The sequence below is a fragment of the Ammospiza caudacuta genome, chromosome 24, assembly GCF_027887145.1.
Source record: "Ammospiza caudacuta isolate bAmmCau1 chromosome 24, bAmmCau1.pri, whole genome shotgun sequence".
NCBI lineage: Eukaryota > Metazoa > Chordata > Aves > Passeriformes > Passerellidae > Ammospiza > Ammospiza caudacuta.
The window spans coordinates 8,051,113-8,117,092 of record NC_080616.1 but is presented as its reverse complement, the minus strand read 5'-3'; the positions used below and the strand labels follow the sequence as shown (position 1 = coordinate 8,117,092).

At 56.3% G+C, this 65,980-nt stretch overlaps 8 protein-coding genes across 9 annotated transcripts; 3 read left to right on the top strand and 5 right to left on the bottom strand.

The window, feature by feature from the left end:
* The first annotated feature begins 3,858 nt into the window (after positions 1 to 3,858).
* On the top strand, positions 3,859 to 8,896 carry GUCA1A (guanylate cyclase activator 1A). Of its 2 annotated transcripts, XM_058819520.1 has the most exons (5): positions 3,859 to 4,056; positions 6,234 to 6,383; positions 6,868 to 6,958; positions 7,191 to 7,301; positions 8,877 to 8,896. In XM_058819520.1, the coding sequence occupies exons 1-5, from the start codon at positions 3,859 to 3,861 to the stop codon at positions 8,894 to 8,896; spliced, it is 570 nt and encodes a 189-aa protein (XP_058675503.1). The 2 variants fall into 2 exon arrangements, with proteins under 2 accessions (XP_058675503.1, XP_058675502.1); XM_058819519.1 differs by lacking the exon at positions 8,877 to 8,896 and having other exon boundaries at positions 7,191 to 7,351.
* Positions 8,897 to 14,260: 5,364 nt separating this feature from the next.
* On the bottom strand, positions 14,261 to 17,996 carry GUCA1B (guanylate cyclase activator 1B). Its single transcript, XM_058819489.1, has 4 exons — positions 17,793 to 17,996; positions 16,466 to 16,615; positions 15,488 to 15,602; positions 14,261 to 14,388 (listed from the first exon to the last, which is right to left on the bottom strand). The coding sequence occupies exons 1-4, from the start codon at positions 17,994 to 17,996 to the stop codon at positions 14,261 to 14,263; spliced, it is 597 nt and encodes a 198-aa protein (XP_058675472.1).
* A 4,853-nt stretch (positions 17,997 to 22,849) lies between these two features.
* On the top strand, positions 22,850 to 30,510 carry IRF6 (interferon regulatory factor 6). The gene is made up of 8 exons (XM_058819409.1): positions 22,850 to 23,041; positions 26,542 to 26,718; positions 27,559 to 27,763; positions 28,187 to 28,309; positions 28,409 to 28,555; positions 28,783 to 29,175; positions 29,551 to 29,669; positions 29,959 to 30,510. The coding sequence occupies exons 2-8, from the start codon at positions 26,545 to 26,547 to the stop codon at positions 30,178 to 30,180; spliced, it is 1,383 nt and encodes a 460-aa protein (XP_058675392.1). The 5' UTR covers positions 22,850 to 23,041; positions 26,542 to 26,544; the 3' UTR covers positions 30,181 to 30,510.
* A 627-nt stretch (positions 30,511 to 31,137) lies between these two features.
* Positions 31,138 to 32,214, top strand: C24H1orf74 (chromosome 24 C1orf74 homolog). Its single transcript, XM_058819556.1, has one exon. The coding sequence runs from the start codon at positions 31,138 to 31,140 to the stop codon at positions 31,930 to 31,932; it is 795 nt and encodes a 264-aa protein (XP_058675539.1). The 3' UTR covers positions 31,933 to 32,214.
* A 68-nt stretch (positions 32,215 to 32,282) lies between these two features.
* On the bottom strand, positions 32,283 to 41,975 carry TRAF3IP3 (TRAF3 interacting protein 3). The gene is made up of 14 exons (XM_058819475.1): positions 41,812 to 41,975; positions 40,639 to 41,001; positions 40,489 to 40,513; positions 40,230 to 40,259; positions 39,873 to 39,968; positions 37,859 to 37,930; positions 37,465 to 37,605; positions 36,639 to 36,776; positions 35,941 to 36,076; positions 35,139 to 35,201; positions 35,001 to 35,060; positions 34,318 to 34,472; positions 33,202 to 33,450; positions 32,283 to 33,036 (listed from the first exon to the last, which is right to left on the bottom strand). The coding sequence occupies exons 1-14, from the start codon at positions 41,895 to 41,897 to the stop codon at positions 32,953 to 32,955; spliced, it is 1,698 nt and encodes a 565-aa protein (XP_058675458.1). The 5' UTR covers positions 41,898 to 41,975; the 3' UTR covers positions 32,283 to 32,952.
* A 1,804-nt stretch (positions 41,976 to 43,779) lies between these two features.
* On the bottom strand, positions 43,780 to 46,815 carry LOC131567784 (11-beta-hydroxysteroid dehydrogenase 1-like). The gene is made up of 6 exons (XM_058819527.1): positions 46,663 to 46,815; positions 45,556 to 45,686; positions 45,226 to 45,337; positions 44,955 to 45,140; positions 44,365 to 44,508; positions 43,780 to 44,000 (listed from the first exon to the last, which is right to left on the bottom strand). Exons 1-6 carry the CDS (start codon positions 46,748 to 46,750, stop codon positions 43,780 to 43,782), a joined length of 882 nt encoding a protein of 293 aa, XP_058675510.1. The 5' UTR covers positions 46,751 to 46,815.
* Positions 46,816 to 47,981: 1,166 nt separating this feature from the next.
* On the bottom strand, positions 47,982 to 52,712 carry LOC131567797 (11-beta-hydroxysteroid dehydrogenase 1-like). Its single transcript, XM_058819545.1, is given in 8 exon segments — positions 47,982 to 48,352; positions 48,941 to 49,084; positions 49,621 to 49,806; positions 50,591 to 50,702; positions 51,648 to 51,778; positions 52,381 to 52,478; positions 52,578 to 52,640; positions 52,642 to 52,712. Coding segments are annotated over 8 exon segments (1,041 nt in total). The 3' UTR covers positions 47,982 to 48,116.
* Positions 52,713 to 57,533: 4,821 nt separating this feature from the next.
* On the bottom strand, positions 57,534 to 58,890 carry G0S2 (G0/G1 switch 2). The gene is made up of 2 exons (XM_058819463.1): positions 58,671 to 58,890; positions 57,534 to 58,105 (listed from the first exon to the last, which is right to left on the bottom strand). Exon 2 carries the CDS (start codon positions 58,069 to 58,071, stop codon positions 57,772 to 57,774), a length of 300 nt encoding a protein of 99 aa, XP_058675446.1. The 5' UTR covers positions 58,072 to 58,105; positions 58,671 to 58,890; the 3' UTR covers positions 57,534 to 57,771.
* Between the last annotated feature and the right edge of the window lie 7,090 nt (positions 58,891 to 65,980).

Genomic DNA, 65,980 nt, shown 5'->3' with positions numbered 1-65,980 from the left:
AGGCAGGTGCCTCCACCCGGGCAGGAGGAGCCTCTGAGCTTCCCCCAGAGCTCCAGGGGCTGCAGAGGAGGAGCAGGAACCTGGGGCAGGGGCAGAGCCAGAGCTCAGAGCTCAGCACTGAGTGACTGCAGAGCCCTGCTCATCCCTAGGCACCTGCATGACTTAGCAATGGGGCTGCCAGGGCAGCTGCAGCCTCCCCTCCATGCCCAAACTGGTGACTGAGTGCTCCTGCTGGGTGGGTGCACAGGCACAGCACAGTCCTGTGTGTGCCTGGCTCCTCCAAAGGGCAAGGGGGCAGGAGCTGCCAGCACTCACCTCTGTGAAAACAGCAGATCTGAACAATCCAAGGCCAGAACACGGGGGCACAAACTTCACTGGGATGGCTGTGGTGGTATAAAATCTGCTTTTCAGCAGTCAAAATCCCATTACTTTATCCCCTGGGGGGAAATGGACTGAGGTTTCCTCGTGGCAGCAGCTGTGGAATAACCTCTGTGAGCTGTGTCCAGCCTTCCAGGCACCTGCCCTGGAGAAATGAGAGACAGAAAGAGGTGGTGAACCTGCAGGGAGCTGGTGATTCCCCTCAGAGGCTCTAAGGAGATTTCCAAACAATTTGCAGGCATTCCCCTTCTTAATAGATTTAGGAGCCGGGGAACAGAAATAGCACCAAGCACGTCACGGAAAGTAGGAAACCTCTTTACAGGGTTAAAAATAAGCAAAGAGCAGAGCATTTATTTAGGACAGGGTGGCTAATTGCTGAGGGAAGAGCCAGTTTCCATTCGCACGGAGGTGTCGTCAATGAAAAGATAACTGAGTCATGCTTAGGTAACAGCAGCAGAAATGTGTCTGCAGCCCAGCACGGCCCTGCAGCAGCCGTGGGTCACCCCTGTGTGTCCTGGGGGTCACACCCAGCCCTGTGGGTCACAGCTCACCCCTGTGTGTCCTGGGGCTCACACCCCTCCTCCGCCAAGGGCTCTTGCAGATGCCCAGGGCTCTTTCCCTGCTCCTTGTGCCCTGGGTGGGCAGGCATCCCTCACATTTTTGGGGTAAAACCCGAGTGGAGATGGACTGAGAGCAATGCCCAGAGCAGGAGGGGGCTCAGGGAGCTGTGGGGTCCCTGCAGAGGCACCCAGAGCTGCTGCCCCAAAGGACAGTGCCAGTTCTGCCATCGCTGCTACGTCCTCTTGGCTCAGATTGTGTCGAACCCTTTTCGAGGCAGGTTTGCCACGGCTGTGGCTGCTGCCATCACCAGCACCGTGTGTTGCTGGATTTTTCAGTGTTCTAACTGAGAGCCAAGAGAGAATCAAGTCCTTTGTGTCTCACCGCTCCTATTCTCTCAGCATTTGTTTCAAGTCTCTTCCATATTTCCAGAGCATCACTTGGGTTTAAAGTCCCTTTCTCTTTAAGCAGCACCAGCTCAGATTTTACATGTGCAAACCCCTCAGCACCCACGGTGCCTGCCTGCCCTGCTGGGGATGCTGAGCCCGGAGGCAATTCACATTTCCCTGCATCTGTTCCTCCACAGGTGGCTGGAACAGCAGCAGCCCCTGGCAGAGCCCACCAAGGAGAGCCCAGGGGATGGAGGAGGCCAGGGCAGAGCCGGGGGTCCCCCGGGCGCCCCCCAGGCCCAGGCACCGGCCGCCCCCCGGCGCCCCCCCGGGCTCCCACCTGGTGCCCGTGGTCGTGCACACTGGGGGCCGCCCCCTCAGCTCCTTCCACTTCGTGTTCTACCAGCGGGCCTGGCCCAACTCGCTGGCCCCGTTCTGCACGGCGCAGAAACCCTTCTGTGGCTTCCGCTTCCAGGAGGGCACCGCGCACGGCCGGGCACGGCTCGGGGTGCCCAGCACCGACATCCGCAAGTGGCGAGCCTGCCACGGCCCCAAGCCATAGCTGGGGGGCAACAGAGTGTCCCTCGGGGCAATAAAGGCTGGGACAGCACGGGGGGACAGTGTGCCATGGTGGGACAGTGTGACACGGTGTGACAGCACGGGGTGACAGTGCCATGGAGCCTGCCACGGCCCCAAGCCATAGCTGGGGCTGCCAGGGGGCAATAGAGTGTCCCTCGGGGCAATAAAGGCTGGGACAGCACGGGGTGACAGTGTGCCATGGTGTGAGAGCCACAGGGTGACAGTGTGCCATGGTGTGACAGTGTGCCATGGTGTGAGAGCCACAGGGTGACAGTGTGCCATGGTGTGACAGTGTGCCATGGTGTGAGAGCCATGGGCACCATGTGTGTCCCATCAGTGTGACACCCACAGGCACCGTGTCCCCTGAGTATGAGCAGCATCCCATCGCTGTGAGTGCCACGGGCACCGTGTCCCCTTGGTGCGAGAGCCACGGGCACCGTGTCCCAGCAGTGTGACAGCCTCGGGCAGGGCAGCTGGGCTGGGTGGGGAGGCTGTGCCGCTGCTCCCCAGGGAAATATGCAGCGTGCAGTTTGCTCTGCAGCCCTGCCCAGCCCGTCCTGTCCCTTCCTGCTGCCCGGGTGCCACAGCACAGGGCACTGCCAGCCCACCCAGCCCAGCTCACCTGGCTCAGCACGGCCTGGGCTGGGCTCGGGGCTCCTCTGCAGCCTCACCTGCTCAACAGGGCCACTACAGAATTAGCACATCCAATTAGCGTCCCTCAGCTTAATTCCTTTTCCGTGAGTGGTTTTTGATTGTGTAATGCTGCTTTTTTTAGCAGAGTTATTCCTAATTTACTGAGGTGCAGAAGCAATACCGGCCTCTGTTACTTGTTAGATAACTGCAGTTATATATTAAATGTGTGTTATGGATAAACTCTGTGGGACACCCTGGGCTCACACCTTTCACTTCCAGCCCAGGATCTGGCCCGTGGTGCTGTCTGAGATTTTATTCCTGAGTATTTCTCAGAATGCGGTGTGCCGAAGTGAAAACAACATTGGATTTGCTTGTTTTACATGGAGAATTTTTCATGGCGATCCATCACAAGTGAAAATTGAAGCTGCATTTAACTGCACTGAGTTTGTAGTGCAGCAGCCAGGACACACTGCTGGGGTGAGCAGGGTGTGGGACAATTTTGAGGAAAAACCACTCAATTAACAGGACCAAGACTGGACACAGGACCCCTGGAGCTGGGGGGAGAGGGCCCTTCCCCTTCCTGCTGTCTGCAATTAAAGCAGACTTAAACCTGTACCATTCAAGGCAATTACGTTTCTATATTTGTCTCCTCAGACCAAATTCACCCTCCTGCTGTCTCCTCAGGAGCTGAGGTGGCTCTTTGGCTCTTGCCCCTGCCTGGGTTCCAGCTCTGGAACCCTCTGGAACCCTCTGGCAGAGTGAGGGGAAGGGACAGCAAAAAGCACAAACAGCACAGAGGATCCAGAGTGGTTTTTTCTCTCATTTTTCCCACTCTGGTTCTGGTCCAAAAGTTGTTGCTCATGTGATGCCAGCCCCCCTTGCCACAAAGATAAATGAAGTGGATTAAGAGATTAGCTCATCACAGAGAAAATTCCACCCTCCTAATCTCCTGATGGGCCTGTAATCTGCAAGACTTCCCCCATTTTACCTTTTTCTATTTTAACCTGAACTCTTAATGCCTGGCAGGAGCCCACCGCCCCTGCAGCCTCATTGGCTGGGGAGGGATTTGCTGGGTGCTTAAATGCCACCTTCCCTCCAAGGAGGGCTCTGTGCTTTTGGGTTTGCCGGCAAGAGGAGCCTCCTGTGTCCATCCCTGCTGGGATCTGTACAGCACCAGGGATTTCCTGATGCCCTGACCCTGCGCTGCTGGGGACGTCTGGGCTTCGGAGGCAAGAAGCAGAATTGTGAGATATTTTTATTTTCCCTAAATCTCACAAACCCTCCGCCTTTGGCCGCAAAGGGCCCAGCAGCCGGTGTGGAGATGGGGAACATGGACGGGAAAACCGTGGAGGAGCTGAGCACCACCGAGTGCCACCAGTGGTACAAGAAGTTCATGACAGAGTGTCCTTCTGGCCAGCTCACCCTCTACGAGTTCAAACAGTTTTTTGGCCTGAAAAACCTGAGTCCGGCAGCGAACAAATACGTTGAGCAAATGTTTGAGACGTTTGACTTTAATAAGGTAAATATTGTCCTTCCCACTGGGCCGTGCAGGGCTGGGCTGGCTGGGAGGGAGGGAGGGAGCAGAACCTGCTCTGGGTATGTGCAGCCTGGTTCACCGCAGCCTCATAAAGTGTGGAATCGGTTCTGGGACGTGAGAAATGCCAGCAGGAACCCTCACCCACTGCCTGCCCTGCAGGGACACACAGGCTTCTCCCAGAACTGACATTTTCCTTCTGAAACAGGGGGGCTCTATCTGGCAGCCTTTGATCCCTTTAAAATGAAGTGCCCTTTAATCCCTAAACACTGAATGTTGTGACAGTGGCTGTGAGGACAAGGGCTGCATTCAGTGAGTCCCCAGCACGGGCTGGGGCTGCTGGTGCTCTGGGAAACTGGAAACTGTGAATGGATTGCACTGGGAGGGATTTTATTCCATGGGAGAACGAGCTTGGAATCCCTGGGGAGAGGCTTTGGGATTGGGGAATGGAATTCCAGAGCAGGGATTTGGGAATGGAATTCCAGAGCATTGGGATTTTTGGGAGTACAGTTCAAGAGCTGATATTTGGGAATGCAGTCCCGGAGCAGGGATTTGGGAATGCAGTCCCAGAGCAGATATTTGGGAATGTAGTCCTGGAGCAGGGATTTGGGAATGGAATTCCAGAGCATTGGGATTTTTGGGAATACAGTTCCAGAGCTGATATTTGGGAATGCAGTCCTGGAGCAGGGATTTGGGAATGGAATTCCAGAGCATTGGGATTTTTGGGAATACAGTTCCAGAGCTGATATTTGGGAATGCAGTCCCGGAGCAGGGATTTGGGAATGCAATCCCAGAGCATTGGGATTTGGGGATGCAGTTCCAGAGCAGATTTTTGGGAAGCAGTCCATGAGCAGATTTTTGGGGAGCAGGTCGATGCTGTGTCTCCGACAGCAAACTGCATCCTCCTCTGCTTGCAAATGACCTGAAATTGCACCTCCTGTGAGGTGAGGAATCTATTTTATGGCAACCCAAAGGGCTTAGTGGCATTAATCCCATTGACAAAAATGCAAATCAGGCCCTAAACCCTTCAGGTGTTTGGTTGGTGCCTTGGCCTTTCCCTTGCTCACTGCTGTTTGAATGCATGCCTGAAAGGGGAATTGATGCACAGGAAATCCTGCTGGGAAGGGGCTTAGCAGTTATTTGTCCCTAATCTGGCTGCTGCAGCCCTGGGATCAAGCAGATGATCTCTGCAAGGTCCTGGCCCCGGGGCAGTGCCTCTGTTCACTGACAAACCCTGGATTATGCTCTCTACTGGGAATCATGGAATCAATGCGGGTGGAAAGGGCCCTGGGATCCCTGAGCCCGGGTGCCACCGCGGGTTCACATGAACGTGTTCCCAGTGCCACAGGAGCCCTCGCAGGGAAGTGCCATGAGCCACAGCAGGGCAATGGATCCTTTCAAACACTGGGAAGGCTCTGGGGTGGGCAGGAGGCATTTTAACACCCCCCTGGGAGCTGTGAGCGTCACAGGCTCGTCTGGGGGCACTTTGGTGGCTACGGGCTCGGGGCAGCAGCTCTGCAGTGCTGCCACCATCCTGGCCCCAGCTGGGCACCCGAACCATGGCACCAGCTGGGGTGGGCAAACACCCGGCAGGAAAGTCAAAGATAAAAGTGTTTGTGCTCCAAACGTGGAGCGGGCACAGCAACGGCACAGGGACAGAGGAACCCCAGCCTGAGATGTCACAGCGTGCTGGGGTCACCCCTGAGTCTGCTCCTCTCCTGGGAATGGGACCCCAGGCAGGAGAAAGGAGCTGAGGGTGTGTGCAGGCAGAATGGGGCTGGGGGATTTATCAGGGCCCATCTGCATAAACCTCTGTGACCTCTGAATCCCCTGCTTTGGGCTGGTAATTAATGCCTGGCGTGTTAATTCCCTGAGCCAGGCCAGCCCTGTCCCTGAGCCACATCCACCAGCCAGTCCCAACCCTAACGGTGCAAGGCTGGGCTTGGTGACCTGGGAGCCTCTGCCAGCCTTTATGATTCTGTAATTCCATCATTGTACAGCATTTCTGTACAAGGCAGAACCTTGGCTTTCACCACTGCACTCCACAAGCCCCTGCTCTCAGGCTGGAGGTGAAGTTCCAGGGGGAACTTCAGAAGCGACCAAAATAATCCTTTATTGCCTGACTCTGCTTTTAATCTCAGCTTCTAACCTTCTGCCTGTAGGATGGCTACATCGATTTCATGGAGTATGTGGCAGCCCTGAGCCTGGTGCTGAAGGGCAAGGTGGACCAGAAGCTCAGGTGGTATTTCAAGCTCTATGATGTGGATGGCAACGGCTGCATCGACCGGGCTGAGCTGCTGAACATCATCAAAGTGAGTGGGAACAGCCCCTCCATCCCTGCCCAGATGGGCCCTGGGTGCAGGGGGGCTGCAGCAGGAACTTCCAGCCATGAATGCCACGGTCAGCTGCAGAGCTGCCCAAAGCTGCTGCTGTGCTCTGCCAGCTGTGCCAGCTGTGCCTCCAGCACCCCTGTCCTGTCCTTGCCTGACCCTGGGCATTGAAACCGGGGCTGAGATGAGCGCCTCAATTTAATCTGAGGGTTTTCAGAGGTGAATGGCTCCTGGCTTATCCCAGCATGCCCAGTAAATCTTGTGAAGCATTGGTGGCCTTTTTGGGTGATTTTAATCTCCAGCCTTTCAGACAAGACTCACTCCTTTCCAAGCCTAACTGCCTGAAAACAAGTTTAGCCCTGAAAAAGTGTTTGGACTTTTGTGCTGGTGATTTGGCCACTTGTTCTGATGGACACCCACACCCCTGCAGAGCTCTCAGTAACTCCTGTGCCCTCGTTCCCCCCAGGCCATTCGCTCCATCAACCGCTGCAACGAGAAGATGACGGCAGAGGAGTTCACAGACATGGTGTTCAACAAAATCGACATCAATGGAGATGGTGAGGCCCCTCCTGGGCACTGCCCTCCCTTCCCTGAGCCCCAGAACACCAGGGTGGGAGGGCTGGCAGAGGGTGGCTCCCTGTGCAGGCTGAGCCCCCCGTGCGCCCTGGCTTTGTGCTGGGCTTTGGGGCACAGTGAGGGTGCTGGGCCCCCACTGCAGGCTCTGTGCCAGTCCTGGGGTGCAGGGAGCTGCAGGGAGCTGTGGGTTTAACAGAGCTCTGTGCCCTGCAGGCGAGCTGTCCCTGGAGGAGTTCATGGAGGGCGTGCAGAAGGACGAGATGCTGCTGGACATCCTGACGCGCAGCCTGGACCTGACCCACATCGTGAGGCTGATCCAGAATGACGGCAAGAACCCCCACGAGGCCGGGCAGGACGCCCAGGCTGCCCAGTAGCTCCCTGGGCTGTGCCTTGGCCTGCCCTGGCACTGCCACTGATCAGCTGTGCCTGCACTCCCTGCTGACAGAACTGTCCCCTGGGCACGGGCACCGGGGGGACACCCCTGGGTACCAGAGGAGAGGGGTGCAGAGCTAAATAACTCAATGTCCATCCCACACGGAGCTGGGATGGCTCTGGACACTGCTGAGCTCAGAGAGGGGACAGCCAGTGCTGCACGAGGCTGTGCAGGGTAAGAACTCACTGAGAACACCCCAAAATATCCACTGAGGTCAGAGGGGACAGCCAGTGCTGCACGAGGCTGTGCAGGGTAAGAACTCACTGAGAACACCCCAAAACTGCCACTGAGGCCGTGGCCAGCACGCCCCAGTGGGGTCCAACCAGGACTTGGCCCCGTGAAAGGGGTCCTGGAAAAGCAGATCCAAACCTTCCCCTTCCATTTGAATTTCCAGAGCAAGCAATCTCCTGTTCTGGTCGCTCCTTCCTTCACTCATTATTATTTGGTCAGCAGTGAGCAGTGATAATGTGAGTTACAACATGTGTGAGCTAGCACAAGGGGAGGGGTGAATGCAGTGGCTTTTCTTTGTTTAAAAGCACTAAAAACATGGAATGGTGCCTTTTTCTAACAACCCCCTGGACTGTAAGGAAATGTTTCTCCCTGAAGGATCTGCAAGGAAGGAAGGAAGGAAGGAAGGAAGTGCTTCCAGACGAGCAGGACCATTTTCCTGACCATTTTTCCTGTGTGTCCTTTTCACTGGACAGAGTTTTACCTGGAAGCTTTTGTACTTCCAGTCCTATGGTGAGCTAATAAAGATGTTTTACAATATTATTTCAGGTTGTGCCTCTCCTCTCTTGCAATCAACCCTCCTGGTTCCAGCAGGACAGATTTAGTGGCTCACACAAGCACAGGAAGAGCAGCTCTGGGGTTGTTCTGGGGCTCACAAACCACAGCACCCTGGGCAGGAGCCCTTGATGGCCAGCCTGTCCACTCTCAGCCCTGCAGGAGGGAGCGGCTTCAACCCCTCATTAGAGTGGGCTGAGCTGTTACTCACAGTGTAATGTCAGATCCTAGAGCAATACATCAGGATAATGTCAGATCCTAGTGCAATACAGCAGTGTAATGTCAGATCCTAGAGCAATACAGCAGTGTAATGTCAGATCCTAGTGCAATACATCAGTGTAATGTCAGATCCTAGAGCAATACATCAGGATAATGTCAGATCCTAGTGCAATACAGCAGTGTAATGTCAGATCCTAGAGCAATACAGCAGTGTAATGTCAGATCCTAGTGCAATACAGCAGTGTAATGTCAGATCCTAGTGCAATACAGCAGTGTAACTCTCCTTCTTGCAGCACAACCAACTCCCCCACAGGTGACCAGCACCAAACCCAGAGCCCTTTGGCCTTGGCACAGCACGGGAAGGGAGCTGAGCTCAGCGTGGGCTTTGTGAGCACCTCCCTGGCACAGACAGCATCAGCTCTGCCAGAGCTTTCCTGAGCTCCCCTCGGTGCCCAGGGGCAGCAGGAAGCAGCCAGATCTCTAGTTAGAAAGCCAAAGTAGTTCTAAAAGGGCTGTCCCTGTCCCATCTCACCCCTGTCCCCATCCCATCCCTGTCCCCATCTCTGTGCCATGCCATGCCATTATCCCATTCCTATCCCATCCCATGGATTCCATCCCATTATCCCGTTCCCATTCCCACTATCCCGTTATCCCACTATCCCATATTCCCGTTCCCACTATCCCGTTCCCGTTCCCACTATCCCGTTCCCACTATCCCATATTCCCGTTATCCCACTATCCCATATTCCCGTTCCCACTATCTCGTTCCCAGTATCCCATATTCCCGTTCCCACTATCCCGTTCCCATTATCCCGTTCCCGTTCCCACTATCCCGTTTCCACTATCCCGTTCCCATTATCCCATATTCCCGTTCCCACTATCCCGTTCCCACTATCCCGTTCCCGTACCCACTATCCTGTTCCCATATTCCCGTTCCCACTATCCCGTTCCCACTATCCCGTTCCCGTTCCCACTATCCCGTTCCCACTATCCCGTTCCCACTATCCCGTTCCCGTTCCTACTATCCCGTTCCCATTATCCCGTTCCCGTTCCCACTATCCCGTTCCCATTATCCCGTTCCCACTATCCCATTCCCATTATCCCGTTCCTGTTCCCACTATCCCGTTTCCATTATCCCGTTCCCATTCCCACTATCCTGTTCCCACTATCCCATTCCCATTATCCCGTTCCCGTTCCCACTATCCCGTTCCCACTATCCCGTTCCCATTATCCCGTTCCCGTTCCCACTATCCCGTTCCCACTATCCCGTTTCCATTATCCCGTTCCCGTTCCCACTATCCCGTTCCCACTATCCCGTTCCCGTTCCCACTATCCCGTTCCCACTATCCCGTTCCCGTTCCTACTATCCCGTTCCCATTATCCCGTTCCCGTTCCCACTATCCCGTTCCCATTATCCCGTTCCCATTATCCTGTTCCCGTTCCCACTATCCCGTTTCCATTATCCCGTTCCCGTTCCCACTATCCCGTTCCCACTATCCCGTTCCCATTATCCCGTTCCCGTTCCCACTATCCCGTTCCCACTATCCCGTTCCCACTATCCCGTTTCCATTATCCCGTTCCCGTTCCCACTATCCCGTTCCCACTATCCCGTTCCCGTTCCCACTATCCCGTTCCCACTATCCCGTTCCCATTATCCCGTTCCCGTTCCCACTATCCCGTTCCCACTATCCCGTTCCCATTATCCCGTTCCCGTTCCCATTATCCCGTTCCCACTATCCCGTTCCCATTATCCCGTTCCCGTTCCCATTATCCCGTTCCCGTTCCCACTATCCCGTTCCCGTCCCGGTTTTTGCCCGCCCCGTTCCCGCCGTGTCCCGTCCCGCAGCGCCCCCTGCCGGCCCCGCCGGGAGCAGCGGGAACGCGCCGGGACCGAGACCCCGAACCCGAGAGAATCCCCCAAAAACCGAGAGAAACCCCCAAAAACAGCCCCGGAACCCCCCAAAACAGCCCCGGGAACCCCCAAAACAGCCCCGGGAACCCCCAAAACTGCCCCGGGACCCCGAACCCAACAGAACCCCCAAAACAGCCTCGGGACCCCAAACCCAAGGGACCCCCCAAACTTGAGACACCTTCTAAGGTTCTGAGCTGAGTTTAACTTTGAAGAAATGAAAGAAGAGAAAGGGAGGACGGAAAGGAAAGGAAAGGAAAGGAAAGGAAAGGAAAGGAAAGGAAAGGAAAGGAAAGGAAAGGAAAGGAAAGGAAAGGAAAGGAAAGGAAAGGAAAGGAAAGGAAAGGAAAGGAAAGGAAAGGAAAGGAAAGGAAAGGAAAGGAAAGGAAAGGAAAGGAAAGGAAAGGAAAGGAGGAACGGCAGACAGGAAGGGAAGAAAGGAAGGAAGGAAAATAAAGGAGGAAAGAGAGGAAAAGAATGAAAGGGAGAAAAGAAAGGAAAGAGAGGAAAAGAATGAAAGGGAGGAAAGAAAGGAAAGGAATTTTGCCATGGCACAGCTGGGCACAGGTGCTGTAACAAAACAGCTGTAAGGGACCACAGGCACTGCCTGCAGTGACCGGCACGGGGCTCAGGAGGTCACTCTGGCCTCGCTCAGGACATTTCCGAAGGGAACCTGCCCCAGGTGCTCCGGGAATGACCTGGGCACAAACCCGAGCCCGAGAGCCGCCCCTGCCCCAGGCTCAGCTGCACCCAGAGCAGGGCAGGGATCCCCCTCCCTCAGCCTCCCATCGCTCAGCCTCTCCCAGGGATGCTGTGCATCTCCCGGGCTATTTCAGGGTGTGATTGACGCCTCCCTGGCTCCTGTTCCCCTTTCCCTTCCACCTCAGCCTCAGCTGCAGCTTCCCAGCCCGGTTATTGCTCCTTCAGTCCCGCCCGGCCGCAGGGCACGGAGCAGATGGCAGCCCAGAAACGTCAGGTGGCATTTGCCTTTTCCGAGCCCTCCTGCTTCCCCGTTTAGAGCAGAAAGAAATCCGATCGGATCAGCGCAATCCAATTGGGGCCGGCCCTAAGTCTGGCAATGGGATTATGCAAATTGTGACATCCACAGCCGGCTGAGCGCTGATGGGGCTGCGAGAGATCAGGGCCCTGTAGCCAGGGCTCTAAAATAGCGCCTTGCGTTCCTCGGCCAGAGATTACACAATTGATAAGAGGAAGGATTTTCCACGGGCTGTGCCAGCTCTGACAGCAGCGCAGCCCCTGCAGCTCCGTGCCCGGGCTCAGAGGCAGCTCCAGGGCTGCTCCAGGGTCACTCACATCCAACTGCAGCGCTCTGCTCTCTTTGTTCTAAACACCCCTTCCCAGTTCCATTGAGAAACGTTGTATTTTCAATCCTACTCTCACGGTTTTGGCTGTCATCACACGAAGTTAAGCACAAGAGGCTCCTTCCCAACTCCGCACCAGCATCGTCATCTCTGCCTTATCTCCGTCCGACCCAGCTGCTCCTCCCCTAAATTCAATATATCACACTCACAGGCTGCAGTTTCACTCGGGTACTCACACAGCTCTTCACCTAATCAACAAACAGATACTGCAAAACAAAGGGTTTTAATAAATATTTCTTTATTCAAGTCGTGTTTTACAAAACTTCTACCAACATCTGTACAAGGGCTCACCAGGGAGGGTCCCCAAGCAGCCCCTGCAGAGCCTGGGCTGGCTAGGTGAGCAGAATTGCAGAATTTGAAGCCTTTCAGTGAAGCAGCAAAATGCAATTCTATGAACTAAACAGCCTCTCTAAATCCGTGCAAGGGAGCAGGGGGGGTTACCTGGGTTGAGATGCTGAAATGTAAGGAATTCTTAGAGATTTGTATCCTGCAATGAAAACATTTTTTCACAAGCTGGAAAATCAATAAATGTGAATGTTTTCATCCAGGCTCCCAAGCCAGAAGTCAGATTTTCCTCTCAGATCTTGAGCTGATGAACTATTGACCAGAGAGAGCTTTGAGCAGCTGCCTCGAGCAGCAGAAAGCACAAGTGTAATCAGCCCTGATAAGTCAGCACAGCACAAACTGCTCAGTATTTACAGAGAACTCATAGAAAGGCTGTTTCAAAGTGGAAATGTGCACAATCTGAACTCCTGCACTGATTGTGTCTGATCCTGAGCACTTCCCCATGGAATTTAAGCACTGGCTAAACTGACAAGACCACAAACCAGCACACTAATCAGCTAATGACAGCTACTGCAGTCCTAATTAAAGGCCACAAAAAAGGGGTTGTAAATCTTTTCATTGGTATGACCTGGCCCACTGATCCCATAGGAAAATTCAGATGGAACAGACAAGCTCATGTTATTTTCCTGGGGGGTTTTCTTCTTTTGAATGAACCAGTAAATCCAATAAAGGTGAACCAAAATATTGATTCAACCCAAATCCTTTTCCCACATACATCTATGTAGAAACATGGGTTAGAACAGCAGAGCTCAGCCTGCAACTTGGGTAAATTCTATATCTGTACTCTGGGGTTAAATTAGGTCCAGTGTAAAACCACTGTACTGGAATTTTGTCACTTTTCCCACTTTTCAAGGCCAGTTTGGACAGGGCTTGGAGCAATCTGATGTGGCATCCCTGCCCAGGGCAGGGGGCTTGGAAATCAGGGAGTTTTCAGGTTTTCCCCAACCCAAACCATCCCTGATTTCTGATTCTGTGGTTCTGCCAATGGAGCAGCACAAATCCTCCCTTTGCAGAGACACTGCCAAGCACAGCCCTGCTCTTCCCTCACCTCCGCTCCCGCGCCAAACTGTTCCCAGAGCAGTGAAAATCCTGGGGCTCCCTGGGCTCATCCACCCTTCCCAGGGCAGGAGAAGCTGCTCCAGTGAGGGTTCCCCAGAACCAGGGGCTCCAATCCTGGGGCTCCCTGGGCTCATCCACCCTTCCAGGGCAGGAGAAGCTGCTCCAGTGAGGGTTCCCCAGAACCAGGGGCTGGCAGGAGCTGACCCCACCCGGGCTGTTCTGGGCTCTGCGTGGGGCTGGGAAATGCCACAGTTTGGGGCCAGCATCCCTCAGCCCCTCGGGCCTCTGGGCAGGCAGGAGCAGCCTCTGGTCCCCAGGAGGGGCAGGAAGGAGCTGCTGCCGCTCCTGCCCAGCCCTGAGGTTGTTTCCCTCAGCTCTGCGTGCTGCCCTGGCCACTGCTCACACCCAAATCTCATTTCTGGTGGGGTTATGTTGGACATGAGCAGCAGTAAAGGCTGCAAATCACACACAGGGACCCCTGAGCATCCCATAGAGCCCCCTGAGCATCCACAGAGCCCCCTGAGCATCCCACAGGGACCCCTGAGCATCAAACAGGGACCCCTGAGCATCCACAGGGACCCCTGAGCATCCCATAGAGACCCCCTGAGCATCCCCAGAGCCCCCTGAGCATCCACAGAGCCCCCTGAGCATCCACAGAGACCCCTGAGCATCCACAGAGCCCCCTGAGCATCCCATAGAGACCCCCTGAGCATCCACAGAGCCCCCTGAGCATCCAGAGCCCCCTGAGCATCCACAGAGCCCCCTGAGCATCCCCAGCTGCCCGTGCTGCCCTGCAGGGCTGAGCCATGGCCAGGCTGCTCTGGGACAGCACTCAGGCTCCATCCCCACTGCCAGCCCCAAGCCCTGCTCAGGATCTGCCTCCAGAGTTTGTTCCTTGGGGCGTAACCAAAGAGCAGAGCTGGCAAACACGGGATTGTGTACACAGCAAGGGTTATTCATGGGCCAGAAATAGTCCTGGGTACCAGCAGCGCTCAGCACGCGGGGTTTACAGCAGAGACGGCTCCTTGAAGCACTCAGGTTTGCATCCGGATGCTGAGATGGAGTTGAAAGGAAAGTCGTTACCAGGCTAGAGGGAGGAAGGGTCACCCTGGGACTCAGCATCGCCATCGCAGCCGTGCCAGAGCCAATTCTCTCAGAACAAAGCGCTCTTCCTCCTCTGCTCGGTGATCCAGCCGCCGGGGTTCACGTCCATTTGCAGCATCTTCATCACCCACTTGTCCTTCCTGGCGCCGTCAATGAACTCGTCCAGGGACAGCTGCCCTGTGGGCGGGAGCGGGACAGGCAGATAAGGGGGGAGGAGGAGGAGGAGCAGGGTTCCACCCCGGGTCACCTAAAATGCTGATCAGGGACGGTCTCAGAGGATCCCCCAGCTCTGAGGCTGAAGGACAAACCAGGGGCTGTGACCCAGCATTTCCCCCCCGTCCCACCCCAACGGGACACTCTGGATGCTGCAGGGCTCACCCAGGCCCTGCCAGGACCCAGCCAGGTCCTGCAAGGCCCAGCCTGACTGGATCCAGTGTCCTCACCCAGCTCCTGGTGCTGGGACCTGCCAGAGCAGGGGGATCTGAGTGGCACCAAAGCTGCCCCAGCAGGGACTCCTCCGTGTTTTACACTAAAATAACAACGAAAAGGATCTTATCCTGCTCCACCAGGACACCTTTGGCTCTGGGGAACAGAGCAGAACCAAGCCCAGCTGTGCATGGTGGGAACAGAGCAGAACCAAGCCCAGCTGTGCATGGTGGGAACAGAGCAGAACCAAGCCCAGCTGCCCATGGTGGGAACAGAGCAGAACCAAGCCCAGCTGTGCACGGTGGGAACAGAGCAGAACCAAGCCCAGCTGTGCATGGTGGGAACAGAGCAGAACCAAGCCCAGCTGTGCATGGTGAGAGCAGAGCAGAACCAAGCCCAGCTGTGCATGGTGAGAGCAGAGCAGAACCAAGCCCAGCTGTGCATGGTGGGAACAGAGCAGAACCAAGCCCAGCTGCCCATGGTGAGAACAGAGCAGAACCAAGCCCAGCTGTGCACGGTGGGAACAGAGCAGAACCAAGCCCAGCTGTGCATGGTGGGAACAGAGCAGAACCAAGCCCAGCTGTGCACGGTGGGAACAGAGCAGAACCAAGCCCAGCTGTGCATGGTGGGAACAGAGCAGAACCAAGCCCAGCTGTGCATGGTGGGAACAGAGCAGAACCAAGCCCAGCTGTGCATGGTGGGAACAGAGCAGAACCAAGCCCAGCTGTGCACGGTGGGAACACAGCAGAACCAAGCCCAGCTGCCCATGGTGGGAACACAGCACAGCCCAGGGGTCTCTGGCCAGCCCAGCCCAGGTGAGCTCTCAGGAATGCTCCTGGGCATCACTCACCATCCCCGTTCTCATCCACCAGCTGGAATATCCTGTCCACCACCTCCTCCGGGGTCAGCAGCGGGGTCCTGTCCTCCACGTCCGACCAGCACACCTTCTTCAGCCTGTAGATGGACTGCAAGCAGCTCCCAAATCAGGGCATGAAGCACTGAGCTCTCTGTGCCCCCTGGCTGTGGAGCCTTTCCCAAAGGCTGGGTTTAACCCTTCTGGAAGGTTCTGCCCCTCAGCAGCTCAGATGTGGATGGAGCCCCTGACCCCACATCAGTGACCCCGTTTGCTCCGTGAGGCTGCTGCCCTCCTGCTCTGCTCATATACACATGGGCAGAGCTCAGGGCTCCTTGGCAGAGAACAAAGTGGGAATTCCACAGATGGGAAACATCACAGGCCTTGAATGGAAGTGTTTGCTGGCATCCCAAGCCGGGCACAGCTGGACTGAGCCAGCCCTGGGGCAGCAGTGCCCAGCCTGCAGATCCAGCCTGGCTCAGCTCACATTCTGACCCTCAGTTTCTGCCCCCCTTTGCCAGGGAAAGGCTCAGACTGCATCCACCCCTGCCATGGCACCACCTGTCCGTGGTTACCTTTGCTGCCCAGGTTGAAGGGTTTTGTGCCAAGTCTGCCCACAGAGAGGATTAGCAGTGGCCTCACAGTTCTGGGCACCTCTTGGCTGACCTCAAAAGTGCAGTGGGAGGTGGCCCAGACAGGCTGCCCTGCTTTCCCAGCTGCTCACCCTCCTGGCCAGGGCCCTGCTGCCCACAGGAGGGGCCCTGCACATCCCTGGGATGCTCACATGGGGATGAGCAGTGCTCAGACACGGGATGTGCTCCCCAGCCTCTCCCCAGCCTCAGGAGCACAGGTACCTGGGTACCTGCTCAGCCCCACAGCACCCTTGGAACCCCGTTACCCCAAACCCCACACAGCCCAGAGCGTTGCCACAGGGCAGGGATTGCTGAAAGCAGGGGTTGGGCAATGCCCACCTACCTCAACGATTTCCAGCAGCTCAGGTTTGTCAATGCAGCCGTTGCCATCCTTGTCGTACACTTTGAACGTCCACCTCAGCTTGTGCTCCAGCTTCCCCCTCAAAACCAGGTTCAAGGCAGCCACATACTCCAGGAAATCAATGGTGTTGTCCTGTGCCAGCAGAGAATCAGCAGCTGGGTGACACTTGGCAGGGCAGAGAGCTGGTGGAAAAGCGCTTTACAGCCCCCAGGAAGCCTGGTCGGAGCTGCCAGGAGGACAGGGCATGGAGCAGGGCTTGCTTGGCACTCTGAGAAGGTTTGTGGCAGTCCAGGACCTGCGGCCAGCCTGGGCTCCCCTCCCCATCCTGCATCTACCGGCACCCCCAAAAACAGAGCCTCTGTGCTGCTAGGAAATCTCCTGTAAATTAGGAATGGGACTCCACCTTCTATGCACAGTTTGCTCTGCTGCCTTTCCCCACAGCTTTCATAACGGAATTTGGCATCCTGCAGGAATTTGGTTTTTCACAACTTGGAATTCTGAGACAAGCCTGACCTGCCAACATCTTCCACGGCCTTTTTAAATCCTTTCCCACAAAGTGACTTTTGCTGCCACTTCCGTGAGATTTTGACCCTATTTTCAAAGGGAGCTTAAGGGAGATGAGTTGATGAGGGATGAAGAGCCCGAGCCCCCTTTTCCTGTATTGATACGAGGAACAAACATTCATTGATACAAGGAACAAACATCCCCACAGCTGGAATATCATCAGGAGCTTCAGGAAAATAACAATTTCCCCATTTGGCAAGTGCTGCTCAGCCAGGGCAGCCGAGAACCCAAAGCAGGCCAGGCTGCCCTGCAGCAGGGCAGGGATGCAGGAGCTGTGGCTAAACCACAAATCCCAATTTCCCCAGGTGTTCCATGGCAAATATGGCACAGGGAATCAAACCCCTAATGTCTGAATTGTTCTGCATTCCTCTGCTTTTGGAAAGCAGAGCTAAAATCGATATTTTATTACAAACCACCTGCTGGTACCTGCTGCAGACACTCCCTCCAACACAGAACAAGCCTGGGTAGGATTTTCCTGCACTGTGATTTCCCCTCTATCTCAACACAGAAATATTTCTGCCATGTGGGAGCCTTGGCTGTTTGAGGGCCTCAAAATGTGACTGCCCAAGTTTCAACTTTTTAATCCACCCTTAGTCCCTCAAGGGGACATTCTGACCTTAATTTAGGTGGAGATTTGAGGAGATAAATCCAGGCCAGCCTGTGCTCCTTCTGCTGCCCTTGCTGGTCCCCTGTTACATATATAATATACAGAAATAAATGACTGCAGAACCCTCTGAGCACTTACCCCATTCTTGTCAAAAGCCCTGAACATGTTCTCCACATACTCTGCTGCCTCCTGGTTGTCCTGGACCCCGAAGAACCTCTTGAACTCGTGCATGAAGAGGGTCCCACTGGGACATTCCACCACAAACTTCTTGTACCATTCCTGCAGCTCTGCAACATCAATCTCCCCTTGCTCCCCTTCAGCGTTGGTGAACTGCTGCCCCATTTTCCTCCAGCAAGCAGGATTAAAAACAGAAGGAAAAGAAGAAGAACCCTGCCAAAGTCCTTTGTTCTTTGTCTGCTCTCTGTCCCGTGCCTTCCTCTGATGGCAGTGCTGTGTCTTGCTGTGTCACCTTCCCTTTTTTGTGCTTTATTTTCTGTTCCTCCTCCCTGCCCAGGTGCTGGAGCTCCGTGCGCTGCCCAGGAGATCTCAGAGTGGCTCCTGTGCACTGAGCACTGAGCGCTGGGCACGGATAAAAATAACTAAAGATCATTAGGAGATTCCCACCCATGAGCCCCAGAGACCTTCAGATGTTCTGAGCTGTGCCCTATTTAGAAGCAAACTCCAGGGGCTCAGGGTCTTTCTGCACATTGATGCCTCCCTGTCAGAGAATTTGGGAGCAGAGGTTCCCTGTACACACAACACACAGCCCCACTCGCTGTCCTGTAGGGTTTTCTGGGGGAAAAAAGGGATTATAGGGGAAGGAACATTAATCTTTGCAGTGCTGGCTTGTGTTACTGCCTGTGGGGGCTGCTCAGTGCTCCTGTGAGATGGGGCACAGGAAAAACAGCAGCTACAGAGAGGGGATCCTGAGAAAACAAACACTTCCACTGAAAAACCCGCTGGTGGATTAAATTAATTGAATGCCTGCAGTGGGACAATTAGTGATACGCACTAGATACACACACATTCCTCTACTGTCACATCTCCATCTTAAAGCTTTAAGCTAAAGAGAGCATGAGTTGTTTATTTCCATGTTTTTAGAGCATTTTCTCCTTATTCCCTTCCCCCTTTGTGCCCATGGAAATTCTCCTGCTCACCCCTTCCCCTGAAGCTCATTTATGGCTCTGATGGTGGCAGACACAAAGTGCAGCTCTTCCCTGGGCTGGCTCCTCCTGTTCAGCACGCCCAGAGCCCCTTCCTCTTCCTCTTCCTCACAGCCCCATTGTTCTGAACCCCACCAGTATCTGTGTCAGTGGAAAGAATGACCTGAGCTATAAATGTGCCCAAGCCAGCCCAATATCTTCATTAAGAGGATTGGAGCAGCATTAATAGGAAACCATAGATTCTCTTATCCCACATGTCAAGGCCCAGATGGATTTAAGCTGCTCGTTTTTTGGAACTTTTTTTGGTGTTGGTTAGGTAAGAAGAGCCTCTCTCATGGAAGAATGCTGGTTAAGAACCTGGCTGAAAATTGAATTTGATATTGCAGAACAGTGGAGCAATTCATGCTGCAGTGTCAGAGTGGTGTTTGGTCTGAAGCCACTCACACCTGCAAGTGACCCAGCAGAGGTACTGTATATATATATATTTATATATTTATATATTTATATATTTATATATTTATATATTTATATATTTATATATTTATATATTTATATATTTATATACACACACAGAGATTTGCAGGAGTACAACACAAGCTGACACCTTTACATGTAAGGACACCCAGGCAAGGTTTGGTTTCACTTAAAAGAGGAGCAAAGAGAGGACAGAGGCAGCACAGCAGAGGCCTGGAGGTGGATGGGAAGGGCCAGAGGAGTTGCCAGAAAATTTAAGACTGTTCTATTTCAGTTAAAGCATTTCTGTCTAATGGTATTCTTGTCTATCCTCGTGCCTAGAAGAATGCAACACAACAATGAACTCAGCCCTTCCTTTTGGGAGTGCTTCAGCCCCTGACTCAGGGCTGCCTCATCACAGCAGAGCAGCTGTGGGGCTGCCCACCAGAAAACCAACAATAAATAAATCCATCCCCCCATTTTCCTCCTCACTAGAGCTACTGGAAGGAGTCTGTGGTAGCCACAGTCATGTTTATAAATGATTTAATATAGTTTTTGGGATTATCCTGGCTGGTGAGGCCAGGAGCTCTCCCCGGTCCCAAAGAGCCCCAGGCCACAGAGGGGCTGCCAGGACAGGGAGGGAAGGATTTGTTCCTTTTCCTGCAGCACAGCTGGGCAGTCTGGGATGTGCTGGGTGAAGCCTCTCCACCATTTTGTGCTGCTCTCCTGCACGGAGCTGCCTGCTGGAATGTGAGTGCTGAGAGCACACAGCAAGACTCCACATGCCCAGGACATTGTCTTGACTCATTGCATAATTTTGTTTTGCCTTATGGGAACTTGGTGATCTGTTCCCAGGAGAGAAAATGGTTCCTTTTTGTTTTGATGACTGCAATCTTCTCCAGCTGGGAACAAAGGGCTGCAGCAGACCTGGAGTACAAAGCCCAGCTGCTGCTCTTGCAGGTATCATGACATACAATCGTGTTGATAAAATAGTGATATTAATTTGGCACTGAAATAAAGTAAATCCCATGGCTCCTGGTATGGAGATTGCTCTGCACACCCTCTGTGTGCTCTGCAGACTGCCCTGGAAGAGCTGCTCTCAGGCAGCAGGATGTCACTGCGCTAGGTACAGTTTATCAGCCAACAGACCTCTTCACTTGATTAAAAAAATGATGTGGATAGAGGTAATATAGGCAGAGAGAAGTAAAAATAAAAAGAATAATTTCTATAAAACACCAGAGTGCAGAGGCTGGGGCAGTCTGTGTGCCTGAGGGAGCAGGATCAATGCTCTGGTGTTGTGTCAGAGTGGTGTTCACTCTGTGGATGATCAGTTCCAGACAGGTAACACCTGCCCGCACATCCTGCCTCATGAGCCACCCCGCATTATCACCTCTGCCGCTCCAGAGCCGCGCACTTTCCCAGCCAAGAGCATGGAAAAAGATGTGCAGCTGCTTTCCCGGCAGCTGCCTACCCCAACGTGCTGCCACACGCCCCAGCACGGGCTGGGAGAAACTCAGCAGGGAAAAACCACCAAACCTGCAGAGGGCTGGGCACAGTCATTAGTCTGGCATCTGTGCCGGTGCTGGGAGGGCAGAGGGGCTGTGGCAGAGGCACAGCTGCCTGCCCTGAGCAGCCGCAGGGACACTGCAGGCAGGACTGGACCCTTCTCCCAAGCTCAGCAATCCTCACCCAGCTGCTTTGCCACATTGCTCCATTTTTTAAATCCCCCAGCCCTGACCTGCCCCAGGACCCTTCCTGCAGGTTGGGCATCTGAGTGTCCTTCCAATGTGCCTGGGAAGGACAAACCGTGCCCAGGCACTGCCAGGGCAGCAGCAGAGTGAGCAGCATCCCTGGTGCCCCCCTGCACAGCCAGCCCAGAGCATCCTGCCCTTTCCCTGCGGGACACAGGTGTGCACAGCAGGAATGCAGGAGCTTTTGTGCTGCCCTGGCTGGGGAGAGATCAAAGATGCTGCAGAGCTTGCCCTGGAGTCCAGCCCAATATCTGCCTGTGTCTCTTCCTGGATGCTCCCAAAATTGTTCTGCCACTGCACGATTTACACAGCAGGGATAACAGGGGTGTTTTACTGCAGGAATAGCTGTTCCCTGATTTACACACCAGGAATGGTCAAGTACCACTAAGGGAACCATCTCACTCACCACAGAGAGCTCTGAGTGTCACATCTGGTACTCTGCTTATTGCCAGGAAGATTTTCTTATGTGCTGACAAACTCCTGCATGTTTCCTCTGAGCGGAATTCCTGAATGAAGCCTGAAATATTTATCTTGCACTTGGTATCCAGCAAGGCAAACTTGCCCAGAAAAACAATAAATTGTTTTGTCTCTGTGAATATCTCCAAGATTTTGTCCAGTTCCAGCCTCTTGGCTCGGGTCTGAGCTGTGGGCGTAAGTCAGCCTTCCCAAAGCCAGGGCTCAGTATTTTCCACAGTGCTCATGGTGAGAAGGAGAAGGGAAATTCCCATTTTTTTCCTGGTTCATTGAAACTGAAAGGTGAAGCACTGTATGATCCTTGAAACCAAGATTCACCACTGAGTCACGGTTCTCCACCTACGAGGAAAATAAATAAGACGCGAGGCTGGAGGGCAGGAGCCTGCAGAGGGACCAGGGAGAAGCTGCTGAGCCCCTTCCCAGGGGTAGGTGTGACCCAGAGCGGGGACGGAGCCAGGGAAGAGGGATTTTTCAGAGAAAAATCTGTGTGCCTGTGGCTTTAATCAGAGCTGAGTTTACGGTTTGGCTTCATCCTGTTCTATCATTGCCTGGATATGGATTTACGTGGATGGATGGATGGATGGATGGGGGACAAGAGCAAATGTACTTAGGTTGTGCTAGGGGATGTTTAGATTGGATATTTGGGAGAATTTCTACACTGAAAGGACGGACAAGCATTGGAGCAGGCTGCCTGGGGAAGCAGGGAGCCAGCGGCCCTGGAAGTGCTCAGAACCCTGCGGATGTGGCGCCGAGGGACACAGATTGGGGGTGGACCCGGCAGTGCTGGGTTAATGTTTGGACTTGATGATCTTCAGGTCTTTTCCAGGTCTTAATCATGCCGTGATTCTATGACTCAGCTGAGTATGCCTTGAACCGAGAAAAAGCCCAGGAACTTAATGCTTTCTGCCCAAAATATTCCATATAAAAAGCAAAGACGTCCCGCTTAAAAGCCAACTTCCTTTCCTAACCACTCCATTTACCGGGGGGAAAAAAATATCCCGTTCGGAAGTTTCCTAAAGACTCCGTTTGACAGGAAAAGGGCCGCGGCAGAAGAGCGGGGGTGCGGGAGGCTCCGCTTGCCCCGGGATCTGCGGGAGCGGGGCGAGGCGGGCGGCGCGGCTGCGCTGAGCGCACCTGGGCAGGTGAGGGGCGGGCCGGGCCAGGTGAGGGGAGGCCGGGCCGGGCCAGGTGGGCCGGGCCAGGTGAGAGGAGGCGGGGCCGGGCCAGGTGGGCCGGGCCAGGTGAGGGGAGGCCGGGCCGGGCCAGGTGAGGCGGGGCAGGTGAGGGGCGGGCCGGGCCAGGTGAGGCGGGGCAGGTGAGGGGAGGCCGGGCCGGGCCAGGTGAGGCGGGGCAGGTGAGGGGCGGGCCGGGCCAGGTGGGCCGGGCCAGGTGAGGCGGGGCGGGCGCTGGGCGAGCGCGGCCGCCGCTGCCCGAGCGCCGCTGCCCCACGCGCGGGCCCCGCGGGGCGGCCCCGAGCCCCCGCGGGACGGACCCGCCCCAGCCCCACGGACGGACGGACGGACGGACGGACGCACAGACGGACGGGGTGAGCTGTGGGGGCGCGGGGATCGGGCGGTGCCGGCCCCGGAGCCGCCCGGCCCGGGAGCTGCGGGGCGCGGCCCCGTCCCGCGTGGGGCTCCGGGCGCAGCGGGGCCGGTGCGGGCTCCGTGCGGGATTCGGGCACCTCGGGGCTCCGTGCGGGGCTCTGCAGGCTGCATTGCCCGGCCCCGGGGCAGGGGCGGCGGTGCGGGGGCGCCGTGCGGGTCCGGGAGGGCAGAGCCCGCTGCAAACGCCGATGGAGCGCTCCTTGCCCCCGGCTCCCGGGCAGCGCCGGGCTAGCCCCGGGCTACGCCTTCCTACCGGCGGAAAGCGAGGCCTGAAGTTAGAGCGAGGCTGGTGTGTTACCCCCACCCTCTGCTGCCTTCGGATCGCAGCTGTTACGCCCCAAATCCCCGCAGTTTGTGTAACAGCTCGTGCCCCTTCCAACTTCAGGGGCTGCCCGGCCGTGGTGGGGGCTGAGCTGACCAGATTGGGGTGTGCAAACTGAGAATTCAGAGTTCTGATCGTGTTCGGGTGTGCTGGGGACAGCAGGCGTGGTGGGAGGCAGGAGATGTACAGAGCTGTGAAATGTGGGAGCCCCAGGTTCCCGGTGCAGGGAGGTGATTCAGCGTCGGCAATTCAGCCTCTTTGGAAGGCTTGCCTTTGAAGAAATGAATGCAGGTCCATGAAATCCAGGATAATACAGTCAAACAAAGGTAACAAGAAAGCAGAGGGGTTTGTGGGTTCGCAGCAGTGAACCTTGAGAAGACCCTTCCATCTTCAGAGGCTTCAATGGATGAGGTGGAGCAGGAACACCGAGCATATTTGGATCTGCAGGCGAGAAGCAAAAGCATCCGTGCAGCAAAGCTGAGCTGGGCCTCAGGATGGTTTTCCTGGTGCTCCGTGGGCTGTTGAACTGACTGGGACCTCACCAGGGCCCCGAGTGTCAGCACAGGGACCGGGGCTGTCCCTGACCTTGGTCACTCCTCTGCAGCCCTGCGGGGAGTGCATGCAGGCTGTCGTCTCCTTCCTGGCTCGGAGTGGCTCTTGTTGGGCCCAAGGAGAAATACCAGTAATTAGGGTACAGGCAGTAATTACATCACTGACCAGAGATGCATTAGCAGCACAGGGATGTGCTAATTATCCCTACCCAGCACCCAGATTGAGTGGGAATAAAGGGAGATGGACAGTCCCTGGGTTTGTGCACTGAGGAGCCTCTGCCTTGGCAGAGCTGTGAGTGTGCCCAGGCATTCCCCAGGTGTCTGGCATTAGTTAAACCCACTGTGAGTGTGCCCAGCCATCCCCAGGTGTCTGGCATTAGTGAAACCCACTGTGAGTGTGCCCAGCCATCCCCAGGTGTCTGGCATCTCACCGTGGATGTGCCCAGGTATTCATTCCCCAGGTGTCTGGCATTAGTTAAACCCACTGTGAGTGTGCCCAGGCATTCCCCAGGTGTCTGGCATTAGTGAAACCCACTGTGAGTGTGCCCAGCCATCCCCAGGTGTCTGGCATGCCACCGTGGATGTGCCCAGGCATTCATTCCCCAGGTGTCTGGCATTAGTGAAACCCACTGTGAGTGTGCCCAGCCATCCCCAGGTGTCTGGCATGCCACCGTGGATGTGCCCAGGCATTCATTCCCCAGGTGTCTGGCATTGGTGGAACCCACTGTGGATGTACCAAGCTGTTCCCCAGGTGTCTGGCATGAGTGGAACCCACCAGATCGAAGTGGAAGGTTGTTGAGAGGCTGACTCACCGTCTGAGCCCAGCAATGGGATTCAAGTTGATTTGCTCTCAGTTATTGTGTCAACAAGTCATTGGTGATAAAAGGTCATAAAGCATTGTAGTGCTGAGTGCTGGCAGACGCTGTCTGTGGGCCAGGGACAATCCCTGCCAGCACCCACCTTGTCACCCGACTCCTCTGCTGGGACAGGGGCACAAACCTCTGCTGTTCTGGGGGTTTGAATTTACTCTGTGCCTTGCAAAGGTGTGTGCACAGCACACGGTATTAGCAGGGACTGCTTGTAACGTTAGGTGAGATGTAACGTTAAAAGAAATGGTGGAAAGCAGCCGCGCTAAGGATTCTTCAAAACGTCACTTTTTTTTTCCTTTTCAAGAGGAATCAGTACCTGATTTTGGTCTCAATTCCAAGTCCAGGATTAACCTGGGCTTTGTGTCTTTGTAAGCACACTTCTGAAGGTTAAATTCTGACAGCATTTTCAACATGGAGAACCAACACAGCAAAGTTTCAGGAACACTAAAATAATTTTGGTGATTGCTTCCTGATCCTTTGCAGCTCCTGGGAAACAGTCTGCTAATGTGCCCACACATTTTCAAACTATTATTTGAAAATGGTTTGCAATTGAAGCCGAACATTTTCTTTGCAGAGAAGATAAACAGATAAACTGAGTTGTGTTTGGATTAATTTTGTGTGAGCGCTTGCCTCTGAATGGGATCTGCAGGTATTTGAACAAATAAAACCTGTTCCCAGACAAGTTCTTGGATAGGATTTTTTTTTAATCTTCTCCATCTCTGCTACCAGACACATTTTGCAATTCCTCCAGTAATATTCAGGGCTTATGGCAAAGGTTTTACTTGTCCTGTAACTGCTTTATTAATGGGAATATTTGTAATTTCTCACCTCTGTTTCAGGATTTACAAAGGAATATGGGAGATGCACCTTCTCAGCACACACGTAGTGCAGAAATCCCCTCCCAAAATCTAAAGATTCTGAATGTTGCCTCTTCTTAGAGAGAGACACATGCTAATTCTGTTTGTTTGGCTTTGTTCTACGCAAGGAAAATATTGTTGGCTGGCTGCAATTGTATGAGCAGCACAGGGCTGCTTAACAAAAACATTAAGTAAACAGCAGTCGATTTTTAGCAGCAGCGCAGGCAGACCTGCAGTTCATGTCCTTCTGGATAAACATCCTGGTTATTACAGGTCACTGCTGTTTGCCAGTGATCATGCTGCATTCAGGGCATTCATGGAAAAGCCATAAAATTACTTTCAGGGTCTGTGGCTGTGGTAGAGCAGCCCCTGTGCCTCAGTTAAACCCTCCCAGTCGGGGTGAGCCTTTCTCCTCCTTGCTGAGAGTCTGACAGGACTGCAGGAGCAGAGATCAGATCAGCCCCTTCTCAAGGTGTGCGTGGCGGCTTTGGAAACCCTGCTGCCTGTTCTTGCTGTGGCTTGTCTCCTGCTCGGGGTTTGCAGCCCAGCTCTGCTCAGGGCTGGCGCTCCCTGTGCTCGTTGAGCACAAATAACACCCTGGGACACTGAATGTGAGCTGCTGTCCCTGAAACAGCTCTGGGCCCCCTCAGGGAGGTGTGTGTGACTCTCCCTGGTGGAGGAGTCGCCCAGCTGAACCTGAATTGGTGCTCTCAGGGTGCAGTACATAAAACCAGCAGCAGTTACACAGCACAGGGCCCTTTCCAGTTGCGTGAATTCAGTCTCTTTGAAGCCAACGAGGCTCGAGTAACCTCCAGCGTGGCTCTGCTGTCCCCCTTGCAGAGCATGGCCCTCCACCCGCGCAGGGTGCGGCTGAAGCCGTGGCTGGTGGCCCAGGTGGACAGTGGCATGTACCCCGGGCTGATCTGGCTGAACCGCGAGGCCAAGCGCTTCCAGATCCCCTGGAAGCACGCGACGCGGCACAGCCCCCAGCACGAGGAGGAGAACACCATCTTCAAGGTGAGCCAGGGGGGCTCGGGCATCCCAGGGCTCTGGAACACGCACAAAGGGCTGGATTGTTGGCCCGGAGCTGGACAGGCGTCTCGGGAGCTGCTTGCAGGCACGTTTCATTTATCTGACCTCAGAAAAGCCACTTTGTGCACCTGGACGCCAAGCTTGGCACTGCCTGGGGTGGTGTTGAGTTCTTTAACCCTTTCCCACCACCAAAGGCCGGGTGCTGTGTGATCCTTGGTTTCTGGGAGATGACTGCTGTTGGCTCCATCTGCCCAGGCTGGGCTGTGGTCACTGGCTTGTTCCTGGCAGCAAACCATGAAATGCTGTTACATAAGCCTTAAGAGGTCCACCACAAGCTCATCACAAGCACTCATCGCTGCTGTCCCTAATATTCTTATCCCAAGGGATTCGCTGTAACTCCCTGCGCTCCTTTGAGGAATTTCTGACCTTTGTCTTGGAAGCATCTTGGACCAATAATCAGATTTTGGGGTGAGAGAGGGAGAGGCCAGCCGGATGTCTGTGGCTGTGCTTCCACTCCATTTTAACCGAGTCCATTCCTCCTGCACAGGCTCCCTTTCAAAAATGTGTTGAATCTGAGACCCACAAAACCTCTAACCCAGAATTGTGAACATTCTTTTGGAATTTGGATTTACTTTTTTTTTTCCTCCACTTACTTTTAATAGAAAAACTGTTAAAGTGGGAATTTCCTTTTTTGTTATCACGAGAGCTCTACCTAGGACTTCTGCAAGAGAAGGATTTTACAGTGCATTTGTGTGGAGGTTGGGTTTCTGATAAAAGCTGCTCTGTGGGGAGGGCTGGACTGAGCTGGCTGTACTTTGTCCCCAGGCATGGGCTGTGGAAACAGGAAAGTACCAGGAAGGAGTGGATGAGCCGGACCCTGCAAAGTGGAAGGCCCAGCTGCGATGTGCACTCAACAAGAGCCGGGAGTTTAATTTGATGTACGATGGCACCAAGGAGGTGCCCATGAACCCGATTAAAATTTATGAAGTGTGCGACATCCCGCAGTCGCAGGGATCAATCATTAATCCAGGTGAGGGCCTTGCTGGCTCCTGGGCTGGCTCCTGGGCAGGCACTGCTCCAAGGGAGCTCCTTCCCTCGGCATTAACTCTGCAGCTGCCCTTGCGCAGCAGGAGCAGCTCCCAGGTGAAGCCTGTACTTAAACTGCAAGGCCTCTGAACCATCCTTTAGTCCTGAAATTAATAAAGCTGCACACAGATGTGTGTTTTCCTGCTAAACAGTCTAATATTGGCAATACTGTGTTTTACTTCATCAACACTTTAACCTTTGCTTTCTAGAATTATATATTAAACTGAAATTAGCATGCTGTATGAGTCAGATTTATCATTTTTTTACTGAAATTTGAAAAATACACAAATTAATATCCAACATGAAGATGATCTTTTGCCAGTGTTTCATGCTGATCATCCACCCACAAGAATGTGCTTGTTTGCAGGTTCCACTGGCTCAGCTCCGTGGGATGAAAAGGATAATGATCTTGATGATGAAGAGGAGGAAGAATTGAATCAATCTCAGCATGTCCCAATTCAAGAGACGTTTCCATTTCTTAACATCAATGGTTGGTGGCACAGACTGATGTATTAGTGAAGGTATTTGTAAGTTGCTGCATGCTTGAAGTAAAATCTTGATTTATTGAGGAGTTGTTGCCTTTTTGTAGATTCTCCAATGGCTCCAGCCAGTGCAGAAAACTGCAGCTCTGAAACTGTGTGGCCAAAGAATGAACCTCTGGATATGGAAATGCCTCCAACGGCGCTGCAGCACGACTTCTTCAGCAGCCCCGAGCTCTGGATCAGCTCCCTGCCAAGTACGTGTGTGGGCTTGTGACAGTGCTTCTGCTTTGTGCTTTAAAACCCCACAGAAAAGAGTGTTTGGCCTTTTTTCCTGTGGCTGTTTGTGAGTGAGTGAGGAGAACTTGTGTCATTTAAATAGAATTGTGTGTGGTGTAAATATTCCCGTGAGGGCAGCAGGGCTTGTGTGGTGTCCCTGCTGCTGGTGCTCCAGGAAAAGCCACACTGATGGTTTCTCTCTCAGTGACGGACCTGGAAATCAAGTTTGAGTATCGAGGAAAGGAGACCGGGCCCACAACGACCGTGAGCAACCCGCAGGGCTGCAGACTTTTCTACGGGGAGCTGGGCCCTATGCCAGACCAGGAGGAGCTCTTTGGGCCCATCAGCTTGGAGCAAGTCAAGTTCCCAGGGACGGAGCAGATCACCAACGAGAGGCAGAAGATCTTCACGAGCCGGCTGCTGGATGTTATGGACAGGGGACTGATCCTGGAGGTCAGCGGCCACGCCATCTACGCCGTGCGCCTCTGCCAGTGCAAGGTGTACTGGTCTGGGCCCTGTGCCCCCTCCTCCACCACCCCAAACCTCATCGAGAGGCAAAAGAAGGTCAAGCTCTTCTGTCTGGAAACCTTCCTAAGCGGTAGGTGACTTCTGCTTCTGGAGAACAGCTCTGGACACCGGGCATGGCACTGGTGGAAAGGGTGGTCTGCACTGGGCTCTGCCTGGGTGCACCAGGTGTGGACAGCAGGTCACGCCACTGCTCCCCTGACTTCAGGGGAGTTTGGAGTGAGTGTGGGGCAGGAGAGGGGCACTGTACACTCATTTAATGCTCTGAGAGACACCAGAGGGCCTTGCTTTTAAAGAAAGCACTTCACGTGCAAGGGGTGAGCTGTAACTGTGTGAGAGGTGCCAGAGGACTGTGTAGGTAAGACCAGGGTGATGCAATGAGGTGGGATGTCATGGGCGTTTCCAGCCTAAAGAGGACAACCCTGCAGCTCTCTGCTTTTCCTCCTAGAGCTGATTGCCCATCAGAAGGGACAAATTGAGAAACAGCCACCATATGAGATTTACTTCTGCTTTGGAGAAGAGTGGCCAGATGGAAAACCCAGGGAGAGGAAGCTGATCGTGGTGCAGGTAGGGCACTGGGGCTCTGGAGTGACATGTGCCAGCCTTATTTGGTTTGGGATCAATTCCCCTGGATACTGAGATCTGTTATTTTCTGCTGTGGCTTCCGACACCAGGGAAACTCCACTAAGACTGGTGGTTTGGGAGAGCAAACACAAATGTGACATGTGCTGAAAGGAATTGGTTTGTGTGTTTTAGGGTATTGTGGAAACCTTCTCTGCATCCAGGACAGGGGCTCCTGCAGAGAAACAGGGACATTCCACATGCCTTTAGGCTAAAAAAGGGACTTTTTCACCAGGTGATCCCCGTTGTGGCGCGGATGATCTACGAGATGTTCTCCGGGGACTTCACGCGCTCCTTCGACAGCGGCAGCGTGCGGCTGCAGATCTCCACGCCCGACATCAAGGACAACATCGTGGCACACCTGAAGCAGCTCTACCGCCTGCTGCAGAACCACCAGGAGGGCTGGCCCATGCAGGCCCCGGCCATGCACATGGCACAGCCGCTCCCAGCACAGTGATGACCCTGCCTTCTGGCGGTGTACATATACAGGAGAGCTTCTTAACCTGTGCCTTGCCTCAGTCTGAATAAATAACATCTGTAAATCTCGTCATCTTCTACAATTCCAGCAATTCGTGGTGCTTTTGTTTTTGGAAGTGGCTCAAAACAGAGGGGATTACAGGAATGCTTCTAACTCCTTCACCCTTTTCAGCTGTTTGCTTAAACAACTCCTCTGTATACATCAGATTTCAATTCTGTAATATTTTAAAATCTGCTATAATACAATGTATATAAATACATGATCATTGGAAGGAGAGAAAGAAAATAATCTGCGCTCTAATAAATCTGCCTGGACAATATCACCTTGTCTCATTTTTTTCTCTTTAACGGGGCTGTAGCAGCAACGTCAAAGGCTGAACTCCTTTTAGTCGGGAGGGGGGAGGTTATAGGGATGCATATACACAGGCATTGTAAATGCATATATAACAGAATGGGGTTGGAAACAATCTCTGGAGGATCTCTGGTCTGCCGGGGGCTGATTGTTCAGATCTGTACAACCCTGAGCAATCAGTGATGGTACAGAGCTGTCAGCGGCTTGCAGCACAGTTCAGTGCTGTCCCTGCATTGCCTGCTTTGTACCCAGGCTGCGGTCACAGTCTCTGTGCCCTACTTTGCACCCGGGCTGCAGGGGCTGCTCCTGTGCCCTGCTTTGTGCCCGGGCTGTGGGCACTGTCCCTGTGCTCTGCTTTGTGCCCAGGCCTGCCCCAGCCCGGCTCCCAGCCCGGCCCCAGGCCCTTCCCCCGGCCATGGCACCACTCCGGCCTTCTCCCGGTCCTTCCCCCGGCCATGGCACCACTCCAGCCCTTCTCCCGGTCCTTCCCCCGGCCGTGTGGAGGCGGTCCCGCCCCGCAGGAGGCGGCTCCGCCGGGGCCGGGCCGATCTCGGGCCCGCCCCGGAACCGCGGCGGGTTCCGCCGATGGCGCCGGGCCCCGCGGCGCTGCCGGTGCCGCTGCTGGTGGCGGCGGCCCGGGAGGCGCAGGGGCCCGGCCGGAGGCGGCGGCTGCCCGCGGCCCGGGCGCTGCAGGCGGCCGGGGAGGTGCTGGCGGTGGCGGCGGGGCTGAAGCCGGCGCTGCTGTGGGACTGCGGCCCCGCGGGCCCGGCCGAGCTGCGGCGCTACCTGGGCCGGCTGCGGGAGGCCGGGCTGGCCGCGGAGCGGCTGCACGTGCTGGCCATGGGCGGCTCGGCGCTGGTGCTGCGGCCGGGGCTGGCCCGGGACCGGCTCCGGGACCGGTCCCCGCCGCTCGTGGATGTGTCGGCGGCGCGGCGGGGCCCTGCGCTCTGCGGCCCCGACGAGGCCCGGGCCGTGCGCCGCCACCTCGCCGCCCTGCTGGGCCACCTGCGGGACGCCGAGGCCGCCGGAGCCGAGCCGGTGACCGCCAGCGAGGTGGAACCCAGCGGCTGGAACCTGTGCACCGTGGCCGGGGCGCTGCTGGGCTACCCCGCCGTGTACACCTTCGCCGAGGGCGCCGAGAACTGCCTGGCGCTGACCCCGCTGAGGGTGTTCACGGCCCGGGCCTGCTGCCCCCGCATCAAGGACGGGCTCCGGGTGCAGATCTGCTCCTTCAGCGTCCCCGAGAGCCTGTGCGCCGAGCTCCGGGACGTGCTGGATGCCTGGTGCCAGCAGCTCAGGGCGGCTTTCGGTGCTCAGAGCGACTTTGTAGATCTCTGCATTTCCAGCGAGGTCGTGTCTCTTCCAGCGGTCGCCTTGTAAAGCACGTGTGTTCTCAGACTTTTTAGCCTTCCTCACTGCATCAGGGACCAAGGCAGAAGATCCAGCTCCGTGTGTGTTGTCCCCTGCGTCTCTCTTGGTCCTTGAGCACTGAAGGCTGAATTGTGACAGTCACTGCAGGCCGGTGGCAAAACCAAATATATTTTCTTTTAAAAAAAAGTGTGCTCCCAGATGCTCTGCTGCCTCAGTCCTGCCTGCCTGCACATCACACCCTGCAAAGTCAGTGTGTGTTTATTTGCAGTGGGCAGCTGAAGATTAATAAATTATTTGAACATCACAGTGCTTTGAATTAGTGAAGTTTATTGTAGGCTCCATGTGTGTTTACTACGTGTACATTACGTGTATATTTCAGGTATATTTACTTCCATGGGAGGTGATGTCATTGTATCTGAGCCTGCACATGAATGATAGGCACGTTCTGCTGTAAAACCTGCGCAGTGCAGCTGCAAAAGGGACTTTAAACCCCTGTCTCTGATGAATTCTTGTGGTGCTGGCAGTGATGGGTAGCAGGTGTGGCTGTGGGGATGCTTGGCCGCAAGGGAGGCTGGAGGAGAGGGATAGAGCAGTGCGTGTGAGGGGACTGTGCTGAGGAACCCCCTGAGCTGGGTTCCTTTGTCAGGTAAAAGTAGAGACAGCCCAGGATCGAGTACCTCCCTTTTAGGGAGGCCATAAATACAGGAGGGGAACTCGGGGTATAAACCCCAGGCAGGCTGGATGGCACGGGCACAGGATGCCCTGTCCCTCTCGTCCTGACAGGGGCTTTGTCCCTCGGATCTTCAGGGCTGGGCAGGGCAGCCTTTGGCAGTAACAGAGCAACCACAGCAGCCAAGGGAAGGGGTGATGTCCCTGTGCTCACAGGAGCTGGCTGGAGTGACACCAGCTCGGGGTACAAACCCAATGTGCACACACAAAGCAGCAGAAGGTCAGGTCAGGTCAGGTCAGGTTGCTCTTGGTGAAGCAGAGGTCAGTTCCTGCAGTGAAGTCAGTCATCAGGGAGCTCCTTCACAGGCTGTACGTCGCCAGGAAGGCGGCGACGGCCGCTGCTGCCACTACCACCAGGAGAGGGATCCAGGGGCCGTGCTGTCTCTGCCAGGAGAAGCTAGTGTTACTGGGAGTGTGCTGGGGGATGCCGCTTCCATGGCAGCCCTAGCAAGGTGCTCTCTGCAGGGCTCAGAGGAGGGGACAGGGCACAGGGGAGGTGACGTGTCCCGGGCCGGTGTGCAGCACTGGGGTCCGGGCAGGAGCTCCCACCTGAGCCTGGCTGCCCTGGGAGCGGTTCAGCTCGTCGCGGCACTGCCGCAGCCGGGTCAGGCACCACTGGTACTCCTGGCTCAGCGCCTCCAGCTCCGAGCGCAGCTCCGAGCACTGCAGGCACAGCGAGGGGCTGTCAGCAGGAGGGGTCCCCTGGGCTCTGTGTGCCCCCAGGGCTGCTGGGCTGCTGCAGTGGCTGCAGCGCCTCACCCGCAGCTGGGCACGGCTCTGCTGAGCATCCTCGGGTACCTGCAGGGACAGGGCACAGCTCAGAGTTACTGCAGAGTGCTGCTGGGTGCCTGCAGGGACAGGGCACAGCTGGGTACCTGCAGGGACAGGGCACAGCTCAGGGTTACTGCAGTGTGCTGCTGGGTACCTGCAGGGACAGGGCACAGCTGGGTACCTGCAGGGACAGGGCACAGCTCAGAGTTACTGCAGTGTGCTGCTGGGTACCTGCAGGGACAGGGCACAGCTCAGAGTTACTGCAGTGTGCTGCTGGGTACCTGCAGGGACAGGGCACAGCTCAGAGTTACTGCTGGGGCACTGCCAGCTTCCCACACCTGCCTGCTTTGCTGCCACAGACACAGCACAAGCTCTTTTCCTATGTGCCTCTCAGCTCTGCGACACTAAATTATATTGTTTTTTTATAAGTCCTTTTTAATAGATCCTTGCTGGCTGAACACTGCTATAAGAATTGAGGGGCTGTTGGTTGGCAGAAGGCTGATTTGATGGCAAAGTGTGTGTAAAAGGCTTTGGCTTTTTGGGTTTTCTTGCAGCCCATTTGTACAGGCATTGCTTCTGTTAGCAGAGCCTTGCTGTTATATTTCTTGTTGTTATTATTGCAAGCATTTTCCTTTCCTCCTCTCCTTCCTTTATGCTCAGGGGCTTGGTTCTGAAAGTGTGGCTTTGGCTTTTCCCTGTGGGGCTGCTGAGGCTCTCCTGTCTGTGGGAGCAGAGGGATTTGTACACGGAGAGCTCTGCTACTGCAGCCCAGGCCCCTTGTGTGCAGGGCCTTCATTGGGGGTTCAGGATAAAACTTGGGGCAGGTAATCCTTACAGGAGCCAAACCTGGGCACCTGCAGGAGCTTTGGTGATTCTGCTGAGTGCCTTCCTCACCTCGTTCTCCTTTGCTGTGAGCTGGAGTGTCCTTTTCTGCATCTCATCCTTCAGACTTTCTGTTCCCTCCTCCTCCTCCTTGGGGTGCTCTGACAGAGCATTTTGTTTCTCCTTGGCAGGAGTGAGAGGTGGGGTCTGTGTGGTGGAAACCTGGTCTAGAAAAGAGTCAGGCTTCTGATGAGAAACAGCTCCAGGCTCCGGGCTGGCTCTAGCTCTTGTTTACTCAGCACACTTTAGGGATAATATTGGTGTGCTATGCACCAAGCAGAAGACACAGGAGCTGAGTTTGTTATCACTGTCTGCTGTAGCTACAAGTTCATCATCTTAAGAGCAATATTTCTAAGCAGTTGCCAGAAATGGAGGGGAGGGAGAGTTAAAATGCCTTTTTTATGGCTTTCTTTTTGTCAGGTACAACTGTAATTGTAATTACAAACTGGAATGTGTTTTGTTTGGAAAAAATATGGTGGAGCCACTGAGGTAGAATTTGCAGTGAAATCCATTTATTTTTTAAAGTGTTTGCCATCATAAATATGTTTATAGTTTTAATGTTAGCTAGCAAAACAATTCATTCTGTGTAGCTTTAAAATAACCTTTTATTCTAGACCACTGCAGACTTTCCTAGGGTCAGGGCTAGTGTTCCTGTGTCCAGGGAGCACTACGTGGGGGTTACAAAGTTTGCTGACCTGTCCTTTGCACTGTCACCTCCTGGCTCTTCTGTTGGTTGTTCTGGTTGTGGATCACGTCTGGGAACACAAAAAGCACCGTTATTGTCTACAGCACTAAAAGAGACCTCTAACTTTGTGCATTTCTGTGTTACTTACTCTGCAAATGGCTGATTGTTGCCTCCAGTGTCACTTTCTGCTCTTGTTCTTTTTGCAATTTATCTGAAATAAGGATAGAAGATCAAGGTTGGTGTAAATCTGTGTATATTTATGGAAGGATGGTATTTTCTGTTCTCCACATGTGTAGAGTGGGGCAGATGTTTTTGGCTGCCCTGGACTTTCTTCTCTGAAGGGATGTGATTTTTAGCTGTTTATTCCCCTTTCATTTTTGGCAGCTTTCTCTCTTGTGCCTCTTGTTCAAGTCATTTATGGTTTATTTTAAAGCTGTTCCTGCAAGACCCGTTATGAGATTAGAACTGCCACCCGCTTTCTCTTCCCTAATTATGTTTTAAAATAGCCGTGTGTGAGTTTAAAATAATGTGTGTGAGTTCAAAATAATGAGTGTGAGTTTAAAATAACTTGTGTGAGTTCCCTCGCTGTCTGAAGCGGTGCTTTAGGACATTACCAGCTCCTCTGTCTGCCCTCACCACCCAGCACCGGGGCTGATGCTCTGCCAAGGGTGGCAAGTCCTGCCTCAAGCTGAGGACATATCTCAGGGTTTTATTTCTTTTCAGGTCTCCCATCACATCCTTTCCTCTGGCAAAACCGCTTCTCTGAACTCTTTAGTCTGGCCAGGAGCAGTTTTGGAGGGCTGCGGCAATCAGCAGCCTCGGTGGCACGCCGAGATGTGCGGTGTGCCGGAATGAGCGCGGTGTGCACGCCGCTCCGAGCCCCGGGGAGCGCTTCGGGAGCTCTCCCCGGGTCCCTGGCGGTTCCCGGAGGGCACAGGCGGCCCCGGTACCTCGGATGCGGCGGATGAGGCCGGCCTGGAGGTCGTTGTCGCTGCGCAGGGCGCTGGCTGTCTGCAGCAGCTCCGTGCGCTCGTCCCGCAGCGCCCGCAGCTCCCGGCTCTGCCGCTGGCTCTGCGCGTCCGCCCGCTGCGCCGGGACAGACAGGCAGGCACACAGACAGACAGACAGACAGACACACAGCGGGCCGGCTTGGCAGGGCTCACAGCTCTCCTCGTGCTGCCCCCGCACCGCCTTCCACTGCCCCAGCCCCAGTGTCCAGCCCGGCCCGCATGATTTCCCTCTGCATCTCTTTGTACTGATGTATGTTACTCTTCTAATATATAAATTACAATCGACTTCCAATCCTTAGAATCTGGTTTGAACCCACAGAAGAGTAATAAGCATAATCCTATTCATACTGGCCCTATCACTGACCCTGCGCATCCTCCTAACTTCACTAAACTTTTGACTCGCCCAAATAATGCCCGACTCAGAAAAACTATCCCCAAATAACCCCTGACTCAGAAAAACTATCCCCAAATAACCCCAGACTCAGAAAAACTATCCCCAAATAACGCCCGACTCAGAAAAACTATCCCCACATGAATGCGGATTAACCCCCTGGGATGCAGCGGCAGCCACGGCTGCTCTGGGCACCCAACAGCAGCAAAATCCCAGAGCAGGCTGCTCCTGCAGGGAGCCCACGTACCTGCAGCTCGCTCTGTAGAGCCTGGAAGCTGTTTCTGAGCTCGGTGTGTGCTGTGGTCTCCTTGGTCAGCTCGGCTCTGAGTGTGGCATTGTGCTCCTTCCAGAGGGCGAGGTCCTCTCGCATCTCTGCCAGGCTTCTCTGGGGAGCAGAGAGGGACCCAGGGGTGGCTGTAACCCAGGCCCCAGCCTGCCCCAGGCCCCGGAGGATGCTGCCAGCCTGCCCTGGTACTGCCAGCCGGGCTGTGCTGGGCAGCGCTGGCTCCCCCAGCAGCAGCAGCACACAAAAACCCGTGTGGGGCTGATGCCATCTGATGGACAGAGCCGAGCAGGGCAGTGCTCCCTCTGGAACAATTTCCTGTGCTGCCAGCAGGCTGGAGGAGCCCGGTGGTACTTGGGATAAAGCTCACTTGTCTTTCTGCAGATATGTTATCCTGTGGGTCAAAGCAATTTGCTGCCTCTTGGGGAAATCCTATATTCATATAAATGAGCAACTGCAGAAAAAAAACCAGCTCTGGAGACCTCCGGCCCGGTGTCTGATGGTGTGAGCAGGACAGGAATGGCCCAGAGGGATGGTGGGAGGGAAGGGATTGCAACTGGAGCTAACAAACCCGAGTACACTTCCCCAGCTGTGAGCTGTCTGTAACCTGGTGTGCAGCTTTTGGAGTGAGTACAGGTTGCACTAAAGCTGCTTTGGGCTTTGCTGAGTAGCTAAAACTTCATATTTTTTATCTTTGCTGCTGATGGCAAGCCTGTCATCACCTTTCCCTGACATGTGGGTTTTCTTTGTCACAGCTGGGCTAAATTAAAGCCAAGCCACCACTGCTCACCTGACAGTTCTGCAGCTGCTGCTCTGTTAGGAGTTTTTCCTCCAGCATCTTCTGAAGAGCCTCTTTTGCCTTCTGCTCATAGGTCTGCTTCTGGTCCTCCATCTCGATCAGGATCTTCTTCACACACTCCTTTGAGTAACTCTTGAAACAAAGAAAGAGCTTGAGGTGCTTTATGTGTCAGATTCTCACCTTGCTAAATATGAGTGTTAGCAAAGAGTGTGTCAATGCTGCTGCTAGTGTGCTGTGAAGCATTGCTTCAGCAAAGAGTTAAAGTCCTTTTTGGATCGGTATCTCATCAGATTGATGGAGAAACTGAGGCCCGGCCCAGTGACAAGGCTTGGTTTTTGTTTTCCTGCCTTTCCTCAGCCGTGTTTGTCAGTGAATCAGGCATTACCTGGCTGCAGGCCTGCAGCTGATTTTCCAGCACCCGCAGTTTACACCTCAGTTTGTCCTCGTTCAGCTGGCCCTGGGGAAAAGCAATTGAAGTGAGATGTGAAATCATGAACTGCACAATGTGCCCCCAGTGTTTTGCTGGGTTGTGTTTTGGTTCATTTTCTCCCTTTATCTGTAATCAGATCAAAGTCTCTTCAGTGCTGAGAGCTCAAGGAAACCTTCCCAGCCTCAGAATAAATGGGATATGGGGGAAGTGACACTTTTATGGATTGAGAACCTGTCCTGAGGCGTTTCTCTGGTTACTGAGTGCAGGTGCTGGCAGTGACATGACAAGTTAGGAGCAAGGGGATTTTGGGCTGTTGTGGCTGGCTTTGGCAGAAATGCAGCTCTGCCTGTCCCCACTGTTCTCTGTCCCCTCCCTCCCTGCCTCGAGCTCCAGCTGCTGGAACGCTCTTGTCTGCTTGTTTTCCTTAGAAAAATGGGTTGGGTCTGAGTGGCAACATCTGCACTTGGGCAGGAGGATCGAGGGCACGGGGATGATTCATTTTCCTCACTGTCATCGGCCTGTCTCGGTGTTAGTCAGGCTGCTCAGGCCCTGTGGAAGCAGACTGCATGCAAATTCACATAACATTGCTAGCAAAGAGTTCACGTGGGCTGGTTTCCACCACCAGTACTGAGAACACCAATATCTGTGCCCACTGCCGTCTGAAGTCACGACTCTGACAAGAAACTCCCCGGTGTTACAGGAATAGCTGACAGAGCCGAGCAAACCAGACTGCCGGTGTCTCAGCACTGGTTAGATTTGCACAGAAGCACATTTACAGTCCCAAAGACTCCATCTTCCCAGTTCAGCTGTTGGTGCAAAGAGCTAAAGGCTCCTAGTACGTAGGTGGAACTTTGAAAAGCAATTTTAGATGTGCAATGTTCTGCCTGGTTTTCCTCAGCTTTCCTCCTCCGCTGTCTGCACAGGTTCCAGCTGTGCACAGATGTGGCTGTGCCATCATCCATCCATCCATCCATCCATCCATCATCCATCCATCCATCATCCATCCATCCATCCATCCATCATCCATCCATCCATCCATCCATCCATCATCCATCCATCCATCCATCCATCCATCCATCCATCCATCATCCATCCATCCATCCATCCATCCATCCATCCATCCATCCATCATCCATCCATCCATCATCCATCCATCCATCCATCCATCATCCATCCATCATCCATCCATCCATCCATCCATCCATCCATCCACCCATCCATCCATCATCCATCCATCCATCCATCCATCCATCCATCCATCCACCCATCCATCCATCATCCATCCATCCATCCCTCCCTCTCTTTGCCAGCCCCACCTGCCTCATGGAATCCCCTCCCAGCAGCAGCATCTGCCTGTTGGCTCCAGCACGAAGGGGATTATCAGGCGGATGAAAAGCTGATTTTTAGGCTGAGGTACAGCTGATTTTTAGGCTGACGTACAGCTGATTTTTAGGCCAATAAAAAGCTGATTTTAGGCCAATGAAAAGCTGAGTTTTAGGCTGAGGAACAGCAGCATGCAAGAGGCAGCAGCAAAGTCTCTCCTGTCCTGCACAGGGCAGCGAGCAGCAAGGAGCACCCACCTGTTGGTATTCTGAGGTTTCGTGGCCACTTCCTGCACCTGTGGCTGGCTGTTCTTTCCTGCTCATGTTATATTGGAGGGGCGAGCAAAGGCGGAAGTTTCTCACCACAGGATGTGTCTAACACAAGTTTTTGTCCCCCATCACCCAATCACTCGCTTCTCTGCCCCAACAGAACTTTCAAACCACTTTTTTTTTTTTTTTTAATGCCAAAACAGCACGAATTGTTTGATTTAAGGATCCTATCAGAAAGCCTCATATATCACATAAAATGTATCCTCTTAATTTTGCATCCTCATAGAAGACAAAAAGGGCCTTTTCTGCTGTCTGTCCCACCCATCCTGAGGAGAGAGGCAGGGGAGGTGATGGGGGCTCCTGCAGCTCTCTGGTACCTGCCAGGATTTCTCTGAAGCCTGCAGCAGGGTGGACAGGAGCTCCTGTAAAATCACCATCTTCTGCTTGAGCATCAGCTCACGGTGCAGGGCCTCCTGTGCGACAGGGACACGGTCAGTGGGGCCAGAGCTGGGGCACAGCCCAGAGCCCCCAGCCCAGAGCCCCCAGCCCAGACCCCCCAGCCCAGAACTGGCCCTGCCTGGGCTCCAGGTCTTTGGGGTCTGTTGGCTTTTCTGGCCATGTTAAAACTGGCCTTTTAACACCCCTTCATTTAGCAATATTAATAATTGTAATAAGTATTATTCTTGGTGAAAACCAGCTGTTCCAGTGGGTGCTGAGCACTGTTTGGTACCTACCTTCAGGTAGTTGGAGAGCTGCACCATTTCCTGAAAGGGAAAGGGCAGGTGTTTAATAATAGGATTGTTTCAGTTTATAAATATGGCATGACCTTGCTACAAAAAACTAAATATTTTTAAATAAAAGTGAATTAACAGCCTATATTTGGGTGGAGAAGGAGATCCTGCAGGGGCCCATTGGGTTAGTTTTTCCAGAGAAGTGGAAATATTCCCACAGCAGTTTACCTTTCAGGAGTTCCACCACCTGCGCTTTGCTTACCTTGTTTAAAACTGCTATTCCCCAGCTGCAATGACAAACAAAGAGGGTTACTGAGGGAGGGTCTCCAGCTGGACACCCCTCCCCGGCTGTGTCTGCGCAGCCTTCGTGGGGAGCACTTTGGGCACGGCCAGGGAGGGCAGAGCCGCTCACTCTGTCTGCTGGCTGGAGTCCGTCACTGCCGAGCCGGGCAGGGTCTGTGTCCCTGTGGAGGCAAGGGGACAGCGTGGGGACGATCCCCCCCGGGAGGGGCTCTGGCTGTCCTCCTGCGGTGAGCGTGCCCGTCTGCATCCCGGCAGGGCCTCCCCGGCCTCGGGCCCCAGGTTTCTCCTGCGGAGGAACTCGGCCTGCCGGGGGCTGGTGGCCGTGCCCCGGCCCGGGGTGACCGTGGCCCTGCAGCAGGTGGCATTGACCCTGCCCCGCAGCCGCTCCCGCGCCTCCTGCCGCCGCTCGCTCCTCTCCTCGTAGCTCTCTGCCCTCCTGGGCATGCTGGCCCCGTCCCCTGGGGGCTGTGCCCTGTGAAAGAGCCCAGAACAAGGGGCATCAGTGAAATTCAGCCGGTTCTGGGGTTTGTGGGTGTGGGGCAGTGCTTCGGGAGTGCCAGTCACATCCAGGGTACTCCCGTGCTGTTTAGTTTGTATAAAATATGCTCTGTAATTCTTCACACTGTCCTGGTGGTAGCTGTGGGGTGCTCAGAGCTCGTTCCTGGTGCTTTCTTTTACTGTAGGGGTCTCCTTCGAATGTGAGCAGCATTTTTGGGGTGGTGCCTGGGTGGGGAAGGTGCCCACAAGCCCCGGCCAGGACACTGCTCCAAAAGTTGAGCATTTTTCAACTTATTTTGCTCTGTTTTGTGTGTTCTGCTCAGCCTCCACTCGTCCATCTCTTCCCACCAGGAAAAGCTCACTCCTCTCCCACCTGTGCTGCCTCTGCTTTGCCCAGCCTGTCCCAGGGCTGTAAAAGCCTCAGCTCACCAAAAATGCACTGAAAAGCAGGATAAAGCTTAGAGAAACCCAGCCCATTACTCACCCGGGGCTGAGCAAACCCTGCAGGCTTTCTTGACAAGCCAATGCTCCATTTCATCCTTCTGCTACCCCAAATTACCCTCTGTAATTAAACCTGTCCTCTACCTTTGCTTTCCGAGCTGTTACACCTCTTGCTCCAAGGAAAACCAGGAAAAACCCTCTGCTTCTTGCTGGTTCACGTTACAGCTCCCCAGTGCAGGTTGTGTAGGCTGAAATTGGGGTGAAAAAGGAGGGAAAAGGTGCCTGGTGCTGCCCTCGGCCTCTGCCAGCCCCAGAACTGGCGCTGCGGGTGCCGCACACTTACCTGTGCCAGGCTCCTGTCCTGCCCCTCGGGTGCCGTGCCCAGGCGGGTGTCTCAGGGCGGGAGCACGCCCCAGCTGCCCTCCTCATGCCCAGCAGCTCATGCTGTGCTCTCCTGCTCGCTCTGTGCAACAGGAAACGCTGCAGCTGCGGCCGAGCCCCGGTTCCTGTCTGTGCCCGCGGCCTGGCCCAGCGGGGTCGGGCTTATCTCAGGAGCCCCGAGGGTCCAGCCTGGCCCCAAGCAGAACCAGCAGCTCGGTTATCTCCTGGACATCTCCCCGTGCTGCTCTGTGACACTCAGGGGGAGCTGGAGCTGCCCGTGGCGCTCGGGGACGGAGTTCCCCTGAGCGGCTTTGGGGAAGCACAGTAATGCTATTATTGGAAGGCTTCTTGCAGGTTGGAAAGGGGAATAAAACCCGTGTTTTGGCAGCTGAGGAGAGGTCAGGAATGGCAGAAATTCATTAAGGTCTTTAGAGAAGTGAAAGCTGCGTTAATGCAAATCGGGAGGAGGTCGGTTCAGCCAGCTGGGCGCTGATAAGGGCGCCCTGCCCTGATAAGGGCTCCCACGTGGAGAAAGAACACCCAGAACAGCAGAGATCTCAAAGCAACGTTGGATTTATTTCTACAAAGACCGGCATGGAAGGGATGTGTGACAGAAATCTCCAGATTCAGAGACTCTCTCGTGGCTTTGGGAGATCTGTGCTGCCTGGCCCAAAGCCTGGTCCTGGGCCAGGGCTCAGCTCAGCTGCCTCGGTGGCTCTCCAGGGGAACAGTGTCTGCAGGGTGAGCAGGAACCTGCTGCTGGGCAGCCCTTCTCTGAAGTGCTTCCTGGCTGCAAAAAGCCCTTTGCAAGAGCTTATTGCTAAAAAGGACATTTTTGTGCTGCTTCACAGACTCCTGGAGTGCCCTGCCCCAGGCTGCCAGTGCATCAGCACAGGGATGCCCCAGGGTGTAGAGAGGGCACCAAGCAGCTGGGTTCACAGCCAGACCCGTCCTGAGCAGCTGGGTTCACAGGCAGAGCCTTCCTGAGCAGCTGGGCTCACAGGTAGACCCATCCTGCTTGGCCCCAGGTGTGCCTGTACAGCCCCAGGTGTGCCAGGACAGCCCAAGTGCGCCAGGACAGACCAGGTATGCCAGCCCATCCCCAGGTGTCCCAGCACAGCCCAGGTGTCCCTGGAGTCCCAGCACAGCCCCAGGTGTCCCAGCACAGCCCCAGGTGTCCCGGCACAGCCCCAGGTGTCCCGGCACATCCCCAGGTGTCCCAGTACTGCCCAGGTGTCCCCGGAGTCCCAGCACATCCCAGGTGTCCCAGCACTGCCCAGGTGTCCCAGCCCATCCCCAGGTGTCCCAGCACATCCCAGGTGTCCCAGCCCATCCCCAGGTGTCCCAGCACTGCCCAGGTGTCCCAGCCCATCCCCAGGTGTCCCAGCACATCCCAGGTGTCCCAGCACATCCCAGGTGTCCCGGCACATCCCCAGGTGTCCCAGCACATCCCAGGTGTCCCAGCACTGCCCAGGTGTCCCAGCCCATCCCCAGGTGTCCCAGCACATCCCCAGGTGTCCCAGCACTGCCCAGGTGTCCCAGCCCATCCCCAGGTGTCCCAGCACTGCCCAGGTGTCCCAGCCCATCCCCAGGTGTCCCAGCACATCCCAGGTGTCCCAGCACATCCCAGGTGTCCCGGCACATCCCCAGGTGTCCCAGCACATCCCAGGTGTCCCAGCACTGCCCAGGTGTCCCAGCCCATCCCCAGGTGTCCCAGCACTGCCCAGGTGTCCCAGCACTGCCCAGGTGTCCCAGCACATCCCAGGTGTCCCGGCACATCCCCAGGTGTCCCGGCACATCCCAGGTGTCCCAGCACATCCCCAGGTGTCCTGGCACATCCCCAGGTGTCCCAGCACATCCCAGGTGTCCCAGCACTGCCCAGGTGTCCTGGCACATCCCCAGGTGTCCCGGGTGTCCCCGAGTCCCAGCACTACGTTCTCCGCACGTTCTCCAGGCGGTAGCTGCCGCGGAGCAGCCCCTCCAGCAGCTCGGGGGCGAGGCCGTGCAGGAGCAGCGCGGTGCCGACGGCCGGCCCGGGGTAGCGCAGCTCCCGGCGGCGCAGGGCCCCGGCCCGGATGATCTCCAGGGCGCACTCCTCCTTGGGGGCCGGCGTGTCGGGGATGACGTGGGACACGGCCTGTACGGCGCTCTCTGCAACGGGACGGGGACGGCTCGGGGGGACGCAGCGGCATCGGCTTCGGGGGGTCCGGGGCACCCCACACCCACAGAGCCAAACCCGCAGACTCTGGGATCAGACTGCTTAACGAGGCTCAGAACAGTGACAATGACAATTATAAATGTCCTTCCCCTCCCTTTGCTTTCCACCCCTGAGTTCACTGAGCCTGGCAGAGTCCAAGGCCTCAGGGCTCACTTTTGGAAGGGTTGGGGTCCTGTTCCCACAGCTGCAGAGGCGGGGAAGGCTCCAGCAGCCGTGGCAGAGCAGACTGGCACCAGGGACAGGGGCTGGGCTCGGCTGGAATGGGCTGGAAAGAGTTCCTGGCGGGGCTGAGCTCACCTGTGTTGATGTAGCCCAGGATGCAGAGCGTGATGGAAACGTTGATCTTGTCTATGATGAGCTCCTGCCTCAAGGAGCTGAAAAATCCGTCTAGGGCAAACTTGGTTGCCGAATAGGGAGCAGTAAAAGGGCCAGCAATTTTACCTGGAGCAGAGACACAGGGCAGGTGTTCAGGTGCTGGGCAGGCACCAGGCTGCACAGCTTCCCTTCCTCTTGCCCTGCCAGTAGCTCCAGTGCTGGGATTTAGGGTGTTGGGATAAATTGAGAGATAAAGCACACTCAGGAATGTTCAAATTGCGACATATGGCACAAAGGGCCTTCCAGAGCAGCTTTTGCATCCCTGCAGAGATGCCCAGGTACTGCCAATGTGCGTTCAGTGTGAAATCACCTGCACTGCAGCATGGGAAGGTGATCAGAGGGTGCCAAGAGCCTGACAGGACAGGAGATAAATTTCCCAGAGGATTTGAGTTGTGCAGAGTTAATCACGTGCTGCCCCTGGGTGCCAGCCCTGCCTGTGGTCCCTCCTGTGCCTTTTGGAGCAGCTCAGCAGGGACCGTGGCAGGAGAGGAAGGGCTGTGGCAGGAGCTCACCTGCTATGGATGAGACCACCACGATGCTGCCCTCGCTCTCCCTCAGCAGGGGCAGGGCAGCCGTGGCCAGCGCCACGTAGCTCACAAAGTTGGTCTCCATGAGGCTGCGGACGTGCTCCACGTCCCCGCTGAAGAAGGTGAAGCCGCTCTGGCCGATGTGGTTGAGGATGAGCATGTCCAGGCCCCCTGTGGGCAGAGCAGCCGTGCCACCAGCCACGGAGCCGGCACCTCCAGGGGCTGGGCTGCACGGGGCTGAGCAGGGAGCACCTACCCCAGGTGTTCTCAGCCTCCCTGAGCACCTCCTCGGGCAGGCTGGGGCTGGCCATGGAGCCGCTGATGTAGCGGGCGGAGGCAGCGCCGAGCTCCAGGCACCGCTCCACAACCTGGGGAGGGAAGGGGCTCTGGGGGACTCACCTGCATGGAACCCCAGCCCGGGCTGCTGCGGTGCTGGGCCCGGCAGGGCTGCTGCTGGGGTAGCCCTGGGATGAGTCTGCAGGGTACCAGGTGTGCCCAGGGTGGATGTGCAGGTACCAGGTGTGCCCGTGTGCCCAGGCTGGGGTGAATATCACATCCAGCCCAGCACGCCCCCCTTGCCATTTACTTTCTGCAGCTTGGCCTCTGTGCGTGCCGTGAGCAGCAGGTGTGCCTCCATCCGTGCCAGGTGATATGCCATCTGCTCCCCGATGCCGCTGCTGGCTCCCGTCACGATCACCCGCTTCCCCCGGAGCATCTCTGCCAAGGAGGGTGCAGAGCTCAGTCCTGGCACAGTCCTGGCACAGTCCTGGCACAGCCCCGGCACAGTCCTGGCACAGTCCTGGCACAGCCCTCGCTGCCCCTCTGCTCCTCCCTGTCCCTGCGGCTCCCCCGTGCCCCTGCCAGCCCGGTCAGACCCTGCTCCAGTCTGACCCCAATCCCAGCTGGGTGGGGAGGCCTGAGCTCTGCACCCCTGCCCAGGGAGCAGGGAGAGCTGGCCAATAAAGGATTGAATGTTTAAAGGGAAAAGTGCTTGTTTCCCGGATAAGTCATTGACAGGGGTCAGGCACTGTCCCATCAGAGCCGGTGTAGCCCTGTGAGTTTCCCCATGCCCTGACCCCTTGCCTGGGGCAGCCTGACCTCCCCTCAGCCCTCCCTGGCTGTGCCAGCCCCGTCCAGGTCCCTCTGGTGGTGCTTGTGGAGCCTGCTGGTCCCTGCTGGTCCCTGCTGGTCCCTGCTGGTCCCTGCTGGTCCCTGCTTCTCCCTGCTGGTCCCTGCTGGTCCCTGCTGGTCCCTGCTGGTCCCTGCTTCTCCCTGCTTCTCCCTGCTGGTCCTTGCTGGTCCCTGCTTGTCCCTGCTGGTCCCTGCTGGTCCCTGCTTCTCCCTGCTTCTCCCTGCTTGTCCCTGCTGGTCCCTGCTTTGTCCCTGCTTCTCCTTGCTGGTCCCTGCTGGTCCCTGCTGGTCCCTGCTTGTCCCTGCTGGTCCCTGCTGGTCCCTGCTTGTCCCTGCTTGTCCCTGCTGGTCCCTGCTTGTCCCTGCTTGTCCCTGCTGGTCCCTGCTGGTCCCTGCTTGTCCCTGCTGGTCCCTGCTGGTCCCTGCTTGTCCCTGCTGGTCCCTGCTTGTCCCTGCTGGTCCCTGCTGGTCCCTGCTTCTCCCTGCTGGTCCCTGCTTCTCCCTGCTTCTCCCTGCTTCTCCCTGCTGGTCCCTGCTGGTCCCTGCTTCTCCCGGGACTCACCTTCATTGAAGTTCTCAGGTGCTGAGTAAAAATAAAAGGCCAGTGCTGCTCCCAGCAAAGGGATGAGAATCTTGAGCAGCAAGCCCATCCCTCTGCAGAGGAAAGGCAGGAACCAGACGAGCCCCACGGGGAGGTGAAGGTGGCTGGAGCTCGCGAATGGGGCTGGGCAGTTTTGAGCTGGCTCTTATCTCACACAAGTTTACTGATGGACCTTTTCTTTGCCCTGCCTGTGATTTAGCAAACATTAACCTAATGAAGCGTGTGGCTTTGGACTTTAGGCTGTCCCTTTGCACCCTGGGCCTGCCAGGAGTGCCAGGTGTGCTTTTGGACAGAAGGGAAGGCACTGAGCAGTGGTCTGGGGGCTGCCCAGGGGCTGGGACAGCAGTGTCCCCTCGGAGCAGACATCCCTGGCACCATGGACATCCCTTTCTCCACCTCTAAACCAGGAGCAGCCCTTTCCTTTCCTTCCCTTCCCTCCCTCGCTGGCTGCCTGAGGATTCACTGAGCTCCTGTACACGTCCACAGCCAGACCTGGGGAGAGCAGGGCGCAGGTTCCATTTCCCATCCACTGCTGATGATCCTGGGTTATCCTCTGGGATATCACCATGGGGGCAACACTGTCATTTTGCTGGGTGGCTCTTACCCCTAAAATATATCCCTGTGGAGGAATCCATGGGCTGCAAAAGGCAGTAAAGGAGCCAAGTGGATGAATAGGAAAGATCTCCAGCTTTGCCAGGGTGGTGATTCTGCTCAGTGCCTGCTGGGCAGGTGGCAAATGGCTTTGACGGTGATTTTCTGGAAATTTAAAGCGCGGAACCCACTCGGTGTGTGCTGGTTTGTGTGGGTAAGGAGAAATTAGGAGTGAATTGTTCCCTGTGATGGTGGCAGGCCCTGGCACAGGTGCCCAGAGCAGCAGTGCCCGCCCTTGGATCCCTGGCAGTGCCCATGAACAGCTGGGAAAGGCCATAAATCCCCGCCAGCACATGCAGCGCTGTCCGGCTAATACACTTTATTTAATAATTAGCTCAATAATTAGCGTTCCGCAGCCGGGCGGGGCCAGCAGGGCACGGAGGAGCCGCCAATGCGGGTCCCGCTCCGTCCCTGCGGGTGCCGCCAGCGCATCGCGAACCGGGCGGGGGCGGCGGCGGCCGGGAACGGAGGAACGGGGCCGGCCGGGACCCTGCCGTGACAGGGGACCCTCCCGGGGGCCGGGACCCTCCCAGGGCCGGGACTCTGCCGGGGGCTGGGGACCCTCCCGGTGACCGGGACCCTGCGGTGACAGGGGACCCTCCCGGGGTACGGGACCCTGCGGTGACAGGGGACCCTCCCGGGGTACGGGACCCTGCGGTGACAGGGGACCCTCCGGTGACCGGGACCCTGCGGTGACAGGGGACCCTCCCGGGGTACGGGACCCTGCGGTGACAGGGGACCCTCCGGGGGTCCCGGGCCGGGGCTCAGTGCGGCGGGCGGGGGGCGGCGGGCGCGGCGGGCAGGCGGTAGCGGCTCCGCACCAGGTAATCGAGCAGCTCTGCGGCGCAGTCCCGCAGCAGCAGCGGCAGCCGCGTGGAGCTGTAGCGGTAGTAGAGCTCCCTCCGGCGCAGCGCCGCGCCCTTGAGGATCTCCAGCGCGCACTCGTCCCGCGGCGCCGGCCGCTCCTGCAGCACCTCCGCGGCAGCGCGCACCGCGCGGTCTGCGCGCCCCCGCGTCAGCGCCGGGGATGGGGGACAGTGGGGATGCCCGGGGATGGGGGGGAGAACGGGAACCCCCGGGGATGGGGGGGAGAACGGGGACCCCCGGGGATGGGGGGGAGAACGGGAACCCCCGGGGATGGGGGACAGTGGGGATGCCCAGGGGATGGGGGAGAGTGGAATCCCCGGGGGATGCAGAGAGAGTAGGGACCCCCGGGGATGGGGGAGAGTAGGGACCCCCGGGGATGGGGGAGAGTGGGGATCTCTGGGGTATTGGGGGAGAGTGGGGATCTCTGGGGAATATGGGCAGAACGAGGACTCTCAGGGGATGCGGGAGAGTGGAAACCCCGGGCATGAGGGAGAGTGGGGACCCCCGGGGATGAAGGCACCCGAAGGGGTGTTGGGCTGTGCCAGCCTGTAAGCAGTGCCCAGATTTACGTGGCACAGGGAAGTAAAAGGCTTTTGAGGCTGTTTTGGGGGGCAGACGGGTGGGAACCCCCTGCAGCCGGGGGGACAGGCTGAGGGGCAGGAGAAGGAGCCGGGGTGGGGATGCTCAGCCCTGGGCAGGGCTGGCACAGCTCTGCTCTCACCTGTATCGATGAAGCCGAGGATGCAGAGCGTGATGGAGACATTTATGTTTTGAATGGTGAACTCCTGCCTCAGGGAGCTGAAAAATCCATCCAGGGCAAACTTAGTCGCAGAGTAGGGGACGGTAAAGGGGAACCCGACTTTACCTGGGCACAGAGGGAAGTTCTGTGTTAGCACACGAGGCTGCTCTGCCTGAGCTGCTCTTCTGCCCTCCCTCAGTGAGGATTTCACCAGGGAAGTGCCATCCTGCCACCTGAACAGCAGCCTTACAAATATTCCTGCTGGCTTCCAGCTCTTAAGGCCAAAGCTGTGGCTCACATCTCTGCTCAGGACACGGGCAGCCCACAGCAACCACAAAACCCTCAGAGAGGAGAGATGGAGCAAAGCTGGAACTTATCCCTGGCCTGAGCTGCTCACCAGAGCCCTGACCAATGCAGCACTGTGGGGTTTAATTGGTCAAAAACCAAAATGGGGAGATTGGGTTGAGCAGAAAACAAATTCCATCAAGAGAACTCCAAACCCATCTGGATTTGGGTGTTGGGGCTGGTTTTGGTGGGATTTTAGTGTTAAGCAGTTATGGCTCCTGGAGGGCGCCTGGTGTCCCTGTGTGCTGCTCTGGCACTCAGCCCAGGTGCATTTTGGGCAGTCCCATGTCCCCAGCCTGGTGGCACTGCCCGCTCACCTGCCATGGATGAAACCACCACGATGCTGCCCTCGCTCTCCTTCAGCATGGGCAGGGCTGACGTGGCCATGGCCACGTAGCTGAGGAAGTTGATTTCCAGCAGCTTCCGGACGTGCTCAACGTCCCCATCGAAAAAGCCAAAGTAGGATGCACCAACGTGGTTCAGAATGAGCATGTCAAGGCCTCCTGCCAGCAGAAAAACAGGCATTAGTGCTGGGGGAGAGGGCTGCAAGCAGCAAAACAACATTTCCTGGGAGCAGAATAAGTGCAATCCAAGGAAATCAGGTTTTTGGGTCAGAGCTGTGGCCTGTTATCTCCAGAGCAGGGATACAGCCTGGATGGTGGCTGCCAGGAAATATTTTGTTGTGATATATTTTGTTAGTTCGAAACACAAATGCCACAGCCCAAGGGAAATCACCCTGAGCTGTCAGTGGGACAGGAGGGAGAGGAGAGGGGAGCTCCCTATAGAGCTGGAGCATTTCTGAGCTGTGACCCTCGGCTGCAATGGCCAGAGCTATGGATCCCCCAGACCCCGGCACTGGGCTGATGAAATCCAGGGCTGTGGCACTGCAGCAGGGTGCCAGGAGGCCATAGGGCTGCAATCAGAGCGCAGTTCAGTGTGAGAGGCAGCAGTGCAGAGAGGAGCAGGGTCAGTGTGAGAGGCAGCAGTGCAGAGAGGAGCAGGGTCAGTGTGAGAGGCAGCAGTGCAGAGAGGAGCAGAGTCAGTGTGAGAGGCAGCAGTGCAGAGAGGAGCAGGGTCAGTGTGAGAGGCAGCAGTGCAGAGGAGCAGGGTCAGTGTGAGAGGCAGCAGTGCAGAGAGGAGCAGGGTCAGTGTGAGAGGCAGCAGTGCAGGTAGAAGTGGGGCTGCAAGGGGCAGAGTTAGGGGAGGTTTTTCCCGTCTCTGCCTTATTGCCCGTGGCAAACAGCAGGGCCAGGGTGCTGGCAGTTTGCAGAGCGGGCTCAGACGTACCCAGCGCTGCCTGTGCCTCCCTCACCACGCGCTGGGCGAAGGCCGTGTCCTCCATGGAGCCGCTGACGAAGCGCGCCGAGGCTGCGCCCAGCTCCAGGCAGCGCCGCACCACCTGCCAGGCCAGGAGCAGGGCTCAGCACCTGCCTGCCTCATCTGGAACCCCATCCCTGCTCTGGGGACCTCATCCTGACCTGGAGACCCCATCCCTGCTCTGGGAGCCCCATCCCTGCTCTGGGAGCCCCATCCCTGCCTGGGAACCCCATCCCTGCCTGGGGACCCCTCCCTGCTCTGGGAGCCCCATCCCTGCCTGGGAACCCCATCCCTGCTCTGGGAGCCCCGTCCCTGCCTGGGAACCCCATCCCTGCCCTGGGAGCCCCATCCCTGCTCTGGGAGCCCCATCCCTGCCTGGGAACCCCATCCCTGCCTGGGGACCCCATCCCTGCCTGGGGACCCCATCCCTGCCTGGGGACCCCATCCCTGCCTGGGGACCCCTCCCTGCCCCGGAGCCCGCTGGCTCTCAGGTGTGGGTGTCGGAGCTCCCTGTGATGTGTCCCCACCTAAAACCAGTGGTTTGGGCTTTTGGGAGTGTGTTTGGAGCTTTGTGAACTTCAAAGGGAGCCTGGAAAATGATTCCTTGGTGAGCGCGTTACCCGAGGCAGTCTGGCTGGAAATGCAGGAGCAGCAGCAGGGGCAGGGGCAGGAGCCTGCTGTGGAACGAGGGTGTGTGGGGATGTGTGTGCAGCTCAGACACTGCGGTGTGGAGCGTGGGGAGATCTGTGTGCAGGAGGGACTGCCAGGTGTGCAGGAGGGAATGCCAGTTGTGTGTGTGTGTGCAGGAGGGAATGCCAGGTGTGCAGGAGCTCCCAGAGCACAGGGGTGTGTCACCATGACCTGTGACTATCACCATTGTCCATGTGTGACCTGTGCCCAGGTGTGACCTGTGCTGTCCCCGTGCCCACGTGTGACCCGTGCCATGGCTGTTCCCATGGCCATGCTGGGAGCTCCCAGCCCCATGTCTGGGTGAGCCCTGCCGTGGTCCCCAGCCGCGCCCATTTACACTCTGCAGCCTGGGCTCTGTGCGTGCCGTGAGCAGGACGTGGGCGCCCATCCGTGCCAGGTGATATGCCATCTGCTCCCCGATGCCTGTGCTGGCTCCCGTCACGATCACCCGCTTGCCCCGGAGCATCTCTGTGACACAGGCACAGCCCTGCAGTCAGCCTTGTGCTATTAGAGAAACCTCAAAACTGAGAAATAACAAACTCCTGCGTGCCCTCCAGATCAGCAGGTAATTGGAAGGTAAATGAGTGCAGAGCATCCAGCACTCCCATCCCATGGAAAGGGCACTCCCATCCCATGGAAAAAGCTGTGGAGCTGCTGCAGCCCCCCGAGGAATGCAGGGACACAGGGACAGCTCTGGACTCTTCCAGCAGGTTTTTCCACAAACCAGGACAAAATTTATCAAAGCCCCAACTATTCTGTAACAAAAGCAACCCACTGAGTGTGTGCTCCAAACTTCAGCACTTACAAACCCCGTTTATAAACTCTTTTCCTGCGCTCAGGAAAATGGAGCACCCAGTGCCCTCTCCCCCTGCCTCACCTGCTCCCCCAGGAGGTTTTTCTGCACAGTCCCTGCTCAGTTTGGTTTAAATCTTTGTTAAAGCCCCTTTCAGTATCCACCAGCCCACAGAGGCTCGGCCTTGCTCCGAGCTCTGACCGGTTTCCGTGCAAAACACCCAAATGTGGCTTTTTGTCGTTCTTTCCTTAAAGCCAGAGTCCCTTTGGATACTCACCCGGTTTGAAGGTGTCCCTCGCAGAATAGAACCAGAAGGCCAAAACCAGTCCCAGGAAGGGAATGAGAATCTTTTGCAACTGACCCATCCCACCGTGGAGCCAGGAAATGCAGCAGGAGAGAGAAGGAAGGAACAAAAACCCCTGTGCAGAGCTGCTCCTGAGGGAAGCAGCGCTGTGACCCTTTAAAAACCCATCAGCCGAGGAGCTGCGGCTTCCAAAGGCCTGGAAAACCACGGCTGGGGGGATGGAGAAGCCAAGCCAAGCTTTGCTGTGCTCCCTGCAGCTCGGCCTGGCCAGCGGCGCTGTTTGGGTCCTGCCCGGCTCTTTTCATATTTCCTGTCCTACATTAAAATGCAGAATTTTGCACAACACCCTGGAAGAGGTGTGTCTTTGCCGAGCAGCATCAAGTTTCACTTGGAGAGCATCAGAGGGAGCCCGGTGCAGGTGGTTCAGCGTCGTCCCTCGTTCCTGCAGGCCCTGGGCACGGATGGGGCACGGGGACAGCCCCAGATGGTGCTGGGCACCCCGGGCAGGGCTGCTCTGTGCCCCAAGGCTGCTCCTGCCCCCGGGGCTGGCACCAGGGACTGGGCAGCTCCTGCTCCCCAAACAGCCCCGGGAAAGGCTGATGGAGGGGAAGGGGTTTGTGATCCTGGCTGCTGCCAGCCTTGGAGGGGCAGAGCCCAGAGCTGTGCCCGGAGCGGTGCCCAGGGCTGTGCCCAGAACCCAGAGCTGTGCCCAGAGCTGGGGCTGCGCTCCCGGGGGATCTCCTGCCCTGCTGCCTGCTCCGGGCAGGAATTTGTCCTGCCAGACCCCAGCAGAGGGGAGAGGGAGCTTGGGGAGCCCTGCAGGGAGCTCGTTCCAGGGCCCAGCTCAGGCAGGTTTGCACAGGCAGCTCCAAGGCTGAAAACACTTGGCAGGAATTTGGATTCTGTTTCTTTTTTTTTTTTTTTTTTCCTTTTTTGAACGATATTTGGCTTTTTTCCAACCATTATCAAATGCGGAGGATTTTCCTTTTTATTTTTTCCTTTCCCCTCTTGCTTTCTTTTATCTCATAGACATTAAAGTATTATTTTTCCTCCGCGGCTGTCCCAGCGCCCTTTGCCATGAACAGAGCCATGAAAGCTCTGTCTTTCTTTGCAGGCAGAGCCCTCACAATATCAGGGTCTGCCCTCATTTTCTTTTCTCCTCGCACATCCTGCAGCCCCCATCACTGCCAGCCTGCACCACTGGAAGAGCACTCCCAGTCCCAAGGGAGATGAGAGGGTTGGAGAATGGCTTTGGTTTGGTTTGACATCACATTTCTGCCCACTGCTGGTTTACGGCAAACACTGTGATGTTCAAGTCGTTTCCAAGCCCTAAATTTGTGTTTTTTCCCTGCGTGACCAAATTGGGAATTGCTGCCCTGGAGTTCCATTGTTGGACAGTGGCTGCTGGGAGCCCTGGCCCCTGTCCACGTTCCCAGTGCCCTTGGGGCTGGTGCCGGGGGCTGACATCCTTATCTGCACCCCTAAATTTAGCCTGGCAGCCCTACAGTGTCCATGTCCACTGCAAATAGCACTGAGGGCTCTCTGAACACATCCAGCCCTGCATTGGAGAGGCCTCAGCTCCTGGGATGAGGGGCTGGATGGCAGCTCCAGGCTGAAATCAGATCTGTGAGAGATGGCTGCACACAAAGGCTCACCAGACTCTGTGCCAGCTGCATTTTTCCTGAGAATTTAATGTACCAGGGAAGTGTCACGTTCACAGGTTGGAATAAACCACATTCAGACAGGTCTCAGAACAACAGAAACCATCCTCATGGGAACCCAGCGATGTAACTCAGCCCTGGGGCAATGTGTGGCTGTGCCCAGGAGTTTGTCCTGCAGGGTCTGGGTTTAACTCAGCCTTAAATGCTCTCCCCAGCTGCTCACTGGTCCCATCTGGTTTCTCTCTGCTCTGTCCCAGTGTTTATAATGAAACAGTTTTGCAATTGGCACCTTGCAAGGGCTGTGGCCACGGCCCCGTGTGCTCCGGGATGCTGTGGGGTTCTGTAGGGTGCTGTGGGGTTCTGTAGGGTGCTGTGGGATGCTGTGGGGTGCTCCAGGATGCTGTGGGGTTCTGTGGGGTTCTGTGGGGTGCTGTGGGGTTCTGTGGGATGCTGTGGGGTGCCGTGGGGTTCTGTGGGGTTCTGTGGGGTGCTGTGGGGTGCTGTGGGGTTCTGTGGGGTTCTGTGGGATGCTGTGGGGTGCTGTGGGGTGCTGTGGGGTTCTGTGGGATGCTGTGGGGTGCTGTGGGATGCTGTGGGATGCTGTGGGGTGCTGTGGGGTTCTGTGGGATGCTGTGGGGTTCTGTGGGATGCTGTGGGATGCTGTGGGATGCTGTGGGGTGCTGTGGGGTGCTGTGGGATGCTGTGGGGTTCTGTGGGATGCTGTGGGGTGCTGTGGGGTTCTGTGGGATGCTGTGGGATGCTGTGGGGTGCTCCGGGATGCTGTGGGGTGCTGTGGGGTGCTGTGGGGTGCCGTGGGGTGCTGTGGGGTGCTGTGGGGTTCTGTGGGGTTCTGTGGGGTGCTGTGGGGTGCTCCGGGATGCTGTGGGGTGCTGTGGGGTGCTGTGGGATGCTGTGGGGTGCTGTGGGATGCTGTGGGATGCTGTGGGGTGCTGTGGGGTTCTGTGGGATGCTGTGGGGTGCTGTGGGATGCTGTGGGGTTCTGTGGGATGCTGTGGGGTGCTGTGGGGTGCTCCGGGATGCTGTGGGGTGCTCCGGGATGCTGTGGGGTGCTGTGGGGTGCTGTGGGGTGCTGTGGGGTGCTGTGGGGTTCTGTGGGGTTCTGTGGGGTGCTGTGGGGTGCTCCGGGATGCTGTGGGGTGCTGTGGGGTGCTGTGGGATGCTGTGGGGTGCTGTGGGGTGCTGTGGGATGGTCTGGGATGCTGTGGGATGCTGTGGGATGCTGTGGGGTGCTGTGGGGTGCCGTGGGGTGAAACCAGGGATCAATACTGGTCTCATTCCCCCTGTGCAGAGGGTCCCAGGTCCCTGCAGTGCCCAGGGCCGTGACAGAGCCCAGGCTGGCCCCAGGCTGGCCCTGCAGGGTGAGCTGGGCGCAGTGCCCAGCCCAGGGCAGGGCCAGGGCCAGGGCTGTGCTTTAGCTGTCTAATCCCCTTAGCTGCCTTAGGAGCAGCTATTTTGACTGCTCCCAACCCTCTTTGCTGTAAGCTCATCACCTCGGGGCTGCAGCCCTGGGCAGAGGAGGAGCAGCAGCAGGGCAGCAAACCTGGGGGGTCTGGGGGGGCACCTGGCTGGGCTGGGACTGTCACCTGGGTGAGATTGATCCTGTGAGCTGACAGGACACAGCCCCGGGATGGGCTGGGACTGTCACCTGGGTGAGATTGATCCTGTGAGCTGACAGGACACAGCCCCGGGATGGGCTGGGACTGTCACCTGGGTGAGATTGATCCTGTGAGCTGATGGACACAGCTCTGGGCTGTCCAGCACTGTCCCCTGGCTGTGATCTGACAGGACCTGTGATCTGCCATAGCCACAGCCCCCATCTCCCTGCAGTGTCCTCACACCAGGTGTGCCCAGGAATTCCAGCTCGGCCTTCCCTGCTGGAAATGTGAAACCTCTCTAAAAGCTGGGATGGGCAGGGCAATGGAGCTGGTGCATCCCTTCAGGCCTGAATTCTCCAGTTTTCCCATGAAACTCCCTTCGGTATCAGTGAGGGGGATTGTTCAGCCTTGCCAGAGAAGGGCAAGTTCAGCCTTGCCCAAGGGCATTTAGTTACAGACTAAATTCATTTAGTTACAGACCGAATCCATTTAGTTACAGACTAAATGAGGTAATTCTCAAACACTATTTTTTAAAAAGCACTATAATTTTAATGAGGAAAAAGTACTTTAAAAGCTTGAGCAGATTTTTGGGCAGAAACTGGGTAGGATTCTTTCTCCGCTCTGTGCTGCTGGGTTTGTTTGGGTAACAGAAATAATCATCAACAAAATGAATTGTGGGTTGTGTATTATGAAAATGAAACAGTGAACTTCAGCCGTACTCTGGTATTTTCAGGTCCTGCTCTTATGTAGGAGCTGTGCCTTGGGCACTGAGGTCTGGCAGGGCTTTCCCATTTTCCATGATCCAGTGTTTGGCTCAATGCTTTGCTGTGAGCTGAGAGTGGCACGCTGCTGGTGCATCTCCAGTTTCCATGAGCTGCGTATCCTGCTGCTCCTCCTGTCCTGAGGGTGTCTTTGAGCTGATAAGGAGATTTCCTGCCCTGGTCAGGACTGGCCGGGCCTGTTTGCTGCCCTCCCCTCTGTAATGTGGTCAGGACCACTCAGCCCTGGCTGGCTGCAGACTTTATTTGACTGACATGACACAGTCCCAAATGCAACAGATTCTTGCTAAGCCCCAGAACATTTTTTAAATAGGTGAAAGTCCTCTAATGGTCCTGGCAGGGCTCTGAGTGGAGCCTGGAACAGTTTCCACACCCTCCAGGCTGTGCCATCTCTGTGTTTTTCCATCTGTGGCTCTGGAATCCAGCATTACCCTGCACACTCAGGTGTCTGTGGCGGCTCTGTGAAAGATCCCAGAAAGGTGGAAGGGTTTTGGCTTTAGGGTTTGTGAAAGATCCCAGAAAGGTGGAAGGGTTTTGGCTTTAGGGTTTGTGAAAGATCCCAGAAAGGTGGAAGGGTTTTGGCTTTAGGGTCTGTGAAAGATCCCAGAAAGGTGGAAGGGTTTTGGCTTTAGGGTCTGTGAAAGATCCCAGAAAGGTGGAAGGGTTTTGGTTTTAGGGTTTTTATCTGAGCAGCAGCTGGAGCCTGCTGGAGGGCTGCCAGGGCAAGAGTGGGTTTTGGTTTATTTTAAACCAGTTCTGAGCACACGTGGCCATGGCAGGGACAGATCTGTGCCACTGAACCCAGGTAACCCCAGCTCCAGCTCGGGCCATGTGGCGCCCGTGTGACACAAATGTCACCTCCTGCCCAGCTGGGCCCTGGGGAGGGAGCGGAGGGACAGACAGACAGACAGACAGACGGAGCAGCCCCCGGAGCCGCCTCTCAGGGTTTATCTCCTCCACTGTCCCCCATGTCCCCCCTGCCCCGCAAAAGGAGCCAGAGGTGGGAGCAAAACCTCAGCAAAGCAGCACGAGAAGGCTCTGACAATAACAGCAGCAAGAGAGAACACGGGTACCATAGAAAATATTTATTGATCTTGCAAAACGGTGTAAAACGCGTCCGTATGAAAAATAAGAAACCACGCTGTGCATGGCGCACAGGTTTATACCAACAAAAGGTATTTTTCCCCACTGCTGCACAGCAGCAAATAAAGCCCTTCTCTTGTGGCGGGTGTCAGACGTGCAGCCTCCTCGGGCCGAGCCTTCCCTGCGTGCTGGAACCCCCCTGGTGGAGTCTCTGTGTGGGTCAGCCTAGGACGCGTGCTGCCGGGTCACCAGGGCCCTCTGCAGCGCCGGCTGCGCCTTGCCCTTGGCCAGCACCAAATCCTCCCTTTTCTGCTGCTCCCGGGCCGCCCCGGGCTTGTTCTTGTCCTCCTCGTCCTCCAGGCTGGGCTGGGAGCTGAAGGGGCTGCACACGGTCTCCACCAGGCCGATGACCACCCCGAAGAAGGCCAGCACGCTGCCCAGCATGTACAGCTTGACCATCTTCCTGTTGGGCTTCTGGCTCAGCATCTCCTTGGCGAAGGGGATCAGCTCGTGCATGGTCTCCATCTCAGCTCGGCAGCAGCGGGGTCTGGTGTGGCTTCTGGGGGAGAAGGGAGAGGGACGTGAGTTCGATCCAGCTGCTGTGGTGGCAGAGCTCCCTGAGCTCCCTGAGCTCCCCGCAGACCCGCAGCCGGGCTTAAATGGGGAGCGGGGATTTTGCCGAAGGTTTGCTTCAGGAAAACGCAGCCACCCTGTCCCTGTGGTGCCCCAGGACAGAGGCAGGGCCACCCTGCCCAGGACAGAGCCAGGGCCACCCTGCTCAGGGCAAAGCCAGAGCCACCCTGCCCAGCACAGAGCCTGAACCACCCTGCCCAGACAGAACCATCCTGATCAGGGCAGAGCCAGGGCCACCCTGCCCAGGACAGAGCCGGAACCACCCTGCCCAGACAGAACCATCCTAGGGCAGAGCCAGAGCCACACTGTCCAGGACAGAGCCACCGTGCCCAGGGCAGAGCCAGAGGCGCCCTGCCCAGGCTGCGGTGGGGGGCACACACTGCTGGTCCCGCGCGTTTTGTGCGGCGTCCTGACCCATAGCATCCCATCCCCTTGCATCCCCATCCCCTTGCATCCCCATCCCGTCCCATCCATCCCCTCGCAGCCCTTACCTTGTGTGTTCCGCGGGCTGTGCTGTGCAGTGAGCGGTGCGGTGCTGCTGCAGGCTGTGCTGAGCGGTGCAGTGAGCGGTGCAGTGAGCGGTGCAGTGAGCGGTGCAGTGAGCGGTGCAGTCGCCGCGAGGCTGTGCTGCTGCTGGCGTCGCTGCTGTCGCTGCTGTCGCTGCTGTCGCTGCTGTCGCTGCTGTCGCTGCTGTCGCTGCTGTCGCTGCTGTCGCTGTCGCAGCCGCTGCGCTGCCGCCGCTGCCCGGAGCCGCCTCCGCCGCCTTTTATCGCCGCCGGGGCGGGCGGGGCGGGGGCCGGGCCGGGAGCGGGGCCCGGAGCTGGGGCCGGCCCGGCCCCCCCGCGCTGGCAGCTCCTGCCCTAATCCGGCCAGACCTTTTAATTTTTTTTTTTTAAAACCCTTTCCTCCCCCACTTTGTAATTATTTTATTCTTTCTTTTCCCCATTCCATTTCTTCCTCCTTCCATTTCTCCTTGCGTTTTCCCATCCCTCCTTCCATTTCTCCTTTTTCTCTTAAAAAACATATGTTTTTCCTTCCTCCAAAAAAACCCCCATGATTGTCTCAGTCTAATTCCTGAAACAGAGACGTGATGCCTGACTTGCTGTACCTGCTTCTGCAATAAGTATTTCATCTATTCAATTTCATATATTCACAGTGGCTGTGGTGATTGCCTGGGAGGCAGGGAGAGGATCTGTGTCCACAGCTCCCAAAACAGGGCAGGGTTTGGGTCAGGGCTTGGGGCTGTGCGTGGCCAATTCACCAAAACGTCCCTGCCTGGCTGCCAGTGGCCGATTCACCAAAACGTCCCTGCCTGGCTGCCACACTGCAGGCAAGGGGGTGAGAAAACAGCCCAGGGACGCAGCAGGCTGGTGTCACCAGGCCGAGGTGTGACAGTGTCACCGCAGCCGAAGTGCGATCATGTCATCAGACTGAGGTGTGACAGTGTCACCTGGGCTGGGGTGTGAGGTGCTTGTGGAAGGTTTCTCCAGGTGCCTCACCAAAGGGAACCATGAGCAGGTCATTCTGCAGGTGTGACAGCCCCTGACTTCCTGGGAGTGAGGGAACTTGGGGAAGCTCCAAAGATGGAGAAGTTACATCAAATCAGATCCACTCCTGACTTTTCCTGTGCTTGGTGCTGAATTTGTGTCACCCCCTTTGTGTCCCCCTTAATGTCACTCTCTGTGTCACCTGCAGCACGGTGCTGTTCCCATCCTGGGCTGCAGCCAGGCTGTGTTGCACCAATAACCCCCGGCATTACTGATGATGCAACAACGATTGCATCATCATCATCATCACCCCCATCATTGCTGCGGCTGCAGCTCCAGCAGAGCAGACACTGCAGGAACCCTCTGGGTTCCTGCACATCCCAGCTGAGCCCAGAGGGCTGCCAAAGCCATGAGAAGTTGTTGGTGATGGACTCTGGGTCAGACTTCTGGGCAGATCCATGTGGCTGAGAGGATGGGAATTGCTCTGCCAGGCAGTGTGTAGAAATTAAAATATCAGCTGATGCTGTAGCAGCAGTTTTAGGGAGAGGTTGGTGCATGTGGAAGGAGGTGAAGCTCATGTCCTTCCTGCCTTCCTCCCCTCCTCCTCCTCCTCAGCTTTGATGCCCCCACACTGCCTGGTTCCCTGCCCACGAGGCTGGGCACTGCTGGCCCACCCCAAAAAGGGGCACAGCCCTTGAATCTGTGGGATTTCCCCGTCTCTGAGCTGTGCCGGGTGTGGGGCAGTGACTCAGCCCTGGCTCCTCACATCCCGCACGTCCCGAGGCTGCCCCGGCCCTGCAGCGCTCCAAGGAAACGCTCCTGCTGAAAACTTGGGGGTTTTTTGGTTTTTTTTTGCAAGTTTTGAGTGTGCTTAGGAAACTGTATTGCAAGACTGGCTGTAAAAGTTGCTAAAGACTCGTCTATCCCTCCTCAGCGTCTGGGGTTTTCTACTTTAAATAAAGGGTCCTTATCTTCCCTGCCAACTTGGCGGCCGAGCTTGCAGCTGATCGCTGACTTCGGGCTCTGTTTTTTCCCTTCTGCAACACTCAAAAAAAAAAAAAAAAAAAAAAAAGGAAAAAAAAGGCTTTTGGAGAAAAGATAGCCGGAGGAGACAGCGGCCAGACAGGGGAGGTGAAGGTCACGGCTGATCCCAATCCTGTGGCTCTTTGGGGTCACTGTGCTGCCCCTCCAGCCCTGCCCAGCCCCGGCAGCAGCAGCGGCTCAGCTGAGCTGGCCCCGGACACAAAGGGCACTGTCACTGTGACTTTTCACCTACAAAAACGATTTTTGGTTGTTTTGGGTTTTTTCAGGCAGGGTTTTTATTGCCTGCTGGACCTGATGTTTGCAAGTCTTTTCCTGAGGGCTGGGGAGGGAATTTCTTTTCATAAAATACTGATGGAGATGTGCATGCATTCCCAAAGCACTGAGAGCTGGAGCTTTTGGGCCAGCACAGAGCTCAGGATAATTTTGAGCATTAACCAATCAGCTGATAATCATCTCTGGCAAACACTTCTCATGGCAGCACTCAGATTGTGTTGATCTAATTTAACAACATTTAATTCGATTTTGGCTTAGATTTCAGTAACAAAGTCTATGCAAGCTCGTTGTGTGGACATTTAAATTGAATTAAGTGTGGCTAAAACGATTAATGATTAACACCAAATTAGACTAATTTTAGCCGTTCTAAATCTTATTTAGGAGCGTCTGCATGAGGATTCTGTCAGGTTTAATCACAACTTTGATTAACCCGGGCTTTGTGGCCGGGGGAGCCGCGCGGGTTTAACGTCTTCGGGGGGAAGAGCTGGGCCTGAACTTCCCCAGCAGCGTCAGCAGCCGGGGATTAACCTGAATCGGCTGGGAGGGGAGCCTGGGGCGGGCAGAGAGGGGATGAGGCTCCAGCAGCTCCAGGGATGCTGCGATGCTGCACCGGGGCTGCTGCAGCCTCTGCCAGAGCTGAGCATCCTCCTGGCACCGCTGACTGGGCACGGGTGAATTTGGTACCACGGGGTGCCCTTGGTACCAGGGGTGCCCTCAGTGCTACGGAGCGACCTCGCTACCCCAGGGTGACCTTGGTATCATGGGGCGGCCTCGGCACCAGGGACTCCCTCAGTACCGAGGATGACCTTGGTACCACGGGCTGACCTTGGTACCAGGGGTGCCCTTGGCGGTGCTCTCGGGATGGCAGCGCTGCCCGGGCCGGGCTGGGCTGAGTTGGGCTCTGCTCCCAGCCCCGCGGAGCCTTCCAGGGCCTCAGGTTTCACTGCCCAGGGCTGGCACGCTCCGGGCTGGCAGGGGCAGGGGCACTGCTCAGGTTTCACACCCCGGGCTGGCACACTCTGCGCTGGCAGGGGCAGGGGCTCGGCAGGTGCTGGCCATGCCCCGGGTGCGTGCTGGGGGCTCGGGGAGGAGCAGAGCTGCCCTGAAAGGGGCTGGGAGGGAAGGGGAGCTGCCCCTGCTGCCAGAACAGCCCCATAGCAGGGAACTTGCCCGTAGCAGGGCACTCCCCCCACCCAGGACATTTCCAGGGTGTCCGATCTGCTCGGGCACAGCACGAGGCAGTGTCGCCCTGAAACACTCAAGGGAATAAGGAGAGAAAAAGGAAAGGAAACCCTAAAGCCCAGCAAGGTGTGTTAAGGACCCGTCCTATTGAAAATGAATAAAATAATGCAGGTGTGGTTCCACAGCCCAGCTGTGCCAGAGGAACCTCCCCCAGGCCGTGATGGACACAGGCTGCAGACAGCTCTGGCCACGTGGCCGGGCCGTGGTGACCTGGTCAGTGTGCTGACCTGCTCTGCTGTGGGGCCTGAGGGGCCATCGCTGTCCTGGACAGGTCACAGGGACACAAGGGACCCTGCTGCTGGTGCCCAGCGCTGTTGTGCGCCTCTGGTGCCCTGCACCTGGTGCCAGCACTGCCCTGTGCCCCTGGTGCAGCTCCTTGAGCACCAGAACTGCACAGAGCTGTTGCCTCATCCCCCACGTGTCCATGAGTGGGCAAGGGTCGGGCACTGCTGGCTATTTTCTGCTCCATGGGCTGTGCCCACCCCTCATTCCAGCCAGGGAGGGCAGCACAGGTGGGAGCAGCCTCTCTTCTACCTGGGCAGCTCAAAGGTGGCAGGCAGGAGCAGCAAACAGCGTGTCCTTGGTGTCACACAGGGGGACTCTGTGCCTTAAAGGGGGTGCCTAAATGTCCCTAAATGCCAATTTAAACTTCTGCCCTGGATGTTGCAGGGAAGGCTTTTGGGGGGCTTGCTGGCTGGCACCAAATGGGTGCAGAGATCCCCCCATTCCAGTGCCTGGAACAGCCAAAACCCCCCAGAGGGGAGCTGGACGCTTTCCTAATGGAATATTTTCCTGTTTGGAAAACGGGGACGTGACAAAAATAACGCTGTTCCCCTGCAAGGATAATTTTATCAAGGGCCCGGTGGGAAGGGAGCACAGAGCCAGCCTGTGTCCTGCCAGCCCTGCACCATGTCCCTTGTGCCTGGGGACACTGGGGGTACTGGGGACACTGGGGGTACTGGGGATACTGGGGACACTGGGGACACTGGGGGTACTGGGGGTACTGGGGACACTGGGGACACTGGGGGTACTGGGGGTACTGGGGACACTGGGGGTACTGGGGACACTGGGGACACTGGGGGTACTGGGGGTACTGGGGGTACTGGGGACACTGGGGACACTGGGGGTACTGGGGACAGTGGGGGTACTGGGGACACTGGGGGTACTGGGGGTACTGGGGGTACTGGGGACAGTGGGGGTACTGGGGACACTGGGGACACTGGGGGTACTGGGGACAGTGGGGGTACTGGGGACACTGGGGGTACTGGGGACACTGGGGACACTGGGGACACTGGGGACACTGGGGGTACTGGGGACACTGGGGACACTGGGGACACTGGGGACACTGGGGGTACTGGGGACACTGGGGACACTGGGGACACTGGGGGTACTGGGGGTACTGGGGACACTGGGGACACTGGGGACACTGGGCCATTCTGTGCCCACCCATCGTGGGTCAGGCCACAGGGAACCCCATGGGGTGGGGAAAGGAGCAGGGGGGAAAAGGAAAACCCACTTTAATTTAAGGGTAAACCCTGAGCCTTTGCTTTGCTGCACAGCTCTGTGGGAGGATTTGGGAGCACTGCTGAGCTCCTGGGCTGGGTGAGGAGCAGCTCCTGAGCCCTGTGCTGGCCACAGCTGTGCCCTCCATGCAGCACGGCCCTGTGCCAGCTGTGCCCACAGCTGTGCCCACACAGGCTGGGCTCACAGGGCTGCTGCACTTCGGACCCAGCTTCCAGAGTTACTGGAATTTAAACCCAAAGTAGGTCAGTGGCGTTTTGGTTCAAAGTGTTATTTGCTTACAGAGCAGGTTTTCAGAACAGGAATTGGAATTTCGTCAGGAATTCCTGAAATGTTCTTAAAGGAGATCATGGTAATTAGCAAAGCCAGTGATTTAAATCATCTGTGCTGGAGTAAGAAGGTGGTTTGATTTGAATTAAAATTAAAAGATTAGGTGGAGGAAAACCTCTTTTATTACTGATATCATTAATCTTCCAACCGAGAGGGTTACCAGAAAGTCACAGCGTGAGACACAACCTCTCACCCCTGACAAACCCTCCCGAGTTTTGCTCTTCCCAAGCAGCTTCAGTGCTTCCAGCTCCATGTCCCGTGGCCCTTGCAGGTGTTTCCCACAAAAAGGGAAGCAGCACCTGACAGGACTCAGGCTGTGATGGGAGATTTCATCCAGCTCTAGGCTGTCAGGGGCTGGGAGGCCAGACTGCCCTCTCTGTGCCAAGATCCTGCTCAGCAGAGGGAAATCATCCCTGTGCCTGGTATTTTCCATTGTAAAGCAGCTGCTCGTGTGCTTTCAGGAATCGTGCTTCAGACATTGTTAATCCTTCAATGAAAAATGTAACAGCAGCATTAAGTATTGTTCCATTTCTGTGTGCTTGAACTATAAAACCATCCTCGAGCAGCATCCTTTTCCTTAGCGCAGGTTTTGCATTTCAAGGGATTAAATGTTCTTTGTGCAGTGCTGTGCCGCTGATTTCGGTTCCTTTGTATTTCTGCCGGCACGGGGAGCGGCAGGGATGCTGATCTGCCCCTGGAGGAGAGGTTTTGGTGCTGATCTGCCCCTGGAGGAGAGGTTTTGGTGCTGATCTGCCCCTGGAGGAGAGGTTTTGGTGCTGATCTGCCCCTGGAGGAGAGGTTTTGGTGCTGATCTGCCCCTGGAGGAGCGGTTTTGGTGCTGATCTGCCCCTGGAGGAGAGGTTTTGGTGCTGATCTGCCCCTGGAGGAGCGGTTTTGGTGCTGATCTGCCCCTGGAGGAGAGGTTTTGGTGCTGATCTGCCCCTGGAGGAGAGGTTTTGGTGCTGATCTGCCCCTGGAGGAGCGGTTTTCGGTTTTCCTGGGCAGTGTCCCCGGGCAGGGGATGTCCCGTGACTCAGAGCCGATTTCCTGCAGGAGTTCATAATGCTGTTTGTTTTCCAGGGAATGTCTGGCCCAGCCCTCGGAGGGCTGTGGGCACAGCCTGGCACAGCTCAGCCCAGGCTGGAGAGGAGCTCGGGCCCTGTGAGCATCCCCCTGTCCGTCCCACCCACCCCAGACTGCTCCAGCGCTCGCGTTTGTTTGCTGTGGTGCATTTTCACCAGCAGTTTCAATCTCCGCCTGTCGCACATTCCCTCCCTACCACCCAGGACAGCGCTGGAGCTGTTCCAGGTCTGACAGCCACCAGAACCCGGGCCTGCCACCACCCTGTCACCGGGGCTTTTGGGATCCCCCGTCCCTGAGCACCCCCCATCCACAGCTGATTTTCCCTCTCCCATTTTCACTGGTTCGCAGTTGATAGTCTATAAACGATCCTTTCGCTCGGTTTGGATCCTGTTTGAGCTTGCGGACCCTGAGCTGCAGGTGATGTTTAGCCCTGTTATGGTTCTCTGGGCACCCTGTACACCCCGAGGTGCCGCTGAGGGTTCGGCCGTGCCGAGGATGAGCCGGCAGCTCGGGGCACGTCCCATCCCTCCCTCCTCTCCCTTCAGACATTCCAGGGTTTGCTCTGCCTCCCTGCTGCCCCGGGCGGGGCTGGGGAGCAGGAATGCGGCGTTACCGCATTGCCGAGCACGCCCAGGTGTGCCCAGGTGTGCCCAGGTGTGCCCCGTCTCAGCCCAGCTCGCACACTCCGTAGCCCGAGGGACGATATTTTTATTTTTTATTAATTTTTTTATTCCAGCTCTGTGTGCAGCCCTGCTGGGAGCTGCTGGCCCTCAGCCTGGCGTGCCTGTGTCCCTCGGGGTGCGGATGGGACTGGGTGACAC

Coding starts and splice junctions, on each gene's coding strand:
- G0S2 (XM_058819463.1), bottom strand. CDS start 58,071: ATGGAGACCATGCACGAGCTGATCCCCTTCGCCAAGGAGATGCTGAGC.
- GUCA1B (XM_058819489.1), bottom strand. CDS start 17,996: ATGGGGCAGCAGTTCACCAACGCTGAAGGGGAGCAAGGGGAGATTGAT. Junction 16,616..17,792: donor GGGCTTTTGACAAGAATGGG/GTAAGTGCTCAG, acceptor CTGCTGGCACAG/GACAACACCATTGATTTCCT. Junction 14,389..15,487: donor GGTGGATGAGAACGGGGATG/GTGAGTGATGCC, acceptor TCCCGCCCACAG/GGCAGCTGTCCCTGGACGAG.
- LOC131567784 (XM_058819527.1), bottom strand. CDS start 46,750: ATGGGCTTGCTGCTCAAGATTCTCATCCCTTTGCTGGGAGCAGCACTG. Junction 45,338..45,555: donor CAGAGGCCAAGCTGCAGAAA/GTAAATGGCAAG, acceptor TTCCCTCCCCAG/GTTGTGGAGCGGTGCCTGGA. Junction 45,141..45,225: donor GGAGGCTGAGAACACCTGGG/GTAGGTGCTCCC, acceptor CTCTGCCCACAG/GGGGCCTGGACATGCTCATC.
- IRF6 (XM_058819409.1), top strand. CDS start 26,545: ATGGCCCTCCACCCGCGCAGGGTGCGGCTGAAGCCGTGGCTGGTGGCC. Junction 27,764..28,186: donor GGGATCAATCATTAATCCAG/GTGAGGGCCTTG, acceptor GCTTGTTTGCAG/GTTCCACTGGCTCAGCTCCG. Junction 28,556..28,782: donor CTGGATCAGCTCCCTGCCAA/GTACGTGTGTGG, acceptor TTTCTCTCTCAG/TGACGGACCTGGAAATCAAG.
- TRAF3IP3 (XM_058819475.1), bottom strand. CDS start 41,897: ATGAGGAGGGCAGCTGGGGCGTGCTCCCGCCCTGAGACACCCGCCTGG. Junction 40,514..40,638: donor GACTCCAGCCAGCAGACAGA/GTGAGCGGCTCT, acceptor TTGTCATTGCAG/CTGGGGAATAGCAGTTTTAA. Junction 37,931..39,872: donor CTTCAGAGAAATCCTGGCAG/GTACCAGAGAGC, acceptor GCTTTTCCCCAG/GGCCAGCTGAACGAGGACAA.
- C24H1orf74 (XM_058819556.1), top strand. CDS start 31,138: ATGGCGCCGGGCCCCGCGGCGCTGCCGGTGCCGCTGCTGGTGGCGGCG.
- GUCA1A (XM_058819519.1), top strand. CDS start 3,859: ATGGGGAACATGGACGGGAAAACCGTGGAGGAGCTGAGCACCACCGAG. Junction 4,057..6,233: donor AGACGTTTGACTTTAATAAG/GTAAATATTGTC, acceptor TTCTGCCTGTAG/GATGGCTACATCGATTTCAT. Junction 6,959..7,190: donor AATCGACATCAATGGAGATG/GTGAGGCCCCTC, acceptor TGTGCCCTGCAG/GCGAGCTGTCCCTGGAGGAG.